General features: G+C 66.6%; 6 protein-coding genes across 10 annotated transcripts in view; 2 read left to right on the top strand and 4 right to left on the bottom strand.

Moving 5' to 3' along the window:
• Positions 1-11,991: 11,991 nt before the first annotated feature.
• PTGDS (prostaglandin D2 synthase) lies at positions 11,992-15,035 on the top strand. Its single transcript, XM_061154180.1, has 7 exons — positions 11,992-12,173; positions 12,895-13,034; positions 13,141-13,217; positions 13,575-13,691; positions 13,834-13,935; positions 14,511-14,536; positions 14,885-15,035. The coding sequence occupies exons 1-6, from the start codon at positions 12,060-12,062 to the stop codon at positions 14,534-14,536; spliced, it is 576 nt and encodes a 191-aa protein (XP_061010163.1). The 5' UTR covers positions 11,992-12,059; the 3' UTR covers positions 14,885-15,035.
• Positions 15,036-27,470: 12,435 nt separating this feature from the next.
• Positions 27,471-29,642, top strand: PAXX (PAXX non-homologous end joining factor). The gene is made up of 8 exons (XM_061154196.1): positions 27,471-27,536; positions 28,012-28,241; positions 28,322-28,382; positions 28,608-28,657; positions 28,737-28,927; positions 29,008-29,082; positions 29,253-29,337; positions 29,438-29,642. The coding sequence occupies exons 2-8, from the start codon at positions 28,117-28,119 to the stop codon at positions 29,475-29,477; spliced, it is 627 nt and encodes a 208-aa protein (XP_061010179.1). The 5' UTR covers positions 27,471-27,536; positions 28,012-28,116; the 3' UTR covers positions 29,478-29,642.
• A 455-nt stretch (positions 29,643-30,097) lies between these two features.
• CLIC3 (chloride intracellular channel 3) lies at positions 30,098-32,948 on the bottom strand. The gene is made up of 9 exons (XM_061154051.1): positions 32,895-32,948; positions 32,679-32,835; positions 32,025-32,188; positions 31,358-31,582; positions 31,207-31,316; positions 31,009-31,134; positions 30,785-30,891; positions 30,534-30,709; positions 30,098-30,452 (listed from the first exon to the last, which is right to left on the bottom strand). The coding sequence occupies exons 1-9, from the start codon at positions 32,946-32,948 to the stop codon at positions 30,228-30,230; spliced, it is 1,344 nt and encodes a 447-aa protein (XP_061010034.1). The 3' UTR covers positions 30,098-30,227.
• A 1,471-nt stretch (positions 32,949-34,419) lies between these two features.
• On the bottom strand, positions 34,420-54,134 carry ABCA2 (ATP binding cassette subfamily A member 2). 2 transcript variants are annotated; one of them, XM_061154121.1, is made up of 49 exons: positions 54,016-54,116; positions 50,483-50,576; positions 49,422-49,533; positions 49,123-49,286; positions 48,768-48,895; positions 48,460-48,546; positions 47,818-48,036; positions 47,188-47,555; positions 46,824-46,983; positions 45,927-46,055; positions 45,671-45,838; positions 45,507-45,603; positions 45,088-45,261; positions 44,886-44,988; positions 44,695-44,809; positions 44,357-44,547; positions 44,100-44,250; positions 43,820-44,024; positions 43,540-43,704; positions 43,270-43,450; positions 42,983-43,195; positions 42,706-42,902; positions 42,443-42,625; positions 42,104-42,288; positions 41,563-41,683; positions 41,068-41,304; positions 40,783-40,989; positions 40,458-40,560; positions 40,065-40,360; positions 39,781-39,994; positions 39,585-39,690; positions 39,376-39,487; positions 39,219-39,279; positions 38,964-39,138; positions 38,713-38,828; positions 38,464-38,611; positions 38,266-38,389; positions 38,043-38,175; positions 37,811-37,928; positions 37,534-37,712; positions 37,315-37,456; positions 37,108-37,242; positions 36,708-36,811; positions 36,541-36,633; positions 36,129-36,231; positions 35,926-36,063; positions 35,645-35,851; positions 35,111-35,165; positions 34,420-34,667 (listed from the first exon to the last, which is right to left on the bottom strand). In XM_061154121.1, the coding sequence occupies exons 1-48, from the start codon at positions 54,079-54,081 to the stop codon at positions 35,130-35,132; spliced, it is 7,263 nt and encodes a 2,420-aa protein (XP_061010104.1). In that variant the 5' UTR covers positions 54,082-54,116; the 3' UTR covers positions 34,420-34,667; positions 35,111-35,129. The 2 variants fall into 2 exon arrangements, with proteins under 2 accessions (XP_061010104.1, XP_061010105.1); XM_061154122.1 differs by having other exon boundaries at positions 34,420-35,165; positions 54,016-54,134.
• Positions 54,135-55,943: 1,809 nt separating this feature from the next.
• FUT7 (fucosyltransferase 7) lies at positions 55,944-59,958 on the bottom strand. 3 transcript variants are annotated; one of them, XM_061154165.1, is made up of 3 exons: positions 59,850-59,958; positions 57,621-57,732; positions 55,944-57,528 (listed from the first exon to the last, which is right to left on the bottom strand). In XM_061154165.1, exons 2-3 carry the CDS (start codon positions 57,631-57,633, stop codon positions 56,513-56,515), a joined length of 1,029 nt encoding a protein of 342 aa, XP_061010148.1. In that variant the 5' UTR covers positions 57,634-57,732; positions 59,850-59,958; the 3' UTR covers positions 55,944-56,512. The 3 variants fall into 3 exon arrangements, with proteins under 3 accessions (XP_061010148.1, XP_061010147.1, XP_061010145.1); XM_061154164.1 differs by lacking the exon at positions 59,850-59,958 and adding an exon at positions 58,657-58,702; XM_061154162.1 differs by lacking the exon at positions 59,850-59,958 and having other exon boundaries at positions 57,621-57,762.
• Positions 59,959-62,057: 2,099 nt separating this feature from the next.
• NPDC1 (neural proliferation, differentiation and control 1) overlaps positions 62,058-64,797 on the bottom strand; it is a 5,868-nt gene continuing 3,128 nt past the window's right edge. Inside the window, exons 3-9 of one of the 2 annotated variants that reach the window (XM_061154166.1) lie at positions 63,619-63,753; positions 63,358-63,531; positions 63,221-63,287; positions 62,975-63,059; positions 62,811-62,890; positions 62,540-62,636; positions 62,058-62,430 (exon numbers count right to left, since the gene is read on the bottom strand). In XM_061154166.1, the coding sequence (XP_061010149.1) occupies positions 62,362-62,430; positions 62,540-62,636; positions 62,811-62,890; positions 62,975-63,059; positions 63,221-63,287; positions 63,358-63,531; positions 63,619-63,753 (707 nt within the window). In that variant the 3' untranslated portion in view covers positions 62,058-62,361. The remainder of the gene's footprint in view (positions 62,431-62,539; positions 62,637-62,810; positions 62,891-62,974; positions 63,060-63,220; positions 63,288-63,357; positions 63,532-63,618; positions 63,754-64,797) is intronic. The other variant, XM_061154167.1, reaches the window with a different exon arrangement.

Genomic DNA, 64,797 nt, shown 5'->3' with positions numbered 1-64,797 from the left:
CAAGCGACTGAACTGAACTGGGGGCTTCACGAGTCTTCTGCAAATCTAAAACTATTCTAAAGTTTTTATTTTTAAAAATCTTACCATTCGAACACTGCCAACAGGCGCAGGAGGCATGAGTCAGCGAGCCCCCCACGGCCCGTCCGCGGGAAGGTTTGTGGACGGAGGCTGTCTCTGCTCGCTTTTCTTCTTGAATCCCTTTTGGTGGGTCTGCTGGGGAATTCCCCGTTTCTCCGTGGAAGTTTCCTCTCGTTTTCCTCTGGGTGTCTGCAGACTCTCCCCTCGCCCTGTTGATTTGTGCCTCCTCTCTGTCTGGAGCAATCATCCCGGGCTTCCACCTTCGTTCTTAGTCTTTCCTGAATCTCAGCGTTTGGCTCTCATAGTCTACCCTTTAACCAATCCTTGGTCCTCACGGCCCCGCAGAGCACCCCGGCTGCCCGCTCTCCCAGGCCCACCCCTCCGGGCAGCAGCTCCCCCTCTCTGCTGGCCCAGAGCCCAGAGTCAGAAGTCAGCTACCCCCCCTCCACTCCCGGGTTGTCTACAAGCCCCTGTGAGTTCTGCAGAGAAACAGGACCCACAGGATGTGGTCTAGAGGCCTAAGGGAGATCTACTTTGGGGAAGAGCCCCCCAGTCAGCTCGCCGGGCCCGGGGAGTGGGGGTGTGACTCAGCCCGAGACCGAAGGCCTGGGAACCTGGGGGTGTGCGAGACCCGGGGTGCGGGTGTCTGTGGCAGGGGAGGGGGACACGGCTCAAGCCGGCCCAGTGACCCCCCACCTCCCGCTCTATCCAGGCGCTTAGGGCTGCTCTCTCCTAAACGCCCCCCAGACACAGCAGGAATGGGGTTCTTCCGGCTCTCTGGGTGCCCTTAGCTCGGGCAACTGGCCAGCCTGGGGCACGGCCGAGCCCCTAGCCCCAGCCCAGGGGCTGCAGCTCCCTCACAGGCCAGGCCGCCCGGTGCCCCCGCTCCTCAGGGGACCCCAGGTTTCTGGAGCAGGCCGGGGAGTGGGCGGCCAAGGGCATGGCCCTCAGGCGTGTGCAGAGACCAGGCGGGGCTCGGGGACACTCGCGTCAGCTCAGCCCGGCTGAGAGCTGGTGCTGCGCCTGGGGCGGGGCGCAGGGGCAAGCTCTGCGGGTGAGGGTGCCCCCCGGAGTCCATGCACCAAGCCCTGAACACAGAAACTCCCAGGATCCTCCCAGCCCCCAGCAGTGCTCTGCCAAGAGAGCGGCCTGTGGTTTCTCAGGGGCCCCCGGCTGGGTCTGCCTCACCAGGGGCACCTGTTTCAGGACTAAGGGAGGGGAAGGGGGCCTCCATGGCCAGCCGGCAGCCACCACGGGGCAGGGGGTGGGGTGGGGTGGGGGCAGCGGCCCTTGCCACTCTGCTTGGCCTGGGGACGGAGCTGGAGGACAGGGCAGTGGCCGCAGGCAGCTCTGACTGAGACCCGACCTTGGTGCAGAGCGGGCCAGTGCCCGGCCGGCCCAGCACAGTCCGTCTCCACCACCCACCCGCCCCCCAGGACCAGAGCATGGCTGGGCCGTCTCTCAGCGCGGGTGGCTGGGCCACGGCTGCGCCAACCAGACCAGGACGGGCGGGCGTGTGTTCCAGGGTGGCTGTCCAGCTCCGGCGCTGCTGGTGAGCCCCCCAGGCCCGGCTGGAGCTCCCAGCTGCTGTCCTGACCCAGGAGATCCGGATATCCAGATGGGGTGCTGAGTGCTCAGACTGTGGGCACGGGGGCAGGGCGCTCCAAAGTGTCAAGAGGCCAGGCCGGGGACCCTCCCATGAGCCGGCGGTCTCAGCAGGGGCCCCTCCCCACCCCCGCCCCACCCCATCTGGGACCAGGACCCAGAATGGGGCAGGCTGGGCAGAGGGACCCACCGCCCCTGACCAGGGCAGCAGCCGCCCAGGCCTCTCGGGAAAGGAGCCCGGGGCCCCGGTGGGTGGCATCATCCTGCCAGGAGCATGCAGAGCCAGGCCCCAGGCCCCGACCAGTTCCAGGGCTTCCGTCACTCCGGGGCCCCAGCAGGCCTCTCCAGGAGATCTGTCCCAGGCACAAGCTGAGGAGGGTGGGGCGAGAGGGTACCCAGGCTGAGGGTCCTGGAGCAGCCGGGACCGAGGGAAGAGGGTGAGGGCAGGCGGATGGGGCCCATGGAGCCCCAGGGAGGCGGGACCATCTCTGCGTCTCAGCTCAGGGAGGCCAGGGTTGGCCTGTCCCGCCAACCCCGGGGAGCCTCTGGCCCCGGCCGGCACCTCAGGGCAGCCCCAGCAGGGCTCTGCCAGCTGAGAGGGTCCCTGGCTCCAGGACTCCTGGGCGGGGTGGACAGGGCTTCTGGGACCCCGCCCAGCCCCAGCTCCCGCGGTTTCAGAGACAACAGTCCCCCCTTGGCCCGGTGGGCAGCTCCTTCAGGGAGGACCGGGCCTGATTCAGGATGACCTAAACCATCTTCAAGCTCAAGGATGACCATCGCTTTCCCATCACTGCTCTCTGCTCTGGGGAGGCTGGACGCCAAGGGCCCCTGCCGAGAGGTGGGGCAGCCTGGGGTGACCCCCGTACAGACAGGTGGGAAGGCCGACTGCCCTCGGTGGGGAGGAGCCAGGCAGGTGCAGCTGGAGCTCGGCGGGATGGAGAAGGTGCCCAGGCCTGGGCTGGTGGCAGAAGGGTGGGCCCAGTGACACGGGGACTTCACCCAGGACACCCCGACTTCAGCATCCACCAGGCTTCCCACCCTGACTTCACCAAGGGCACCCCAACTTCATCCAGGACACCCCAACTTCACCCAGGACACCCTGACTTCACCCAGGGCACCCTGACTTCAGCATCCACCAGGCTTCCCACCCTGACTTCACCAAGGACACCCCGACTTCACCCAGGGCACCCCAACTTCAGCATCCACCAGGCTTCCCACCCTGACTTCACCAAGGACACCCCAACCTCATCCAGGACACCCCGACTTCACCCAGGGCACCCCGACTTCATCCAGGACACCCTGACTTCACCCAGGGCACCCCAACTTCACCCAGGGCACCCCGACTTCAGCATCCACCAGGCTTCCCACCCTGACTTCACCAAGGACACCCTGACTTCACCAAGGGCACCCCAACTTCATCCAGGACACCCCGACTTCACCCAGGACACCCTGACTTCACCCAGGGCACCCCGACTTCAGCATCCACCAGGCTTCCCACCCTGACTTCACCAAGGACACCCCGACTTCACCCAGGGCACCCCAACTTCAGCATCCACCAGGCTTCCCACCCTGACTTCACCAAGGACACCCCAACCTCATCCAGGACACCCCGACTTCACCCAGGGCACCCCGACTTCAGCATCCACCAGGCTTCCCACTCTGACTTCACCAAGGACACCCTGACTTCACCCAGGGCACCCCGACTTCAGCATCCACCAGGCTTCCCACCCTGACTTCATCAAGGACACCCCGACTTCACCCAAGGCACCCCGACTTCAGCATCCACCAGGCTTCCCATCCTGACTTCACCAAGGACACCCCAACTTCATCCAGGACACCCCGACTTCACCCAGGGCACCCCGACTTCATCCAGGACACCCTGACTTCAACCAGGGCACCCCAACTTCACCCAGGACACCCCGACTTCAGCATCCACCAGGCTTCCCACCCTGACTTCACCAAGGACACTCTGACTTCACCCAGGGCACCCCAACTTCAGCACCTACCAGGCCCCCCCGAGGGGCACGGCCCCTTGGGAAACATGTGGGCACAAAATCCTTCCTGAGGTGCCCAAGCCTCCCCGCCCCACTCACCCACCTTCACACCATCCCCAAAGCCCCTCCAGCCTGGAGCCTCACCCCTTTCCCTCTGCCCACCTCTCTCCACTCGGCCCCACCCTGCAAGCACGGGGTCCACACCCTGTCCCCGGGGGCCTGGAAGGTGGGCCCCCCACCCAGGAAGGACCCGGAGCCGCTCCCCAGGGCACAGGGCAGCCGGAGGAGGCCTGGGGGACACCCAGAAGTGGGCGGCGGTCAGCAGTCTCACCAGCAGGGGGAAGTAGACAGGAGATGCTGTCAGCATCAGCCCAGTGCTGGAGGTAGGGGGCAGGTCCCCGAGGGCAGAAGGCGGGCTCTGGAGGGAGGGTCTTCCCAGGGCGGAGGGAAGAGCTGAACAAACTTGAGGGGGAAATTCATCAGGTTTGTCCAGAGCCTGGGCATCACCTGTGACCACGTTGCCTTCCTGCCCAAACCCTGCCCCGGGAGGCCGAGGTGGGCAGGGTGAGGGCCCAGGAGCCCCGAGGGGCTGAGGCGGTCGGGTGGGGTGGGGTCCTTTGGGGAGGGACTGACAGTGGACCCCAGGCCCCCGTGTCCTGGCCCAGGCCCCCTGGTAAGGAGGTCATCAGGACCCAGGCGCGAGACTGGGTGCAATGGCTCCAGAAGAGAGTCCAGGGCCGGACTGGGGCCCCTGACAGAAGTTCCCGAACAGCAGCCAGGGAAGGGCACCCGGGGCGGCCTGGGGCAGGGACTGGGACAGGGGGCTGGGGGAGGGGGCCCGGACAGGGGGCCAGGGGAGGGGGCTGGGGGAGGGGGCCAGGAGAGGGGGCTGGGACAGGGGGCTGGGGGAGGGGGCCCCCCGGACAGGGGGCCAGGGGAGGGAGCCGGGGGAGGGGGCTGGGACAGGGGGCCGGGGAAGGGGGCCGGGAGAGGGGGCTGGGACAGGGGGCTGGGGGAGGGGGCCCGGACAGGGGGCCGGGGCTGGGGCACAGGAAGCCACCCCGAGGGCACAGAGGACGTGAGTCTCTGAAGGAGGCACAGGCCCAGGGGAGTATGCTGGGGGGCTGGGCAGGGGGCACTCTCGAGATGAAAGGTTAAAGCTACAAACGCAAGATTGGCTTCAGGGCCTCAGAAGAAACCCAGCAAGTGAGAGGGCCTGACCAGGCCTCACTCAGTGCATCAGGAATGTGGGGCGGGGCGAGGAGCCCCAGGACACCTGCCGCACTCTGCCCCCGGACCCAGGGCCTGTGTCTTTGCCCATAGGTCCAGATCCCCGCCCCGGACGAGACCCCCCCCCAGAACCCCCTCCCCAGCCAGGTTCCCCTGCCCCAGGGCCCCCTCCTGCAGGCCCCCTTGCCCACCCAGCATCCCCTCCCACCGAGGCTCCCTTCCCACCCTGGGTACCCCTCCCCATCCAGGCCCCCCCACCGACCCGTTTCCTGCCCTTTCCCATGATAGCCACCAGCACACGCTGTTCACACACCCACACACGCACACACGTGTGCACAGGAGGATGCTCTCAGGTACACACTCACTCCCAAGTGCGTGCACACCCACCGCATGCCCACTGTGCCTAGACCCATGGGCCCGCGGGCACTTCCCGAGGCCGGGCTGGGGGCAGGGGTTATGCATCCGGGCCCTGCGCCTCTGACCAGTGCTCTGTCCCCAGAGGGGTGTGGCCCAAGCCCGGGCGCGGGGGCTTCCAGGGCAGAGGCAGGACCTACTGCAAGGAGAGGGCGGCCTGGGCGCCCCCCACCCCCGCCCCGCTGCCCCAGGCCTCCTCTTCCCTCCAGGGTCTGTCTCCCCACCCCCGTCTCTTTCCAGCCTCCACCCTGTTTTTGCGGGGCGTCCGCTCCCAGATGGCCCAGGTGCGCCCCTCTCCTGAGACACTCTGCCCCCACCTCTGCGCCCAGCCCTGGGCTGCCCTGCCCTCACTGCTGGTCACGGCCTGGCCCTTGTCCTTCGCAGCCGTGGGTGCCCGCCCGCCCTCTCCAGCAGTGGGCATGGTGCGGGGGGAGCGGGCAGCACCGCACGACGACCAACGCCGGGGTGGCCCCAGCCGCGGAGCAAACTGCGGGGCCCCCGGAGCCCAAGCGTCCTCTCCGGGGCTGTCCAGGCATCCTTCTCTGGCCTCCGCCCCGTGCCTGGGCAAGCTCCTGGCCGTCCTGGGCTCTCAGGACCAGCAGAGCAGGGCCCTTCCTCACACACAGGCCACTGTCGCCAGCACCCAGCAGGGGCCTAGGGAGCGGGGAGCTGAAGGCGACCCAGACAGAGCCCAGTGCCCCCCAGGGACGCCCCTGCTGCAGGCCCTGCTTGGAGCTGGTCTCCCACCCCCAGGGCCCCGAGCGGCAGGAGCGCCCACTGCAGCACTGTGCCCAGCCCAAGGCCCCGGGCCCAGACCTGAGTGGCCGCCTTGCGGCCCCTGCCGGCACCAGGGGACCCTGCACACCCTCAGGTCGGCCTGACACGGTCAAGTTACGGAGGAGAGAAAAACTCCAGAATCCAGAAACTCCCCTGAGGCCCTGGCGGCGCAAGACCCCATGAGCAGTCTCGGCTTTGGGGCCCTTTCGGGGGTGGCCCAGGGGACGTGGTGCCCACAGGCCCTGCCTTCCCAAAGACCACCCACGCGGCCTTCTGCAGGGGAGGAGACAAGTTTAGCTCCGACCACCCTCCACCAGGCTGGACGCTTCTGGAAGCCCGAACACTGAGCGTCACGCCCCAGGGAGGCCGGGACAGGCCAGGGCGTGAGGGGCCGGCCGTGTGGCCGGAGCCCTGCCCACCCCTCTCTGGGGCAGAGCACTGCAGCACCTCTGCCTCTCTGGGGGCGGCGGAGCAGCCCTGGGCCCTGCTGGCCGGGAGTGTCCTTGGGCACCCTGGCTGGGAAAAAAGATGTGGAGTGGAGATGTGGTCATCACCGGGGTCAGCGAAGGCCAGCCCAGGGCACAGAGCGGACAGAGACACAGATGGGACCGCCAGGGGAGAGTGGGCCCACATGGTCCGGGCAGAACCTCAGAGACAGCCTCGCCTGGGGGCAGCCTGGGTCTGAACTCGCCTCCTTAAGTCGCATGGCAGCTGTGCTCTGGGGCCTGGGCGGGCGCGGCGGAGTCCTGAGCCCCTCCGCTCGCCAGCCCTGGCGGTGCCCAGCTGCAGACCCCCGGGGCCCCCGCTCCCTGCTTGAGCGTGGCCATGCTGCGCCTCCCTCCACCTGGCCACCCCAGGTCTCTCCCAGGGCAGCCCGGGACGTGGGGCCCATCCAGGAGCCGGGCAAGGGCTCAAGGAGGGGGAGGGGGCCTTCAGGCATTTTCTGGAATGTTTTTTCTAGCAGTTTCTGGGTGACCCAGGGTTCTGCCCCTCTTCCACTTAAAATCTCTGTGCTGGGGACCCCCTCATGGGAGGAGCATCTTGGAAGGGGGGAGCCCCGAGGGCTGTGAGCCACCAGGAGGGTGAGGGGCTGGCCTGAGGGGTGAGGTGGCGTCTAGGGGGGTTGCCCCCTGCCCTTCAGCTCCCTTGGAGCCCCTTCCCGCAGGCTGGGTGGGGTGGGGGGAGCGGCTGATGGCCGAGCAGCAAGCAGGTGTGATCCACCAGGGCCCTATGAGTCCCTGTGACGTGGGTCAGCGAGGGGCCACCGGGGGTGGGGACAGCCTGGGCTCTGAAGGGCCAGCCATGTTGGGGGACGCTGTGCTGAGGCTGGGACCTGTCACTGCCCCCAGGGAGATCAAGCCGGGGCTGGGGCGTGGCTCCAACCCGCCCAGCCAGAAGGAGGCGGATGGCGTCCGTGACCTCCCAAGGTCCAGGCCAACCCCTGGCACGCCTGCAGCCAGCGTCTACCCTCCCAGGCAGATGCCCGTTCCCCCTCACGCCCAGACCCCGGGCTCCGCAGAAACTGCAGCCTCAGCTCTGCTTATTGCTGACCTGCAGCTCACGTGCTCCCGGGGCCCACAGACAGCCCGGGTCCAGTCACGTCCAGAGCTACCGGGTACCGCGATGGGCCCGGAGGACGGGAGGAGCCTAAGGGGGGCCCCGGGTCAGCCTCTGGGGGGCCCCTTCTGATGCCAGGGCTGGGGGTGGGCTCCTGAGAGGCCAGCTCCAGCCTCCCGGGCTCAGAGCAGCCACCCTGCCTTCCCAGGTCAGGGCAGTGCCCTCTCAGCCGGCCCACCTGCCTGTCCCTCGGAGAACCAGCGAGCGCGCCTGGGCTCCCAGGACGCTCGACTTTCAGCGGGTGCCAGGAAGGGCCTTGCCTCCCTACGTCCCACGTGCAGCCCACACCTGGAGGGCAGAGGAGGCCTGGCCTGCCGGGCTGACCACGGGCAGGCCAAGCTCCGAGCAGATCCACGGGAGCCGGACTGTGCGTGGGGAGCCCCGGTGCCCGAGACGCCCCGCCCGCCCCTCCCCGGCCGCCATCCTGCATGGCCCACGGGCGGGAAGGGAGGGGAGAGACCGTGCAGGCACCCCGGCGGGAGCCGCTGGCGAGGGCCCCACCTCACCTGGACCTGGCAGAACCGAGTCGCTGCCCCCCGGGGGGGGTGGTGCCGTGTGCCCCCCATCAACAGCACCCTCAGGGGGCTGCCTCCTCCCACTGTGGGGCCCAGCAGCTGCCCCGGCACCGCTTCCTGGGCCCTGAAATCGTGCCCTGGGTCCTCCAGAGCAGGGCCAGGCCCAAGCCCCCATCCAACCACACTCTGCTCAGGGTCCCGGTAGCCTGACTTCTGGGAGGACTGGGGAAGGGCCCCCAAGCCTCAGCCCAGCCCTGCCTGCAGAAGCCCCCAGCGCTGCAAAGAGGCTCCCAGAACAGAGCCGCCCAGATCCACACTCTGACTCCCACAAGGCCCGTGGGCAGAGCACACCGCCCTCTGGGGAGCTGCGGGGAGACCAGCCCGCCCTGTCCTCCAGCCCAGGCTTACCCTGCCCACTCCCCCCGCCCCTCCCCCGGCCCCAGGCCAGGCTGCCCAGGGGTGCCGCCAGGGGCGGGGTGCGGGGTGTACTGGGGGCTCCGCCCAGCCCCAGCCCCTCTGCAGCCCAGCCTCTCTCTGGTGAGACAGGCAGAAGCTCTTAGGCAGAAAGAGCTGCTCCTCCAGCCATCGGCCATCAGAGTGGCTGCCCCGCAGTGCCGCTGAGCGGCCTGGAGGGGGGAGGCCACACTGGGGGATCTGCAGGGCTGGTGGGGGCGGGAGGGTGGCGCGCGGACGGGGGACAGGGAAGATGGGGATGGTCGGGCTTGGGGAGGGGTCAGTAGCACGGAGCAGACTGGGGCTCAGAAGGTCAGCATTGAGATGGGGGGCAGGGGTAGGGAAGCCCCCCACCGCCCCGGGGAGCAGCCCGAGGAGGAGGTCTGAGCAGGATCCAGAGCCCAGGGCAGCATGCCGGCCAAGCCCCGAGGGAAAACCAGGCCCATCTGAGCGGAGGGGGGCCTCCTGTGTCGTGGGCTGGGCGGGGGGCCCTCTAGCTGCAGCCCTGCCTCCGTCTTGCCTGGATGGGCTCCCCCTCGCCCACCACCCTCGTCTCGATCCTCAGGGTGAGAACTTTGTCTCAAGGCCTCCACTGCCCAGATGGGCCTGGGCAGCGTGTGGGAGCCAAGCGAGGCCGCCTAAGTGTCCTTCCTTGCAGAAGCCCTGGCCGCTGTCGGGCATGGCTCTCAGGGAGAGGCCTGAGCAGGCAGATGGGGAGCCCAGCCTCCCGGCCAGGCAGAGCTGAACCCCAGCTGCCCACCCTACGGGGCCCTGGAGGGCGGCGTGCAATGGGCACGGTGGCCGCCAACAGCCGGCGTTCTGAGGTGTTCCACTGGGAGCACTCAGTGACTCCCCTCTAGGGGCCCTCAGGAGTCCTCAGCCCACCCCCTGGAGACCCGGGGGAAGAGGAGCCACCCCCGCCCTGACCCCTGCAGACCCGGGGGTCTTGCTGAACACAACCCACGCAGAAGGGGTCTGAAGCCCAGTTCCTCACTCCACAGTGTGGACGAGCCAGCCCAGCCGCCCACCTCCGTCTGGGCCACAGGGAGGCCGAGGGGCCGATGCCGTTCCTGCTCCTCCAGACCCCCAGCCTCATCCAGGCCACGGTCAGCGGCAGTGGCCAGTCTGGGGGCAGGGGAGGAGAGGAGGGAGGAGGCAGTGGTGTCTGTGGGCAGAAGAGGGAGGCGGATGTACTCCTTAACCCTGGGCCTGGGGGTGGGCGCCCTGGGTCCCCGGAGCCTCTCTGCTCCCTAGAGAGGGACCCGGGGGACCCGGCCTGAGGGCCCCTCCTGTGGCGGGCGGGGCCTGCCCACGAGAGACGTGCAGGCCCAGGTCCGTGGCCCTCGCGTCCTCGGCCGCCTCCTCTGGCACGCTCTCTGCCCTCCACCTGCGTCAACCCCCTGCCTTGCTCTGTGACATGTTTACTGCTGGTGGAGGCGCCCTGGTCTAGGCGTGACCGGGGCTGGGCAGGCACGCAGCTCAGCCCCGTGGAGCCAGGAGCCTCCCCATAGCCAAAGAGCCACCCGGCTCAACAGTGAATGTCAGGAGGCCTGGGGCCCACACAGACGTCCCAGGCCTTCCATCCATGCTCCTGCCCCTCTGCCGTCCTGAAAGGGGCCCCCTGCTCTGCCCCGGGCCAGGCTGCAGCCTGGGGCAGCCCCGGGGCGGTGCAGGGCCCAGGACCAGCCCCCCAACTTCTGTCTGCTTCTGACAGACTGTCCCCCCAAGGCTGTGAGCCTGCGGAGGGGCAGGGTGCACGGGAGGCCAGGGCAGAGCGGTGGGGATCTCAGGCCTGCTTGGGCCCGCCCCGGCACCGCAGCCCTCCCCACCTCACCCCACCTCCCTTCGCCCCTGGCCCGCGCCCCCAGCCTCCTCTAACAGCACCCCTCTACTGGCCTCTTCCGGGGACGGCCCCGCCAGCCCTGGCACCAGTGAGAAGGCAGGAGACCCTCTTCATGGTGCCACTCAAAAAACCCGACTCTGTGTTCTGGGACCCTGGGCGGGGGCCCCCCACAGCAGGGGTCTGGCCGGGCCCAGGAAGCCAGGGGACCGAGGTGCAGGCACCCTGCCCTCATTAGGACCCCTGTGGGCCTGGGGCCCGCCGTCCTGCCGCTGCGAGGTGGGTGGCAGGGCCCACGCCGGCTCCATTCAGGGAGCTGGCCCAGTCCACACCTCCCCTTCCGCGCGGTTTCCGGACAGCCCTGGGTCCGGTCCAAAGCCAGAGGCCGGGCTGCCAAGTACCCAGCTTCCAGGCAGATGGTGCCAAGCACCGGGCAGGGGCTGCACCCCGCGGTGGGCTGGGCCCCGGGGGAGGGGGCCAGCTCCGTGCCCCCAGCCACAGCCATGTCCCCCCCCCCCCCACCGTGTCTGCTCCACGCTCGGGACCTCCTTCCCCAGCCTCACCTCCCCAGCCCCCACCCCAAGTACGCGCACCCACCCACTCCCTGCTGCTGAGAGCTGCTGACCCCACTCGGTCCTGTGCTGAGGCCCCGGCTAGTCTGGGGTGGCCTTGGTCAGGACCAGAGGGACAGGGGACACTTGCCCGATTTGAACAGGGCCCAGGACCTCAGAGACAGCCCGTCAACCCAGGGAGGCAGCCCTCTCTGCAGGGCGGGGGAATCTCACGTCCTCTGGCCCTCGGGAGGCACCAGCTTGGCACCCCAGGTGATAGGACAGGCTGGGTGGGGCCACTGCAGATGTGCAGGTGTGGAGGTGTGAAGATGTGCGGGTGCCAGGAATGGACCTCTGCCCAAGGCCAGAGGGTCCCAGGCGGGGAAGGACGCCCCGGGGGCCCCCAGCCAGACCCCGCCAGCTGGCTCTGGGGACGCTGTGTCGCACACCAGGCCCTCGGGCTCCACTTGGGGGAGCTTTGGCTTCCTTCCTTTGGCTCAAGTTTCCCATCACCCCCTGGCCTGCTGGGCCTTCCGGGACGACTCTCAGGCGGTGCAAACAGGGCCTCGTGTCGCCTCCCAGGGTTACCAGGCCCGGACACAGAACAATGGTGGGGCTTGTGAGGGGAGTCAAGTGACCAGAGACCCCAGAGTCAGGGCAGCACCAAGGCCCTTGCCCCCGCCCCCAACCAGGCTGCTGGGCTGGGCCTTCCGAGGCTGGAGGAGGGGCCCGCCGTGCGGGGCCTCTGCCCCCCAGCTGGGCGCGGGGGGCAGGCGCAGGCCGTCCCAGTTGGTGCCTCTTACATAAGCAGCCCCGTGGGGGCGAGGCCGCCACTGCCCTGTCCTCCCCCCGCGTCACGAGCCTGCAGTGGGCTGTCCTTGGGCCTGGGTGGAGGCCAAGCCAGGCCCATAAATAGGGGTCTCCGGGTGGCCTCCCTGCCTCCCGCCGGTCTCTCTGCCTGTGCCGCCAGCCCAGTCCTGGGAGAATGGCCACTCTGAACAGGTTGTGGATGGGGCTGCTCCTGCTGGGGGTCCTGGGGGTCCTGCAGACCCCAGCCCCCGCCCAGGCCACCCTGCAGCCCAACTTCCAAGAGGACAAGGTGAGGGCTCCCTGCCTGGCGCAGAGACAGGACGGTGCCGGTGGGGAGTGGGGTGCTCTCCCTGGGAAGGGGGAGCAGAAGAGAAGGAGGGCTGGCCCGTCGGGAGAAGGCTGACCTGGAGAGGCCTCCCCAGGCGATTCACCGACGGGCAGGGACGCGCCTGTGAGCGGGAGCGCGCGCTCGTCAGACCCGCGGGCCACCTGCGCGCCCGCCGCCCCTAACCCAACACGGTTAGCCCGACGAGCTCACGACGCCCAGGGAAAATAGGCACACCTTCCACACCTGGGCCAGGGACACACCTCCGTGCGCGAGCGCGCAGATGACGGAGGAGCTCGGGGTGGCGCCAGGAATGGCGTCGGAACCGAGTGCGCCCCGGTGCGCGCCCCCTCCCCCGCGTGAACACGCGCGCAGGGGCCTGCGGGGGTTCTGCGGGAGCACGTTGGAGCGGGTCTTCCAACCCCGCACCCCGCGCCTCGCGCCCCGCATCCGACCCCGCTAGGGACGGCCCGGCGCCCTCTACCGCCGGCCCCCGGGCAGGCGGGAGCGGGACCCCGCGGGGGGGCGGGGCCGGGGTGAGCGGGCGGGGCCGCGCCAGAGCAGGGGGGAAGGGAGGAAGGGGGGAAGGTGGGCCGGGGGGCGGGGGACGCAGCCAGGCGGGCCGCCCACCTCCGGCGGGTCCTGGAGGGTCCCGGCCGACCGGGGTGGGGTCCTGTCGCCGCAGTTCCTGGGGCTCTGGTTCACTTCGGGCCTCGCCTCCAACTCGAGCTGGTTCCTGGAGAAGAAGAAGGTGCTGTCCATGTGCAAGTCCGTGGTGGGCCCCGCGGCGGACGGTGGCCTCAACCTCACCTCTACCTTCCTCAGGTGGGCGGCGGGGCGGGCATCTGGGGCCCAGAGCTCCCAGCGCAGGGTCGCAGTCTGGGGACACCCCCAACGCCTGACCCCTGACCCCAGGATGACCTGCCCACAGGAAAGACCAGTGTGAGACCCGGACCTTACTGCTGCGCCCCGCCGGCCCCCCAGGCTGCTACAGCTACACCAGCCCTCGTGAGTGTGGCCAGGAGCGACACTTGCTGGCTGGCGACACCCCGCCCGGCAGTATAGGGGAGAGTGGGGGGGTGGCCGCCCCACCAGGGTCAGCCTGGGTCTGCCCAGCACCCCCCCATGAAGGGCTCTCTCCAGCTGTCTGTGCCCCGCTCTCCCCTCACTCCTCAGGCAGCTCTGCACCCCAGGACCCCTGCCCTCCTTGCCCCAGCCTGGGGATGACCTCCCCCTGGCCATCTTTCCTCCTCCCCGGAGGGGTGTGGCTGCGGGGGTTTGTGGCGGTCCCATGCACCCCTGATTTTCTGAGCCCTTCTGGTTTGGGGACACTGGGCCCCGCGGGGCTGTCTCCCGGGTTTCCAGACTGGAGCAGCACCCACGAGGTGTCGGTGGTGGAGACGGACTACGAGACCTACGCCCTGCTCTCCACCGAGAGTGTCCGAGGCCCGGGCCAGGACTTCCACATGGCCACGCTGTACAGTACGTGCCCCATGCCGCACCCACTGCCCGGCCTGGGGCTCCACCCGTGGGGGCGTCTGGGGGAGCCCTGGCCTTAGGAGCAGGGGCAGAGCGGGGATGCTGCAGACCAACGGAGACTGAAGGCTTCTCCTCCCTGCCCCAGGCCGCACCCAGACCCCCAGAGCTGAGGTCAAGGAAAAGTTCACCACCTTCGCCAAGAGCCTGGGCTTCACAGAGGAAGGCATTGTGTTCCTGCCGAAGACTGGTGAGCGCGCTAATCTGACGGGAGGGGATTAAGGTCAGGTTAGAGGCAGACAGACCGTCTCCTGATCCCTGATCCGGGGGAGGCTGAGGGGTGGAGTCTGTCCGGCCAGACTGCCCACTGACCGGGGCACGGCCTCCGGAGCGGGGGCAGTCTGTCCTCACACTGTGACCTTGGCCTGTGGCCCCCGGGCCGGGCCCAGCAAGCCGCTCCTCCTCCGGATTCACCACGCGCCCACCGTGTGCCAGGCCCCGGGTGGGCCCCCGGGATGCGAAGGTCCCCAGCCTGGGAGGGGGCAGGGCAGGCCCTAGAAACGAAGCCTGTGGACGGGCGTCCACTTCGGGGCTCAGCGGGCTCCCTGAAGCGCCCACGGCCTCCCTGCCAAGGCAGCCCGCACTGGGCCGGCGGGGACTGGATCTTCCTCTTGGAGGGGCAGACAGAGCCTGGGGGAGGGGCGGGAGTGATGGGGGTGACAGTCAGCAGTTTAGGGGTCACGAGATGCTCTCCACGGCTGCATTGGGGGCGGGAGGGGGTGGGTCTGGGGCACTGACCGCAGGCCTGGGCTTCTTTCTTGGCAGACAAGTGCATGGAGGAGCACACATAGGTGAGTGGGGGGCTGGGGGCCACCTTCACCCAGCAGGCCCCCCTCACTCGTTCATTCAGCATGCGCTCACCAACAGCCTCCCATCTGCCACGAGGGCTGGCCCCCGGCCGACGAGGGCTGCTTTACGGAGGGGCCTCCGCTGGGGTTCAGCAAGGTCACTGGGAGCGGGCAGAGCGGGCGGCCGGGACAGGACTGGGGTGGGACGACCAGGGGACGGCGGGGAGGCCGGCGCCCTCTGCTGAGAGGCCTCGGTGGACAGGCCCTTGCGACCTGAGACTGAGGGGCCCGGGTCCTGGGGTGGGGGGGTGCGTGGCCGGCCCCACCCACAGGTCCCACTCTCTTGCCCAGGTGAGCCCGGCTCTCAGGACCTGGCCCTCCTGCCTGCTCGGCCGTTTCCTGCAACACCCGAGACCCCAGCCTGAGACCCCAGCCCCTTTGCCATCCCCACCCCCCCTCAGCCTTTATCCCGGCTCTGAGAATAAACTCCGGAAGCAAATCAGCTCCTGGTTCACGACTGTCTGTCCTGCAGTTGGGCTTGGCTCTGGCCAGCTCTCCAGGGACCTGACTGCCCCCCACTTTGCTTTGGGCCTGGGTGTCCCTTCACTGTCTGTGAAATCTGCAGCTCTGCGGGACGCCCCAAGGGGGCGGGCAGGGGCGCACTAGCTCAGCCCCTGAAGGCATGGGAGAGGCGGCTGGCCGGAAGCCTGGACAGCCCAGGGAAGCTGTGTCCCCAACCACTCCACGCAGCCGGATCTCACCCACTGCAGCGCCTCCGGCCACCCCCTCAAGGCGCAGCTACAGCCGGCCAGCTCTGGGCAGGTGCCCACAGCCTGCCCCCACCCGGCCAGAAGAGGCCGAGGCCCAGGGCAGCTCTGAAGGAATGGGGTTAGCGTCCTCAGACTGGGCAGAGAGAAGGGTTTGAGGGCGCAGAGAGGAAGGAGGCTGGAGTGACCATGCACCCTAGACAGGACTGACCGAGTGGGCTGGAGACGGCCACCCCCCCATCTCCTGGGGCCGCCTGAGAGCCCCCAGCCCCCAGCCTCTGGCCTGGGCCTCAAGGGCACAGCCCTGCCCACTCACCGGCCTCTGGCACCCGAGCTAACCCAGAGCCTCGTGCAAGGTCTCCCTCCCAGCCTGCCCTTCACCTCCTGCTGTCCCCCAGGTCCTCCGCCCGCGTGACTGTTCTCGGGCCCTGTCCTGGGCCCTCCTGGCTCACAAGGTGTTGCCCACAGCAACCTGCCCACCAGGCCCTGTCCAGGCACCCAGGTTGTGAGGGTCAGAGGTGAGGGTGAGCTTTTGGAATGGCTTCCCGAGGCTCTGCCTGAGCCCAGGGCTGGAGGCCACATCCCACAGGGCCTGCCAGGCCTTCCCCTCCCCTTGCCCTGGGGCATCCGGCCCCCTCCCCAGGAAGGATGGGCGGGGTCTGGTGGGGGCCGCTGGGCCAGGGTGCTCCAGGGAGCAACCCGATCAGAGCCTATCACAGTGGGGTCTGTCCCAGGCGGGCAGGCCAGCGCCCCAGGGAGCAACCCGATCAGAGCCTATCACAGTGGGGTCTGTCCCAGGTGGGTAGGCCGGCGCCCCAGGGCGTCTCAGGGGCATAAAGGCACGGTGGGAGAGGCCACCCCAACCCTCCTGTCCTGCTCCCGAGACCCGTGCCGTCGACGAGAGCCACCTTCCAGAATGCTGCAGATGCTGCTGATCAGTGGGACACTCGCCCTGCTCACTGCAGCCCCAGGCCAGGCCCAGGTCCCCATCCAGGCCGACTTCGATGCCAGCCAGGTGCGCACGGACATGCCCAGGCTGGCAGCCTCTCTCTGATTGTGTTCTACGAGACAGGCCAGAGGGCTGGGGGAACCCAGCCCAGTCCCCACTCTGGTTCAAGCTCAGCTCAAGGGGACCGTCTGCCCAACTGACTTGGTGGGGGGGGGGGGGGGGGCTCTGCAGAGGACAGTAGGCCCCTCAGCCCCAAGTCTGACTTCTGTCCCCACCACTTGCCGGGCCACCAGCCAGATGAGTTGCAGCTGCCCCCCAAGTTTGGGTCAGGTTTGACGTGGCAGCCGGGGCTGCCCCCAGCTCGCCCTGTCCCCCTGCAGTTCCAGGGCCCCTGGTATGTGGTTGGGGCGGTATCAGACGACCAGGGCTTCCTGGATGCCAAGGACAACATGAAGATGCCCGTGGTCTTGGTGACCTGCTTGGCCAACGGCGACCTGGGCATCAAGTTTGGGTTTCCCACGTAAGTGATCCCAGGAGTCCCACCTTGGACTGGCCTTAGGTCCAGCCAGCATGCGGTCAGGTGGGAGCCAGGAGGAGGCAGGGGTATGCTCGACCCATCAGGGTTCAGAGCCAAGCCCCACCCGTGCTAGGCTGCAGGGCCAGGGAAACAGCAGCCCCGCCCACCTGCTTGTCAGAGGGGCCCCACCTGAGGGTGTGGGGGAGCTGTGTCCGTGTGTGTGTGTGTGTGTGTGTGTGTGTGTGCACGCATGCAGGCGTGCTGGTGTCTGGAGGGAGACGGGGAGACCCCACAGGCCCCGCGTCCCCTGGCTGCGTCCCTTTGCCCCGGGGTGTCTCCTCTCCTGTAAGTGAATCATAAAGCACCTGTGTGATCAAGCGTTGCTCTGATGGGAGACAGGTGGCCCTGGGGCAGGCTGGCTATCTCCCCCTACGTGGGGCAGTTGGCAGCAAAGTGGCAGCCGTTTTTGTCGCGGTCAGGCAGTTTGTCTTCAGGACGCCCACTGGGGCTGGGCGGTGGGCAGGGGCTGCAGCTCAGGCCGCTGGGGTCCCCTTTCCAGGCCCGATGGCGGGTGCCAAGAGACGGACAGCACCTTCACCAAGGGGGCCGTGGACGGGCAGTTCAGCAACGCGGGTGAGGCCAGCGCGTTGGGGGGCGGGGCCGGGCGGCGGGGCCGGCTCTCGGGACCGTGGGGACAGGCAGGGGGCGTCCGGGCCGGCGCCCAGCTCAGCAGGCTCCCCACCCCCCCAGCTATGGCCCAGACCGACATCAGGGTGGCCTTCACTGACTACGAGCACTTCGCCGTGATGTACTTCGAGACCCAGAAGGGGGGCGTAAAGAACGTCTGGCTGCAGCTCTATGGTGGGTGACGGGTGGTGGGGGACCCGCCCGCCTGAAGGGCCGCGCCCGCACCACCCCGGCCCCATCCGGCCTTCCTCTGGGGTCACGCGGGAGGTCTGCCCTGCAGCGTCCCCCGTGCCTCCCCAGCGAGCCCGGGCTGGGAGGCAGGTGGAACCAGCATCTCCCAGCGCCTCCCTGGGCCCCTCCCCAGCCCACGCCCGCTCTGCTCACGGTGCCCTGCCCTCAGCCCGGGCGCCGGAGCTGTTTCCTGAAGGCGCCCAGAGGATGCAGCAGCTGGCGCCGCAGCTGGGCCTGAACCCCAGCCAGGGAGTCCTGCTGCCCAAGTCTGGTGAGCTCCATCTCCAGGCCGCCCAGCGCTGCACCGGCAGGGGGACCCCCGACCCAGGCTGGGGTGTGGGGGGTGCGGGAGGCCCCAAGGCCCGCTCCTCTGGCGCTGGACGCACAGCAGGAGCGCCAGAGGAGGGAGGAGGGGGTCACAGGCGGGAGAGGGGCTTGGCCCCTCGGGGGAGGTGGGGAGGGGGCGCCGGGCGTTTCCTCAGGACCCGCTCTCTTCCACAGACCAGTGCGCGGAGGTCCTGGCCTAGGTGAGCGCGGGCCGGCCTGGACCACAGCCGCCCAGCGCCCGGCAGACCCGGGAGGCCCCACCCATCCTGGAGGCCCCGCCCACCCTGGGGCAGGGCGGGGCGGGCGAGGCGCGAGCCCCACCCCAGCGGGGCCCCAGCGCAGGAGCTGGAGCCGGGCGGTGGTCCCGGCAGCCGCGGCCCAGCCCTTCTCGAGGAGCGGCTGCCTCTCCACCCAGCCCCCAGCACAATAAAGAGTCTCCTTAAGCCGGCGCGGCGCCTTTCTTGGACGTAGGGGCGGAGGGCCCGGTTGGGCCGCGGCGGGGGCGCCCCGCGAGAGGCGCCGCCTGAGAGGAACAGTGTGCGGCTCGGGTTCCATCCCCACCGGGGAGCGCTCCGCAGCTGGTTCCCGGGCCCTGGAGGGACAGGGCAGGACACTTGCCCGGCAACCCTGCCCACCGCCTGGGCAGACGTTAGGCCCGAGGGAGGCGGCTCCTCTGCTGGCCGGGCAAGGCGTCTCAGTGGCTTCCTTGAGTCCCCCTCGGACCCCAGGCCCCAGGCCAGGGGTGCAGACCTGCAGCCGCCTGAGAATGTGACCCCCGACCCACGCCGGTTACACACCTGTGCTCCTCGGTCCCCGGGTCCCCCCCACCACAGCCCGGGGGTCCCCCACCACAGCCTGGGGTGTCCCCCACACCACAGCCCTGGGGGTCCCCCACACCGCGTCCCCCACACCACAGCCCCGGGGTCCCCCACACCACAGCCCTGGGGGTCCCCCACACCACAGCCCGGGGGTCCCCCACACCACAGCCCTCGGGGTCCCCCCCACCGGGTCCCCCACACCACAGCCTGGGGGTCCCCCACACCACAGCCCTCGGGGTCCCCCCCACCGGGTCCCCCACACCACAGCCCTGGGGGTCCCCCACACCACAGCCCGGGGGTCCCCCACACCACAGCCCTCGGGGTCCCCCCCACCGGGTCCCCCACACCACAGCCCTCGGGGTCCCCCACTGGGTCCCCCCCACCACAGCCCTGGGGGTCGCCCCACCACAGCCCTCGGGGCCCCCCCACTGCGTCCCCCCACCACAGCCCTGGGGTCCCCCACACCACAGCCCTCGGGGTCCCCCACCACAGCCCTGGGGGTCCCCCACACCACAGCCCTCGGGGTCCCCCCCACTGGGTCCCCCCCACCACAGCGCTGGGGGTCCCCCACACCACAGCCCCAGGGTCCCCCACACCACAGCCCGGGGGTCCCCCACCACAGCCTGGGGTGTCCCCCACACCACAGCCCTGGGGGTCCCCCACACCGCGTCCCCCACACCACAGCCCGGGGGTCCCCCCACTGCATCCCCCACACCACAGCCCTGGGGTCCCCCACACCACAGCCCTCGGGGTCCCCCCACTGGGTCCCCCCACCACAGCCCTGGGGGGTCCCCCACACCACAGCCCTCGGGGTCCCCCACTGGGTCCCCCCCACCACAGCCCTGGGGGTCCCCCCCACCACAGCCCTCGGGGCCCCCCCACTGCATCCCCCCACCACAGCCCTGGGGTCCCCCACACCACAGCCCTCGGGGTCCCCCACCACAGCCCTGGGGGTCCCCCCCACCACAGCCCTCGGGGTCCCCCCCACTGGGTCCCCCCCACCACAGCCCTCGGGGTCCCCCACCACAGCCCCAGGGTCCCCCACACCACAGCCTTCGGGGTCCCCCCACTGGGTCCCCCCCCACCACAGCCCGGGGGTCCCCCACACCACAGCCCTCGGGGCCCCCCCACTGCGTCCCCCCACCACAGCCCTGGGGTCCCCCACACCACAGCCCTGGGGGTGCGTGCACTGGATCCATCCCAGCCTGCCCTCTGGCACCCTTCTCCCTGACCCCTGCCCACAGATCTCTGTCCTGCCATTGTGTTGATGAGGGAAACAGTGCTGTCCTTTCACGGCTGGCCCTGAATCATCTCAGGGTAAAATGGCATGGCATCTGTGATGTAACTCGTTCAGAAAACAATCGCGCAAGATGTAAACATGTCGAAAGTGGACCGTGGTCCCCGGTGACAGCTCGCTATGCCACTGTTTCCGCTCTTCAGCTGGTTAGATGTTCTTCAGTGGAAACACAGCCCCGTCCTACCAGACTAGCAGCGTTCTCCCTCTGGGCCCTTCCGGGCAGCGCGGTCACTGGGAGGAAGAGCCCCCAAGTCCCAGGGGCCCCAGACAGCCCCTCACCCCGGCACACCTCGAGCCCCACCGGTGCCGCTGCTGCCCGGCCGACCTGCCAGACTCTGGCCCGCTGTGGGCACCACAGGGCGGGACCTGTTCCGTCTCCCCCTGCCCCCAGCCTGACACCCGTCCGCAGAGGCGGGCAGTAGGTGGGAAGGCCAGAGAGCCAGCCCCTCCCACCCAAGATGCCAGCTGCCCACAGGACAGGCGTCTGCAGAGGGGCCAGCGATGAACCAGTGGATCTATTCAGCGTGCTTTCCGCCAGCTCCCCTGGTCGAGACGCACAGCTTGTGGGATCTTAGCTGCCCAGCCAGGGAGCACACCCAGGGCCCCGGCGGTGAAAGCGCCAAGTCCTAGACGCTGGGCCGCCAGGGAATTCGCAGCTGATCGGCCGATTCGTTGGTTGACATTTGGCTTCCACACAGACCGATAGAAGATGGCGTGGAAATCGCGTAAGAGCGGGGTTCACCGTGGGGCGGGCGGGGGCTGCCTCTCCAGCAGGCTCTCGGCCCCTGCCCTCCCCGCTCACTGTCCCCTCCAGGGTCCCCGGGAAGGGTCTGGTGTGAGGAGATGCAGTCTGCCCTCACGGCCCCTGGCGCCTGCCGATGAGCCCAGTCCTGCACGCCCGGCTCTGGCCACAAGGGGGCAGCCTTCAGCCAGCTGCCCAGCCGCGTCCCAAGGCTGCACGGTGACAGCGCGCCACTCCTCGACTCACAGCCGCCCGCGGGTCCCCTCTCAGAGAGTAAAGGCCAAGGACCTTAGGTGGCCAGCAAGGGCCCCTCCGCTGACCGCACCGGTATTGCCAAGAGCCAGGTCATTGGGAAAATATTCCACGCCTAAGCGCTCAGGGGCCTTCAGGTTCAGCCTCTAACCAGCCTTTCCAACGTCCTCCCAAGCCCCAGCACTGGGCTCCTAGGAATCACTAGGGCTCCTCCCAAACCTCCTCTCTATTTTTGGCCACCCCACATGGCATGTCCGCCCACCGGGGAGCCAGCCCATGCCCCCTGCATTGGAAGCACGGAGTTCTAACCACTGGACTGCCGGCGGAGTCCCCCAACCCTCTCTCTCTCTATTTTTTTCCCCTTAAACTGTGTCTTTTCTTTCTTTGCAGCTCTGCTTGTTAATCAGCTCAGATTGGTTATTGATGATTTACATTGACAATAGGAATAGAAAAGTTTTATTTGAGCTAAACTGAGGACTGTAGAGCAGGGGACCCAGCTCGAAGAAGAAGCACTGAATTGTGCTCCCCAGGCTGCAAAATGGGGAGGGATGTGTATACAGGCAAAAACTGCAAAGATACGTAAATTGTCAGGAATTAGGATTGAAGCTGACAGGGAGGGAGAGTGTTGGTAGAGCAAGATCATTTGGGGTCCGAAATACATAGTTACAAGAAGAGACCGTGAGACCATAATGTTGCAGGTGGTGGTGACTAGCAAAGAACAGTTGGTGATGACCTTGAGTCTGATACAGTTTAAAAAATTCAAGTTCCCAGTGAGGCAGGATCCCACATCCACAATGGCCATCCGGCTCCAATGTGGATGCCTGAACCAGTTTTATATCTTGTCAGAACAACAAACACCAAACATAACAGGGATACATTTTCTCAAGGTTTGAAGACAGATTAGCAGGTTCACAGCAGGTCAGCATGACCTTGGTGTCTGGGAAGGGAATCTCATCTTTGAAGGAATATAGTGTCATCACTGGGGAGGAGGGGGCAGGAGGTGGCGTTTATCCCTGTATTCAGAGTGGACATTCTAAACATTCAGGTAATGCATTTTCCCCTTCCTCCTCATTTTGTAATGGTTAAAGCAGATGCACAGTTAATGTTTGACAGGCTGCTCTAATTAGCATAAAGTTTAAGCCAAATTATGTGTAATCCAGAATCACTCCCCCATGCCTTAATTCCTACATCAACTATGTCTCCCCAGAGTGCTTGTTGAATTCTCCCCGGGTCGAGCGTGCCCTTGCTGCATCCACTGTCCTAAGACACTGACTTCAGATGGAGATTTCTGAGCGCTCCCTCTGACCCGTTCTTGTTACTTGAGTGTGACCTGAAGAGATCTCCAGTATGTGCAGGCTCCCTTTCCCGAGGGACACAATATCCAAGAAAGTTCCTCCCTGGCATCAAGGGGAAAAAGTTGCTGTATCTGGGGAAAAAAAAAAAACCTGCCGATTGATCAGCAGTGCTTTCAGAGAAACATCTTCAAAGGAGGAAATGTAAAGATTAATAAATAGAAACCATATTTCAAATGGAGTCAGGAGGTTCCATATTAAGAAGAAGTGGCAAGAATACACAGAAGAACTGTATAAAAAAAGGTCTTAATGACCCAGATAACCACAATGTGTGATCACTCACCTAGAGTCAGATATCCTTGAATGTGAAGTCAAGTGGGCCTGAGGAAGCATCACTACAAACAAAGCTAGTGGAGGTGATGGAATTCCAGCTGAGTTATTTCAAATCCTGAAAGATGATGCTGTGAAAGTGCTGCACTCAATATGCCAGCAAATTTGGAAAACTCAGCAGTGGCCACAGGACTGGAAAAGGGCAGTTTTCATTCCAATCCCAAAGAAAGGCAATGCCAAAGAATGTTCAAGCTACCTCACAATTGCACTCATTTCACATGCTAGCAAGGTAATGCTCAAAATCCTTCAAGCTAGACTTCAAAAGTATGTGAACCAAGAACTTCCAGATGTACAAGCTGGATTTAGAAAAGGCAGAGGAACCAGAGATCAGATGGCCAGCATCCTTGGGATCATAGAAAAGGCAAGAGAATTCCAGAAAAGCATCTACTTCTGCTTCATTGACTACACTAAAGCCTTTTACTGTGGAATCACAACCAACTGGAAAATTCTTTAAGAGGTGGCAATACCAGACCATTCCCTGCCTCCTGAGAAACCAGTATTCAGGTCAAGAAGCAACAGTTAGAATGGGCATGGAATAATGGACTGATTCAAAATTAGGAAAGGAGTACATCAAAGCTGTATATTGTCTTATTTAACTTATATGCAGAGTACATCATACGAAATGCCAGGCTAGATGAAACTCAAGCTAGAATCAAGATTGCTAGGAGAAACATCAATAACATCAGATATGCAAATGACACCATCCCAGTGGTAGAAAGCAAAGGGGAATTAGAGATCCTCTCGATGAAGGTTAAAGAGGAGAGTGGAAAAGCTGGCTTAAAACTCAACATTCAAAAAATTATAATCATGGCGTCTGGCCCCATCAGTTCAGTCCAGTTCAGTTGCTCAGTCATGTTTGACTCTTTGTGACCCCATGGACTGCAGCATGCCAGGCTGCCCTGTCCATCAACAACAACTGCAGTTGCTCAAACTCATGTCCATTGAGTTGGTGATGCCATCCAACCATCTCATCCTCTGTCATCCCCTTCTCCTCCTGCTTTCAATCTTGCCCAGCATCAGAGTCTTTTCTAATGAGTCAGTTCTTCAAACCAGGTGGCCAAAGTATTGGAGTTTCAGCTTCAACATCAATCCTTCCAATGAACACTCAGAACTGATTTTCTTTAGGATGGACTGGTTGGATCTCCTTGCAGTCCAAGGGACTCTCAAGAGTCTTCTCCAACACCACAGTTCAAAAGCATCAATTCTTGGGCACTCAGCTTTCTTTATGGTCCAACTCTCACATCCGTACATGGCTACTGGAAAAACTGAAGCTTTAACTAGAAGAAACTTTGTCGGCAAAGTAATGTCTCTGCTTTTTAATATGCTATCTAGGTTGGTCATAGTTTTTCTTCCAAGGAGCAAGCATCTTTTAATTTCACGGCCGTAGTCACCATCTGCAGTGATTTTGGAGCCCAAGAAAATAAAGTCTGTCACTGTTTCCACTGCTTCCCCATCTATTTGCCATGCAGTGATGGGACCAGATGCCATGATCTTAGTTTTCTGAATGTTGAGTTTTAAGTCAACTTTTTCACTCTCCTCTTTCACTTTCATCAGGAGGCTCTTTAGTTCTTCGCTTTCTGCCATAAGGTTGGTGTCATCTGCATATCTGAGGTTATTGATATTTCTTCCAGCAATCTTGATTCCAGCTTGTGCTTCTTCCAACCCAGCGTTTCTCATGATGTACTCTGCATATAAGTTAAATAAGCAGGGTGACAACATACAGCCTTGATGTACTCCTTTCCCAATCTGGAACCAGTCTGTTGTTCCATGTCCAGTTCTAACTGTTGCTTCCTGACCTGCATCCAGGTTTCTCAGGAGGCAGGTCAGGTGGTCTGGTATTCCGATCTCTTTAAGAATTGTCCACAGTTTGTTGCAATCTACACAGTCAAAGGTTTTGGCGTGATCAATAAAGCAGAAGTAGATGCTTTTCTGGAATTCTCTTGCTTTTTCTATGATCCAATGGATGTTGGCAATCTGATCTCTGGTTCCTCTGCCTTTTCTAAAACCAGCTTGAACATCTGGAAGTTCACGGTTCACGTATTGCTGAAGCCTGGCCTGGAGAATTTTGAGCATTACTTTACTAGCATGTGAGATGAGTGCAATTGTGAGGTAGTTTGAGCATTCTTTGGGATTGCCTTTCTTTGGGATTGGAATGAAAACTGCCCTTTTCCAGTCCTGTGGCCACTGCTGAGTTTTCCAAATTTGCTGGCATATTGAGTGCAGCACTTTCACAGCATCATCTTTCAGGATTTGAAATAGCTCAACTGGAATTCCATCACCTCCACTAGCTTTATTCATAATGATGCTTTCTAAGGCCCACCATGGTCCCATCACTTCTTGGCAAATAGTTGGGGAAAAAGTGGAAAATAGTGACAGATTTTCTTTTCTTGGTCTCCAAAATCACTGCGGACAGTGACTGCAGTCATGAAATTAAAACATGCTTGCTCCTTGGAAGAAACAGTATGACCAACCTAGACAGTGTATTAAAAAGCAAAGATATGACTTTGCCAACAAAGGTTCATCTAGTCAAAGCTATGGTTTTTTCCAGTAGTCATATATGGATGTGAGAGTTGAACAATAAAGAAGGCTGAGTGCCAAAGAATTGATGCTTCCGAACTGTGGTGTTGAAGAAGACTGTTGAGGTCTTCTCAAGGAGACCAAACCAGTCAATCCTGAAGGAAATTAACCCTGAATATTCACTGGAAGGTTTATTGAAGCTGAAGCTTCAGTATGTTGGCCACCGGAAGTGAAGAACCAACTCACTGGAAAAGACCTGATGCTGGGAAAAATTGAAGGCAGAAGGAGAAAGGGGCAGCAGAGGAGTCAATGGTTAGATACCATCACTGTCTCAGTTCAATGGACACGAGTCTGAACAAACTCCAGGAGATAGTAGAGGACAGAGGAGCCTGATGTGCCACCATCCATGGAGCTGCAAAGAGGTGGACACGACTTAGCGACTGGATGACAAGGGGCTGGTGATGCCACACTCACACCTCCCAGCCTGATCGTCTAGAGGAGAGTCTTGCAAGCAAAGCAGCTTTCAGACAAACAGTCATGTCAGACAAACAGTCTGACAAACAGTCATGTCAGGAACTCAGTGAACCTGGAGAGGCCCCAGGTCTCCTCCAATCCTGCCCTGCCCCAATCATCTTGGGAAGGGCTTTTCTACCCTCCTGAAATGCAGGGGTCATCCGTGATCCATCCCCTCCTCCCTGCTACCTCTCTCCAACTCCACTCTGAGCCCCTGGCCCCGCCTGCATCAGTTCTGCCCTAGGAACTCAGCAGCCCTCTGCTATTCTCCCTGCCCCCCTCGCCTTCATCCCTGCAGCCCTTGATGCTCCCGCCTCATGACATTCAACACGGGCTTTATACACAAAAATCAGAAGTGCCACCTCCATCCCACCCCTGCTTAAACCTGCCAACAGCTCCCCACTCTGCATTCATTCATTTGTATAAAATATCTCTTTCAGTCATTAGAAAAGATCCTGATGCTGGGAAAGATTGAGGGCAGGAGGAGAAGGGGACAACAGAGGATGAGATGGTTGGATGGCATCATAACTCGTTGTACATGAGTTTGAGCAAACCCCGGGAGATAGTGAAGGCGTGCTGTGGTCCATGGGGTCACAAAGAGTCCGACATGACTTAGCAACTGAACAATAAAAATGTGCCAGCCACCGTTTAAACACTGAGAATACAGTGGCGAATAACAGGGACAGAAAGTCCTGCCTTTGTGAACCTCAAGTTGAAAATGGGCAAGAAAGAGAATAAATAACCATATTAGTAACCTCCTGCTGAAAGATTACCCCCAACACTGAGTAGCTTAAAGCAGCATGTACTGTCTGCCTGTTTCCGAGGGTCAAGAAGCTGGCCTTGGGTGCTCTCTGCCCTCTGGTGGGGCCGTGTTCCCATCAGAAGGCTCTGCCGGGAGAGGTCGGTGTCCGGGCTTCCTTGCTGCTTGCTGGCCAGGCCTTGGTCCTTTGCCACCAGGCTCCTCGTGCCGTGTGAGCAATTCCAGAGGAAGAAAGAAGTGACAGTCCATCACTTCTGCCACATTCTATTGGCTATCTGCGAGGGACTCCATCCAGCACAGGCTCAGGGGAGGGGTACCCAAAGGTGCAAACCTAGGAGGCACTCGGTTGGGGACCATCTTAGAGGCTGCTGTCATTGCACGTAAATCAGAGGTACTTTGTATAGTGACAAGCTGGAAAACAAGTAAATACACAGGAGAGAGGACGTGAGATGTGGGGCAGGGTGTTGAAATCGGGTGTAAAACAAGAGAAGGCCTCACCAGTAAGGGACCTTTGTGTAAAGACCTGAAGGGAATGGGTCTGGGGAGGGGTGCCAGGCAGAGACAACAGCGCATGCAGAAGTCCCAAGGCAGGAGCCTGGCGGGGGTGGGGTAAGGGTTGTGAAACAGGATGCAGCAGCCAGGGGGGCAGGCTTGGCTGCAAGTGTGATTGAAATCCATCAGCGCAGCTTACAAACCCACCTGCCAGCCACCCTCCGCATGCCTCGTCCTGTCACCCTGGCCTCGCAAAGCCCTGGGCAGAGCTGATCTGTGTCCACAGCAGGGCGTCTGCAGAGGCCGCCCCCTCTGCCTGGCGCGCTCCATCCCTCTCTCCTTCCAGGTCACAGCTGAGGACACTGGGCACGACCTGAGGACTTCATGCTTCATTGTCCCTCCCGTGGGCGCTCCCCAGCTCCAGGAGATCAGAGACCTGCCTACCGGTCAAGGTGAGCTCCCGGCCGGGACAACACCAAGGAAGGGGCGCTGGCTAAACATGGCGGAGCGAATGGACGAGGGGCGGGAGGCTGGCGCGGGTTACCATACTTTATTCTCTTTCGTATTTTGACTTGTTCCAGTTGACACAGGAAGCGGGGTGCGGAGGCCAGGGGGAGGCCGCAGGGACCATCGAGCGGGGACAAAGCTATCTGAGGCCAAAGTGGTGGGCGGCCAAGCCTGCGCCCGCTCAGGGCTTGCGCCAAGGGGGGAACTCCGGACTCAGCGGGGACAGGGGGCGCACAGAGGGAAGGTCCAAAGAGGCCCCCAAGTGTGCGCGGGGGGCCGAGCCCCGGACGGTGACCAGGCTCGGCGAGCTCAGCCGGGGAGCCGGAGCCGGGCACGTAGCCCCGCCCCACGGCGCAGGCTCCGCCCCGGGCTAAGCCTTGACCCAGCCCGCCGCGCTCCGGAAGCTTTTTGCCCGCGCAGGCGCCCCAGGTACCGAGGCGCCCCCAGATCGGCAGGCGCCCGGGGTCAACAGGCGCCGCGGGTCCGGGGCCCTGCCCGCCGGATCCCTCCGCCCGCCTAGGCGCCATGGTGCCGCCGCCGCGGTGGCCGCCGCTCTGCACGCTGCCGCCGGGCCCCGGACCCCCGCGCTTCGTGTGCTACTGCGAGGGGGAGGGTGGCGGGCCCGGGGAGCACGGCGGCTTCAACCTCTGGTGAGTAGCGGGTCCCGCGGGGCGGCGAGGGGCGCGGGCGGTTCGGCGGGCGGCCGGGTCTGACTGCCTCTGCCCCGCAGTGTGACGGACGCCGCGGAACTCTGGAGCACCTGCTTCACGCCGGACCGCCTGGCTGCCCTGGTGGGTAACGGGGCTCCTGGGCGGCTGGGAGCCCCCCGGACCACACACCTGCAGCGCGGACCGCCTGTGGGCTCGCAGGGGGCGGCCTGGGATTCCCCGGAAGCACCTGGGCACCCTTCCTACGGCCCTGCAGCTGTCCCGGAAGGCTCTGGTCGGGCAGATTGGGGGTGTGCCCAGAGGCTGTAGGATCTCAGGCCCCTGATGACCAGCCCTTTTGCCCTGTAGAAAGCCCGTTTTGGCCTCAGTGCGACTGAAGACATTGCCCTCCGATTCAGGTGAGTCTCTGAGCAGAGAGGCAGGGTGGGTGGGGAGCAGTGGATGTGGCCACGGTACTCAGCCCCCCTCCTTCCCCAGGGCAGCCTGCGAGCGGCAAGCTGTGACTCTCACCCTGCAGGAGGACAGAGCGTCCCTGACCCTTTCAGGGGGACCCTCGGTGCTGGAACTTGACCTGTCCAAGGTGCCGGGCCCAGAGGCAGCCTCCAGGTTGCAGGCACTGACGCTGGACCTGGCGGAGCGTGTGTGCAGCTTGGAGCAGCGGCTGGCAGGTAGGTGGGGGTGGGCACCCCCTGCCTGGGCTCACTAGGGTCCCCCGGCCAGGCCTGCATTCCTGCTTTCCACCCCCCAGCTGCTGCAGCAGAGGAGATGGCCACCAGCCCCAGAAAGAGCGCCTGGCAGGCGGGGCCTCATCTCTTCTTACCAGGTAAGGCCTGTCACTTGTGACTTGGGTTGGGGCCGCGCTGACTCTGCTGGGACTCGGTTCCCCCAGAACAAGCCTCAAGCTTCAGAGAGAGGATCTGTCCTTGTGGAGAGGGGCTCGTGGGCCTGGGATCTTGCTGGACTCAGCCCCCTGCCGTCATCCTGTTTCCCCAGACCCAGATCCTCAGAGAGGTGGCCCTGGACCTGGGGTCAAGAGGCGGTGTCCAGGGGAGTCTCTCATCAACCCAGGCTTCAAGAGGTGCTTCCCCCCCCCCCCCCGTCCCTCCCGTGCCCAGGGTCCAGCGTGGACCCCGCCCACCCCTCCACACCCTGCATCGTTATCCCCTCTTCTCTCCCAGTAAGAAGCCGGCAGGTGGTGTAGACTTTGATGACCCCTGAAGGCACCGCGGAAAGTGTGACGTCAGGACTGTGCCTCTGAGGGGAGGGCAGGGGCGGCCCCTGGGACCTCCTGCCGGCACCTGCCCAGCCTGCTGCCAGGCGAGAACAAGGCCGCTCCTCTAGCCCCTCCCCCGTCAAATAAACATCTTCATCTGGCGACAGTCACCAGGTCGTGGCCAGGCACTGGCTCCCAGGCCCGCGGGCCAGGCATGGGGCCGTATCAGGTCTGTGGTTCCTGGTGAGACTGCCCGGCTCTCTCACCCTGCCCAGCTGTCTCGCCCTGCCCAGCTGTCTCGCCCTGCCCACCTGTCCCTGCCTGGCACACCCAGGAGCTCAGCTGGCTGTGCAAGGTGGGGTGGGGCTCTGAGAGGCTAGAAATCTTGTTCCCGCCCCAGCGGGCACATACCTCAGTGATGCAGACCCCACACGATGGCCAGGGAGTGGGGGGTGGCCTGCCTGCACCTGGGCAGAGCTGAGGAATGTGGGGCCCACCCTCTGGCCCGGAGTTGCCCAGATGAGGCTTGGCTCCACACCCTCCCTAGCCGTCCTGCGGCCCCACCCTGGCCTGACTGGTTTGGGAGCCCAATCCAGTCCCGCCTTCCCCGAGGAGTAGGGCGATGGACTGCACCCCGCCCACGGGCTTCTCTGCTGATCCTTGCGGGCTGTTGTCTGGAGCTGAGCGTCCCACGGTGGGCGTTTGGGAGTGGCAGAAACTGAGGGGCCTCTGATCCCTCCGATGCCCCTTTGCGCTCACTGGGGCAGAGGTGCCTTTATGGGGCTGCGGACGAGTGGGCAGGTGGCGGGGGCGGCGGGGGCGCTAGCGGGGCGCGCGACGGGCCGGTACGCCGCCAGGATCTCAGCGCTGTGTGGACACGTGTACTTGAACTCCTTCTCCTGCAGGGCACAGTCCAGGTAGCGGTGGACGCCGCGCAGCTCAGCGGGGATGGGAGCCTGGCGGAAGTGCGTGCACACCGTCTGCAGGCGGGCGAGGGGCGCCGTCAGGGTCTCCTGGAGAGTCTGCCCGCCCGGCCCCACCCCGCCCCGCCCGGTGCTCACATTCACGACGTGCAGCTTGGGCAGCAGGCCGCAGTCGGCCAGCGTGAGCTGATCGCCGTCCAGAAAGCGGCGGCGGGACTCGCGCAGCTGCGGCTCTCGCCCCAGCTCGTGCTCCAGGGGCGCGCGCAGGTAGCTGTCCAACTTGGTGAGGGCGCGCAGCAGCTGCTGGTACAGGGCTGAGGGCGAGGGGCCTGGTGAGGACCGGCCAGGGCGCCTCGCCCGCCACCCTCGCCGCGCCTCCAGATCCTCACCGTCGTCCTGCGCGGGCACCGGGTTCTTGATGAAGGCGGAGAACTTGTGAAAGACGTCGTTGCCCGCCGCGGCAGACTCCCTGTATCTGGGCGCCAAGCTGGGAAATCTGGAGTGGGAGAGGGCTCGGGTCAGAGCGCACTGCACCTTCCCGGCCCGCTCTGCCCTTCCTGGGCTCTGCCCCGGGGGTGGCCTGTCTGCGGGCCCCTCTGCACCCAGCCCTCACTCTGGGGGGCCCAGCGTCTCCTCCAGAAACTCCTCGATCTGCAGCGTGTCGGTTTTGGCGTCGCCGTCACAGAGCAGGATGGGCAGCTGGGAGCCCGGAGCGAAGTCCTTCAGCACCTCCGGGGACCTGTGGGCACGAGGCAGGGCGGGAGGTGGCTGGCAGAGGAATGTGAGGCCAGGGACTCGGGGCAGGGCTCACCTGCGGGTGTCCACCGTGGTGAGTGTGAAGGGCACGCCCTTGAGAAGCAGGATCATGAAGAGCCGCTGACAAGAGGGGCAGTGGCCCACGCTCTCGCCGTCCTCGCTGGCCTGGGGTGGGGGACACGGGGCTGCCAGGGCAGGCGGCACACCCAGGAGTCCTGCAGGCTCCCGCTGCCCAGAGGCCAGAGCAAGCCCAGGGCTCCAGCTCTCTCAGGCACAGCCTCGACAAGTGGCTGGTGAGGGCCCTTGACTTGGTCCCTGGGAGGAGGGGTCTGCGGAGCTGCCAAGGGCCCGGAGGCTGGGCAGGGCGCCAGGATGAAGGGTGTGGGGGTGGGACCCTGGCTCTGGGGCCTGGCCCCTTGACCCTTCAGAGCCTGGGCAGAGGCCAGGCCCCTGGGCACCAGGCCCTGCAGGCTGGTCACAAGGGTGGGTCGGGCCGATGGAGCTATTTTCTGAGTGATTCATCCCCTTGGGCACCTTGCTGCCCCGGGCTCCAAGGGTGGGAGGAGGCCAGGACCTGGAAGTCCCTTCGCAGGGATCACAGATCTGGGCACTGAGTGGGCTGCCTGGCACAGCCCCTAAGGGGCTTTTTTCCCAGGAGAATGGGGCCACCGCAGCCCTTTTGGGGATGGCGCTCTCTCCCTTCTAATGCACCGCCCGCGCCCCCCCACCCAGTTACACAGCCTCCAAGAGACAGCCTGAGCCCACCGCCTCAGAGGACGCTGCTGCAGACCCCTGCCTCAGCCTGCCCCAGAAAGTAGAGCCCCACAGAGCACTCCTCCCCGGGACCGCCCCCCAGCCCAGGCAGCTTGGTACCTTGACGAACAGCTGGAGCTTGCCGGTCTCAGCCATGGTGGGGGCCGCGGCAGCAGGGCCTGGGCGGGCCCGGGAGCCCTCTTTAACGTTCTCCGAGCGCCCCGCCCTCCGCAGCCCCGGCCCGCCCAGTGGAGTCACCTCAGCCGGGACAGGCTGCCAGGCTCCTGTGGGGCGGGCACGAGGGTGCTCAGACCGGACCGCAGCCCCCAGGGGTCCCGGGGGAGGGAAGGGGGGCAGAGTGATGGAGGCGGAGGCAGTGGACTGGGCGGGGGCAGCTCCGGGTCAGGGTCAGCCCCGCCGGGAACCCCACCGCCGTCCGCTCTCCGTCCAGTGGACGCCCCAAAGGCCAGGGAGCGGGGGAGTTGGGAAGAGCCTGGCCACAGCCTCCGTTTCCCCACCTGCCGACCAGGGCGCCGCAAGAGTGGGAAGCCATTTGGAAGGGACGCCCCCTTCCCACCTGTGAGCTGTCCCCGGGGCGCGCCCACCCCACGCCCCTGCCCCGCCCTGTGCGGTCGGGGTGTGTTTCTCCCGGTCCTTAACCTTTGAAAAGAAGAGCTTTTGGTGTTAGAAGCCCCAAGTTTCTGACCCTTGGGAACGGCCCTCCCCCCGGACTGGAAGAGGCGGGGGGTTGGCCGCCCCCAGGTGCGCGTGCACCTGCCCGATAGAGGCCGCTCGCAGCGCCCCCCGCCCGGGCCGGGCCTAGGGGAGGGCTGTGGAGGCGCCGCGCCGCCTGGTGGCCACCGTGGGGTCTGCACGCGCCTTCCTCCAGGTCCAGGGCCCCGCCCCGCCCGGGCCCAGCCTGACAGCCCCTCTGCGGACCCAGCACTGGTCAGGGCCCCGGGCACGGGCCCCGCCCCTAGCCGGGCTGACCTGGACGTACTGTGGCCTCGGGGCCTGGGCCTCGGACCCATATGCCGCCACCATGGGCAGCTCCGCAACCGCTGGTAGGGGGTCACCAGCTGGCTTCCTGCTTTGTCACACAACCCATCCTGGAGGAGGCCTGGGCCCTCCACACCTGGACCTGCTCACCAGATGGCCTGTGTGTAAAAACACCCTCACACGTCCGTTAGGAAAATGGTGCAATGAACAGGTGGCTCAGAATAAAGGAAATAAAACACCCAACAGAACACATGAGGGTTTCATTGCACACTTATTTCAAGAACAAATCAGAACAAGATAGATAATGGTTTGTGGTTCAACAGACAGAAATGTGGCAACCATATTCTTGGCAAGGATGTGGGGAAACGCACTCCTGGGGCTGCCCCTGGTAAACAGCAGTGCCTCTGGGACGGCCCCGTAAGTACACGAAGGATGAATCAATGGTCTGCAGTCCCCCCGGGGCTGGGAGCCTGGTGCATCCACTGACAAGGACAGAGGGCGGGTCCCACTAGCCTGAGGTTTCCTGGTGTTACTGCTGCCCACTCTGAATTCACATGTTCAGGTCCTCCCCCCAGCCCCCACCCTCAGAATGTGACTGTATTTGGAGATGAGGGTGATCAAGATGAGGTCATGGCAATGGGCGTTAGCCCCGTATGACCACGTCCCCATAAAAAGGGCAGATATGGACACCTTCACACACGCAGATGGAGAACCCCGTGTGGAGCTGGAGGCAGAGAACCAGGCGATGTTCCGACTGGACACCGGAGACGGCCACAAGACCCCCAGCGGCTGGGAGAACAGGGAGCTCTTGCCACCCATGACCTCAGGAGGATCCAACCTGCCAGCACCTCGATCTTGAATTTCTGGCCCCAGAGGGTGAGAGAGTAGGTGTCTGGTGTTTAAGCTGCCTGGTCGTGGTACTCTGTTAGGGTGGCCCTAGCAAACCAGGCCAAGAGGGAGAGAGAAACCCAACAAACTGAAAATACCATGCGTTCATACCTGTGACTCTGAGCCTACGCGTGTATCCTGCAGAATGACCTCTGACACTAGAAACACAGACAGGCCATCTGTGCTTTCTATCCGCTTGTGTTGTCTGAAATGCCTACCATGTTTTTAAAAAAGTGAGAACAAACCCGTTTACCAACCTTAATAGGACCACAACCTCCCCGGGGCGCTTGGATCCTCTAACCCTCCCCGCCACCCCTGCCACATCCGCAGAGCAGACGCCGGAGGGGCCCGTGCAGCTGCCCACCTTCCCCTTCAGGGCCCCCGCGGGGCCTCACATCTGGGGGAAACTCGTCTCTCTTGAGCCCCTGCCTGCGGGCCCTTTCCAATAGCACGGACAGCTCTGGTTAGAAGGGACAGTGAGGGGAGAGGAGCCCAGCCCCTTCTCCAGGCTGACCCCGTCTTCCTCCCCCAGCCTGAGCCCAGTGCCTGCGGGCAGGTGCTGTGTCCTGGCATCCAGTGGGCCCCCTTCACCCCACACCCCACCCCACACACACAGGCTTGCGTGGACTTTTTTTATTTATTTAAAACAAACATCTGTGCGCTATGTACAGGTCTGGCTCCCAGGTGGGAGGGCAGGGGGCCAAGCTGGGGGGAGGGCAATGGCAGCAGGAGGGGTGGGGAGGGGGTCAAGCCCCTCGCCTAGCCGGTGGGGCCAGCTTCTCCATTCCTGCTACCCGGCCCGCTGCCCCCGGCAGCCCACTGCCCGGTCCACGACAACGGCCTCCCTGCAGGAAGCCAGGGTGAGGGAGCCTTATCCTAAAGCAAAATAAATAGGTGCCTTGGGTGGGGCCGAACCCACCCCTCCCCTCAGCCCAAGGCCGGCAGCAGCCACCAACCAAACTGGGTCTAAGAGCTCAACCCGTGGGGACGCCAGGTCCCGCCAGGAGAGGTCGGGCGGTCCTGGCAGCCCGGGCACCCCGCGGCCCTGGGAGTGGTGGGCAGAGCTGGGCATGGGCAGAGGCCAGGGGCCGGCCAGACCCCAAGGCTTTAAGGCAGAGCAGGCTGAGGGTGTGCGCAGCCCGGGGCCGGGCCGGCCTTTGGCACAACGAGGGGAGGGCGGTGCGGCGGCCGAGGGGGGCTGGAGGGGGCTGAAGCCCTTGGTCCTGGACCGCCCGCTCCAGGACCCGGCAGGTGGGCGTGGGGTGGGGGGGCACACGTGGGACCTCGGCCACCGCCTGACTTCTGTTCCCACCGCTAACCTCGACCAAACTCCGGCGGTCAGCAGAGCGTGTCCGTGTTGAAGGAGAGCTGGGCCTGGTGGACAGCGACAGGCTGGCTGGGGTGTGTGAGCCCGCACCCGCCCCAGGCCGGCCCTGTCGCCGGCTCTCCCGCCTCTGTCCGCCCCGAGCTGCCTCTCGGTGCTCCCGCCCCCGCCCCCAACCCCGTGGTCTGCCCCTGCCAGGCCGGTGGCTGCTGTTTCCAGGCTCTGTTCCGCCCACCTCAGCTCTGCCTGGCTCCAAAATGCTCTCCGTTTCCAAGGTGCTAGGAGGTCGGCGTGGTCTGTCTCCCCTGACTGCACCCGGGCCTCCCAGGTCCACTCTACTCCCGAGTATCAGGTGGGTCCCTCTGTCCCACAGGCTCAGACCAGCAGGGGTCCGAGGCCCCGCTCCCGCCCCAGCTCGGCCACGCCCCTCCCGAGCCCGGCCCCGCCCTCTCCCGAGCTCGGCCCCGCCTCCCAACGCGAGCCCGGCCCCCTTGGCAGCCCGCGGCCCTGACCCCAGCCCCCGGCTCACCCTCTCCTCCTCGAAGCTGATGAGGCCCTCGTCCTCCGTGTCCAGGTCCTCGGGTTCGTCGGCCACCAGCGCCCGCAGCTCAGTAGGGGGAGGCCGCGGCCGGAACAGGCTGAGCAGGCGGCCCAGCGGCGACTGCAGGCCCGAGGGCGGCTCCGTCTCCTGCTGCTCCAGATTGTCGCTCTGCTTCTTGGCGAAGTTCACGAACACCTGGTGGGTGGGGGTAGGGGGGTGGGCGGGGGGCCGGCCCAGGGGGAGGGCGGCCCCGGGCCCGGGGCACTCACGTTGTCCAGGGTGGTCTGGCTGACCGAGTAGTCCTCGACGCCCAGCACGCCCACCACCTGCTCCATTTTGCTGAACACTTGCGCCAGCGAGATGTGCTCGGACTTGAGCTGGTACTGCACCTTCGTGTGGTGCCGCTCCTGGGGGGCGCAGAGGTCAGGCGCCGCTCGGGTGGTGCCCCCTCCCACCCCCAGGGCTGGCCCACCTTGAGGACGGCCTCCGGGAAGTTCCTGTTGAAGAACCGCATCACGTCCTTCACGTTCTGGCTGCTCTTGGTCCTCACCGTGATCATGTAGCCGTCCCCGAACCTGCGGGACAGGCTCATGGCCACACCCCAGCCAGCAGAGGGGCCCAGTCGTGGCCTGGCTCGTCAACAGCCTGTGGCTCCCTGGTGGGGCCCTGTCCGCATGGGCGCGCCCCCCCCCCCCCCCCGTTCCCCTCCCCAGGCCCCGCCCCGTGCCCCTTCCCCAGGCCCCGCCCCCGCCCCCTGTGCCCCTCCCAGGTCCCGCCCCGTGCCCCTTCCCCAGGCCCCGCCCCCGCCCCAGGCCCCTCCCCCCAGGGCCCCGCTCCGCCCCCCCCGTGCCCCTCCCCTCCAAGCCCCCGCCCCCGGGGCTCACCGGTTCTTCAGATGCTGGATGCTGCCCAGACAGCGCAGGCGCCCGTTCACCATGATGGCCAGCCGCGTGCATAGCGCCTCACACTCCTCCATGCTGTGGGCGAGACCCACAGGCTGGCACAGAGTGTGGGGGCCTGTGGGGGGGTGGAGCGGGGGGCAGGGACGGACCTGTGTGAAGTCAGCACCACTGAGCGCCCCGTCTTGATGAGGTCCAAGATGAGGTTCCAGAGGAAGCGCCGGGCCTTGGGGTCCATGCCTGTGGTAGGCTCGTCCTGGGGGTGGTGCCAGGCTCAGCCACTGCACCCCATCCACCCCAGCTGGCCCCACCAGCTGCTTCCCACCCAGCTCACCAAAAACACAAAGATGGGGTACTGACCTTCATCCCACCCCTGGGCTCACCAGGAAGATGAAGGTTGGGGTACCTGACCCCCAACCCACTCCATCCCCCATCCTCCCCCATTCCCCATCTTCCCCATCCCATCCCATCCCATCCCCATCCTCCCCATCCCACCCCAGCCCTCATCCTCCCCATCCCCCATCCTCCCCTCAATGCCACCCCTGGGCTCACCAGGAAGATGAAGGCCGGGTACCCGATGAGGGCGATGGCTGTTGACAGCTTCCGCTTATTCCCTCCGCTGTAGGTGCCAGCGGGCTTGTCGGCATATTTGGTCAGCTCCAGTTTCTCCAGGGCCCACTTCACCACCTGGGAGTGACGGGGACGTCAGGGGCGCCCCCACCCCCGCGCCGGCCGCCTCTCCCGCCGGGCGGCCCTCACCCGCGCCTCGTCCTTCCAGGCGATGCCCCGGAGCCTTGTGTACAGCTGCAGGTGCTCTCGGGCCGTGAGCTCGTCGAACAGGGCGTCGAACTGCGGGCAGTAGCCCAGGCTCTGCTGCACCTGGAGCAGGTCCTTGAGCACGCTGGGGACACAGCAGTGCCGTCAGCACCGGGGCCGCCGCCGGCCCGCCCACCCGCGCGCCCGCCTGCCCGCCCGCACCTGTGCCCATTGACGAAGGCCTCGCCCCCCGTCGTGCTCTCGTCGCCCGTCAGCATCTTGAAGGTGCTGGTCTTGCCCGCACCGTTGACACCCAGGAGGCCAAAGCACTCGCCAGGACGCACGCCCAGGCACAGGCGGTCCACGGCGAGGATGCGGCCGATCTTCCGCGACTTGTACACCTGGTGGAGGTGAGGGGGTGGCCGCTCAGCAGGTCCCCTGAGCTCCGGCCTGGGCCCCGGCCTACCCCGGGCCCTGCCCCCAGCCGCCCAGGGCCCACCTTGGTCAGGTTCTCGATTTTGACCATGTCGTTGTCGGCGTCTCCCCTGAGCACTCGCTGCCGCTCGCTGGCCACGTCCACGTCGTCCTCCACGGGCTTTGTGGACACGGGCATGCGCCTGGGGGGCAGGAGGGGCAGCACGTGGCTGACGCCGCCTGGTGCCTACACGCCATGGCCACGCCGGAGGGCAGCGCCCAGTCCCGCCCCCACCCGCAGGGCCCCCGACACTCACTGTGGCTGCCGCAGGAAGTTGTACTGACACATGATGGTCAGGAGAAAGCCCACAAAGCCCTCGACGGTCATGGCCACCAGGCCCCTGGTGACGATGTCCCACTCGAAGGGAGACTTCATCTTGTCAACCTGGCCTGTGGGGCAGCTGGCTCAGGGCTGGGGCCTCGGGAGCACCCACTCGCCCCGCCTCCCCAGGGGCCGTGCTGTCAGCCCCGCAGCCTCACCGATCTTGGCGTAGTACTCATTGATGTACTCGTTGTACGCCATCTCCATGAGCCCGTGGCCCAGGTTGTAGTTCGGGAAGATGAGGAAGCAGCTCTTCAGGTAACTGTTGACAACCTTCAGGTCCTGTAGGGTCACAGCGTGGGGTGTAAGGGCACAGCCTCAGCCCCGCAGCCCCCCACCCCGCCACCCCGGGCCACCTTGTCATGCTCAAAGAGCTGCAGCAGGAAGGTGGCCACGGTGGCGGTGATGCCGATGAAGAGGTTGATGACGATGAGAAACACGTAGGCCGAGCTGGGGACCTCGAACCAGAAGGAGGCCGGGTACATGATGGGGGTGATGGACCACCTGTGGGCGGCAGCCAGGCAGCGTCACTGGGCCATCTGCCCCCCTGCGCTGCCCCCTCTGCCATCGCCGCCCCCCCACAGCCCCCGCCATCACCCCCTTACCCGTAGAGCAGGAACAGGGAGAGCACGGCCGGGAAGTTGGTGGGGGACGTGTAGGCCGGCAGGTCAAACACAAACAGGATGAGGACGCAGCAGGTGGCCGGGACCAGGTAGTTCAGCTACCAGAGCAGGGGTGGCAGGTGAGGGGCCAGAGGCGGAGAGGCCTGGGGGCAGGGGTGAGGGTCCCCAGGGCAGGACGGGGGGCCCAGCAAGGGGCAGGGGCATGGGGGACAGCCGGGGGTCTGGGGGCACACCATGTCCCACACGTAGTTGGCCAGCCAGTAGATGATGGGGTTGCAGCCGCTGACAAACTGCAGATGCTTGGCCTTGGTGGACTTCTCGGCCACCAGAAAGACCACGAAGCTGGCCGGCACGAAGGACATGGCCACGATGATGAAGATGGCGATGACCACATCGGTGCCCTGCAGCCTGGGGGTGAGGAGGCCCTCAGCCCTGCCCGGCACGCGGCCCCGTGGCGGCACCCTGCCCCCACCCCCGCCTGCACCTACAGGTAATCCAGAGAGAGGCTGGCGCTCGTCTTGTTCATCGGGTGGTTGGTGACGGTGATGCCTGCAGCAAGCGGCAGCCTCAGGACCTGCTCTGCCTGCCCGCCCGCCCCTCGCCACCCACCCCGTCCCGCTCACCCACCCCGTCCCGCTCACCCACCGTAGGCCGCAGGGTTGCCCTTGCCCTTGGGCAGGTTAGCACGCAAGATGGCATTGTTGAGGCTGTTGAGGTAGGTGGGCATGCTGTGGTAGCCCTTGTTGTTGTAGAAAACCTGCGGGGGCACACAGAGACCCCCCCAGAGCCTGTCGTCCCTGCAGACCTGGGGCGAGGGTGGGACGCGGCAGGGCCCGGGGCCAAGCGGGGCTCACCTGGGCAGCCCGGCGTACTGCAATTCTCCGCACCATAGCTGGGGCCCGGGCCCCAAACGAGGCTGGGATGGACTTCTGGACGTTGCCAAAGGTGATGGCCCCGTACCTGGGTGGCAAGCCGACCACCCGTGAGGCCAGGCGGGCAATGGGGGTCCTCTTCCCATCCATGGCTGGCACGCCCCTCCCCTCTGCTCACCGGTGCAGCCGGAAGCGGTCAGAGGTGAAGAGCAGGTACTCGGAGACGTTGTGGCCGGTGATGTCGGTCAGGATGTCGCCCGTGACCACCCGCATCTGGGGCGGGTGCCCGCCCACACCGCCGGGGCAGGAGAAGCCGGTGCCCTGCCCAGAGCAGGTACAGCGGACGGGCTCCCGCACCAGGTGTGGAAGGGAGGGCGCCGACGTCCAGTTCTCTGTAGGCAGAGCGCACAGTCAGCCCGGCCCCCGCTTTCCCGAGCCCCAGGCGGCCCCACTAGCCAGTACCTGGCCCGGAGGTGGGCAGCAGGTCCTCGTCCAGGGTCACGGGGGAGTCGGATGGGGCGGGCGAGGGCGGGGGCGGCACGAAGTTGGACAGCGGCAGCCCCTGTGTGAAGGACTCTAGGCACATGCTGTCGAAGAACCGCGCGGCCAACAGGCGCGACTCGCCGCTGCTCAGGTTCAGCGTGGACCCCAGCGAGCCATTGGCCGGAGACTTGAGCACACAGGTGGCGCCCACCCCCGACGGCAGCCGGAAGGTGCCCACCAGCTGCTGGGGGCCGGCGTCGGGGGACAGTCGCAAGCTGGGAAAGCAGAGAGTGAGTCCAGGTGGGGGTCGGGCCAGCCCCCCAGCCCCCGCGCTAGCCCCCACCCCCTACGGCGGCCCCACTGGTGGCTCACCGGTATTCCCGGCGCTCCTCGTTGGCGTAGGGGATGAAGTTGCCACGGGGCTGTGTGTAGTTGTGGTACTGGGAGGGGGACAGGACCAGCGGGGGCAGGTCGCCTGGTGGGATACACGGGGAAGCCTCAGCAAGTTCCCACAGCCTGCCAGCAACCCGCAGGCCTGGGTCCCCTCTTCCTAGTACCCACAGGGGACCCAAGCTTGGGGTCTGCACCCCAATGAAACCCCAGAGTGTGCCCAACAGCCTCAGCTGCCACGCCCAGGGCCCCCCCCACGTAGCTTCCGAGCAGGCGGATGTCCAGGTGCCTGGCCAGGCAGCTGTACCGATCTCTGGAACGGAGAGTGCCACGGTCATAGCCACGCAGACGAAGAAGGCGGGGAGCAGGATCTGAGAGGACAGTGCCTTGGAGTTGCGCCGGGCGCAGTGGAAGCGCTTCACCAGGAGCCCGTGGAACTGGCGCACCTTCAGCCACCAGCCCTCCAGCTTGCGGCTGCCCTGGCCAACCCGAGCGAGAGTCTCCGCCTCCGCCTCTGCATGGGAGGCAGGAGCTGAGCACGGACCCGCTCCACCCTCCAGGGACCCTCCCAGCTGTACCCAACAGCCCCCACCTTGCAAGCTGACATTGTCAGGGTCCTGCAAGTTGTCGCAGAGGGGGCGGTAGTCGCCATAGACATCGGTGTAGCCGGCCCCCTCATCACCACGGGCAGAGCCCACCGAGGACGCGGACTGCAGCGACGCCTGTGACTGGGCCAGCTCCGCGCACCGTGCCAGGTTGCCGGCGGGACCCTCCCCCGACACCGGGTCCGCAGCCCCCGGCAATACATCTTTCCTGGACTCTTTCACATCTGCAGAGGGGCCAGGGGAGACACATGGGGACTCAGGGCGGCCTTCACCTGTAGGCCTGTTGGGAACCCCAGCCTCCACACTCACCCACCCACCCCAGGCCCTAGCCCCAGCCTGACCCTGGGGCGTCCTGCTCCGTGTTCACACCTAAAACCCTTGGCCCCCAGAGACAGGGAAAGAGGGACAACCCCAGGCTCGTGTTCAGAGCTGACGGAGCCAGGGGATGGGGGCAGAGCTGATCAGCAGCTCTGGAGTCTCACCGGCCTCACTGTTCTCCAGCGACTGGTCCTCCTCCGACACCTTAAGGAACACTTCCTCCAGTGTCGTATCCATCAGCCCAAAGCTGCTCAGGTGCAGTGCATCCAGACTGTGCTCCAGGTGCTGTGAAAGAGCTGCGTGAGGCCCACCTCTTGGGCAGCCCCGCCTCCTCCACTGGCCCCGCCCCACACCCGCCCCACACCCGCCCCCTTCGCTGACCCCGCCCCCGAGTCCAGTCCTGCCACCTCCACCAGTCTCACCCCTCACTGGCCCCGCCCCTGCCACGCCCCCTCTGCTGCCCACGCCCCAGCCCTGCTGCAGCCCCGCCCCCTCCTCTGGCCCCCCGCCCCCCGAGCCCAGTCCGGCCTCCTCCACCAGTCCCACCCCTCCACTGGCCCCGCCACGCCACGCCCCTCTGCTGGCCCCGCCCCTGAGCCCAGAACCACCTCTTCTGCTGAACACACCTCCTTGGTCGCCCCCACTTCCTACAGACCTCTGCCCCGAGTCCCACCTCCTCCATCAGCCCAGCCCGGACTCACGCACCTGAAAGAGGCGCTCAAAGGCCCCCTTCTTGGCGGCCTCGCTGGGCAGGATGTAGGAGAGCTCCGTGCTGGTGTCTGAGACCAGCAAGCAGGAGGCCACATGTTTGCGGATGAACTGGGAAACCTGGGACTCGGAGCAGCTGCTCAGCTGGGCCGGACCTGGGGGGCTGGCTGTCAGCCCTGGCTCTGGGAAGGTAGGGAGGGCTTCACTCAGGGGCTGGGGGAGAGGGTGGGCCAGGCCCAACCAGCACCCTGGGCCCACTGGGCAATGGTGAGAGCCCAGCCCCTCAGCCTCACTGGTCTTGAGGAGGGGTCTGGGGCAGGTGGCTTCCGCACAGACCTTGGGGGCCCCCGGGCTCGGCAGGCCGCTTGACCAGCGTGAGGCGATAGCCGTCCCCGTAGGCGCCCTTGAGGAAGAGCGGCGAGCCGCAGCACTTGAGCTTCCCGTGGGAGATGATGGCAATGCGGTCCCCGAGCAGGTCAGCCTCGTCCATGTGGTGGGTGGACAGGAGGATGGTGCGGCCTGGGGGAGACGGGGATCAGAGGGGCAGCCAGGTGGGGCCAGGCAGGGGCCCGCTCTCCCCACCCTTGGTGCCCGCTCACCTGGCTTGTACTTCAGGATCAGGTCCCAGATGGCACGGCGCGCGTATGGGTCCACGCCGGCCGTGGGCTCATCCAGGATGATGGCCCGGGAGCCGCCCACGAAGGCGATGGCCACCGAGAGCTTGCGCTTCATGCCGCCGGACAGCGTCTGCACCAGCGAGTGCCGTTTGTTGGAGAGCTCCAGGTCCTCGATCATCCTGAGGGCAGATGGGAGGTGAGCCGTGGGAGCAGCAGTGCTGCTGCCTGCAGCCTCGCGACCCGCCCAAGCCCCACCCACTTGTCCATCTCCTTGCGGATCTCCTCCTGGGCCATGCTCTTGAGCCTGGAGTAGAACCAGAGATGCTCCTCCACAGTGAGCCGGTCGAAGAGCACATTGTGCTGGGGACACATGCCCAGGTTCTTGCGGATCTCGTCCATCTCGGTGCGGATGTCGTGCCCGTAGATGGTGGCCGAGCCCGACGTTGGTGGGAACAGGCCAGTGAGGATAGACCTGGGCAGACAGGTGAGGTCACGGCCCCATCTCCTGCAGGGAGCCCTCCCTGCCACCCACCCGCCAACACGCACATGGTGGTGGTCTTGCCAGCCCCGTTGTGGCCCAGGAAGGACACGACCTGATTCTCATACAGGTTGAGGCTCAGCTTGTTCAAAGCCAGCTTCTTGTCATTCTTATAGACTTTGGTGAGCTTGTCCACGCAGACCACCAGCGGCAGGTGGGTGGGTTCCTCTTCCATGCCCCGTGTCTCCTCTGCACCGGGGCTTAGAGTCAGCACAGGGCTGTCCCCAACCCCCCTAAAGTCAGCAACTGCCCCAGTGCCCACCCTGGTGTCCACTCACCCAAGCGCCGGCTCTCCATGGCACAGGCTTGATCCTCCTCCATGACGCTGAGGCGGGGGGCGCGAGCCCACGGCCAGTTCCACTCCCACGCCTCCGTCCGCCCGCTGCCCAGCCAGTAGGACTTCTGCAGTGGGAAGTACCAGGGCCGGGGCAACCCGTACATGCCTATGGGGAGAGGGGAGGCTGAACCAGGGCCTGGGGTCACTGTCCCCCCAGGCCATGTGTCCCCCTAGAGACAGCCCCCTTCTCCTATTCCCCTCCCCTCCAAAGGGCTCGGTACCTGGGTGTACAGCCTCTATGTACCACGTGAGCACCCCATAGACGACCGCATCTACCATCAGCATGGTGACAGCCAAGAGCAGGTTGAAGTCATCGCCTTCCACAGGAGACTGGCTGAACGTGTGCCACTGGATGCCCACGCCCGCCACCTCGTACAAAGCAAAGTACTTGGAGCCCAGGCCAAAGGCCGTCGTGGACATCAGGGACTGAGGAGACAGCAGTGTCAGTGCGGGAAAGGAGGCCGGACACCCCCAAGCCTGGGCCACCCCCATGACCCTCACCGCGATGCACTTCTCGAAGGCGGTGATCTTGTCGTGGGCCACCTCCTCACGGATAGCCACATACATGTAGGGCACGTAGCTCAGGAAGTAGATGATGCCACCGCAGGCCGAGGCCAGCTTGGCCTTGGAGTACAGCACGGACACCAGGAAGCTGGGGGCAGGTGGGGCCATGGGCCGTCAACCACACCCGAGTCCTGCATCCTCACTGGAAGCAAGCCCCCCCTCCTGCCCGCCCGCTGCGGCCACACAGCCCTCACCAGAACATGATGGTGGCCACGGCGTAGACAGCCAGGAAGAGCCAGATGATGAGCACGTGGCTGTGCGCCAGGACCTGGCCGTACTTGAGGATGGCGGTCAGCGCCGTCACCGAGATGGAGAGCTGCACGAAGCCCGTGATGAACCAGGCCACCCAGTGCACCGCATTGTTCAGGCCCATGGTCTTCATCACCTGCGCGAGGGCGGCAGGGCACTCGGCCAGGGGAGGGAGGGCTGCCCACAGCTGCCCCCCACCTGTCCTCCTCTCCACCTCTCCCCTGTCTCCATCCCCCCCCACCTCCAGCCCTCCCCTCTTCTCCCCACCTCCCATCTCCCCCACCTCCTTCAGCCGGTGCTCCTTCTCTGCCACAATGTGCTGGATGGTCATGGCCACAGAGTAGACCCAGGAAATCACCATGCAGAGCGGCATCATGTGCTCGATGACAAACAGAAAGCTGGGGGGAGGGAGGGGCGTGAGGCGGAGGCCGGTGGACGGGCCCCAGCGCTCGCCCAGCGCTCCTCTGCACTCACTCGTCCCGCGTGTAGCAGGGGTAAGGGAACATCTGCACGTAGTTGCCTGGCTCCACCACGTCGTGGCCCACGAAGGTGTCGATGATGGCGCGCTCCATCATGTCTGCGGGTGGGAGGAGCAAGAGGACGGCGGTCAGCAAAGGCTGCGCCCCGGCCCCCGCGGCCCCCCGTGGCCCCCCGCGGCTCCAGGGTGGGCCCTCACCCTGGATCCAGACGAAGCCATATAGAAAGTAGAAGCGGCCGCCGGTGTTGGGCCCTGGCCGCCAGTAGGCCCGGCGGATCTCGTTGGTTTTCTCCGTGAAGCTTGAATTCTGGCGGATCTTGTAGTGCACGTGGGGCGGCAAGGAGCCGTCCTTGCGGGTCTGGAAGATCACACCTGGGACAGGAGGAGGGGTGGGGCGGAGAGGGGGAGATGAGGGGCGGGGCCGAGGAAGGGAGAGGGAGGGCGGGGCCGGCCGGCTGGGGCGGGGCCAAGGGTGGGGGCGGGGCCGGGCAGGCGGGGCGGGGCCGAGGGTGGGGCGGGGCCGGCGACTGACTATAACGGGGTACTGGACAGGAAGGTCTTGGGCAGGGGAGAGGCGGGGGACCCAGGCTGGGGACCTGCCCAGGGGGCTGGCTCACTAGCGAACACGGTGACATTATCCTGGTAGGCCTGGTTAAGGGTGTAGTTGACAATGCTCTCCTCATCTGGAAAACCCTTGAAGATGTCCACACTCACCTAGAAGAGGGGCGTCGTGAGAGCCGACCTGGGCAGCCGCAGGGCCTCGCGGGGCCCACCCACCCACCTTGGACATGAACTGAATCCAGCCGCAGGCCGCATTGTCGATGGTGTCCAGCTGCTGCAGGAGGACTGAGCCGTTGGGCAGTGAGAAGTTGTCCTGGCGCAGGGCAGGCGGCAGCTCCTCGGGTGACAGCCTCAGTGCCTCTGGGTGCAGCCGCAGCTCGGCCACATACTGGGGGAGGGGGAGGCCGGTTCAGAGGGTGGCCTGGGCTGGCCAAGGTGGGTCCCTGCCACACCACCCCAGCCCAGCCCCCCAGCACCTGCTGCAGCCAGCGCAGATGTTGCTGCAGCCTTCCCTGCTCCAGGTAGCCACGGATCTCTGCTGAGATGTTGAGCCACACCTGGGCATAGTGAGTCACGTTGCCTACAAGGGCGAAGGTCTCATTGGCCTGCAGAGGGTGAGGGCAGAGCATCGGGCTCATGGAAGGACCCCAGCCAGCAAGGGGGGTTCTCACTCCTTACCTCCCTCCATGGCTGGAGGCCACCCACTGGCCAGTCCCCACCAACCACCAATCTAGGTCTGGCCAGATGGCCCCTGGAAGCTCCGAGCCCTCCCCTCCCAGGCCTCTGCTCAGCGCCTCCCCTGAAACCCCCTCTGCCCGGCTCCCAGGAAAGCACAGCCTCCCCACCCCCTGCCACCAGCGGTGTCTTCCTCGCCCCTTTGTGGGACCTCTCCACGTATCTCTTGAGCGGCCCTGACACTTGGCTCTTATCTTCCCCCATGCTCATCCTAGAGATGCCCTCCACAGCCCCTCCCCTTCCTGGGCCATCTCCAGCCCTGGTTTCTACTTCTTCCAGACTGCAACCTGGGAGGGCCACAGACACTGTGCCCTCAGCTGGTCCCAAACCACGCAGCTGCCCTGCCCTGGACAAGGCTCTGGACGGTTTCTGCCTGTGGCCCTCCTCTCTCCTCACCAGTGCTGCCCAGCCCTGGCCATGCTCGGCCATCCTTCAAAGTGCCCCTGCACCTAGAACTTGCTCACAGGTCCCCTTACCCAGAGAGCCAAGCCCCGGAGTCCTCAAGAGCCAGGGCTGCACCCCTCTCATGCCAATTCTACCACCCGCCGCCCGCCCACCGATGCCCCCAGCCTGCAGAGCCCTCTGCCCAGCTCCCTCAGTTCCTGCCCCAGAGGACACGGGCAGCCCAAGGCGCAAACCTTGAGAATGACACGGTCTGCCTCGGAGCCCGCGGGCGCGTACAGGATCTTGGGGTTGCTGGTCATGAGGTGCACGAGGAGGCCCAGGTTCCGCTGCTCCTTGCTCGTAAAGCCCAGGGAGCTCATGTTGCCCCTTCTCAGCGCCTCGGGCTCGATGGTGCTAGGGCAAGCAGACGAGACTCGTGGGACGGGGCACCGGCAGGGAGGGGTGAGCGTGGGGCTTCCGAGCAGGTGCAGGTGGCAAACCATTGGCAGGGAGTGGGGGACCGTGGGCCAGGACCAGGGAGGGGGTGTCAGAGCCAGGCCTGGGGGCAGGTCCAGCGCCCCCCGTCTTCCTCACCCCCGCCCCCTGCCACCCACCTACCGGTTGTTGCCACACAGGATGGGCTGCAGGCCGGCCCAGAGCTGCACGAAGGCGGAGCACTGGCCCTGCAGTGCGTCCGAGGGGGCCGGGGCTGCAGCGGACGGGGCCCCCTCCTCGGCTGTGCTGTTGGAGCTGGGGCCCGCCCCAGCCCCAGTGCTGTTGGCCGCCCCGCCAGGGCCACTGGCTGCGGGCCCAGGAGCCCGGCCTGCGCAGGCGCCCTGAGGCAGCAGCAGGGCCAGGGCCGAGAGGACGTCCACGTCCCGCAGGACCTTCTGGGCGTCCAGCAGGTCCTCCAGGAGCGCCTGCAGCCGCGGTGGGGGTGGTGGCTGCTGCGGGGCGGCAGAGCCATTGGGGCCATTCAGGCCCAGCTGCGGGGAAACAGGGTGAGTGGGCAGACGCAGGCCCAGGGGAGGGCGCAGGGTCTGGGGGCTGCTCTGCAGGGGTGGCTGAGGTCAGCGTGGAACAGGGAGGACACCCGCAGGAGACACAGGAGGCGAGCAGGGGAGCAGCCTGGGGGTCAAGGAGTGCCGACCAGGGATGGGGAGACAGGCTGGACCGAAGGCCCAGGGCAGGGGGCCCAAGCACAGCCCAGGTGCCAGATCTGCAGGCTGGCTGGCAGGCAGGCCTCACCTGCTGGGCGATCTTGGCTGCATCCAGTTGGTTCCGGAGCTCAGCAGCCAGCTCTGAGAAGCGGTGGGCACGCGCCACAGCCTGCCCTCTACAGACCGTGTCCCGGTAACCCTGCAGCGCTGTCTGCTGACCCCGGGGCACAGTGAGGACCCGGCCCAGCTCCCTGGAGCCTGGCATGCATGTGAGCTGCTCCAGGAGGGCAGGAGCCAGCAGCAGCTCCTAGGGGCAGGGTGCAGGGGAACGGCTGAAAAGGCGCCCCAGCCAAGAGGACACCAAAGGCCTGGCCCAGACGGCCCAGGGCCTCACCCTGCCCCACCCAGCAGGCTGGGTTCGAGACCACCCAGGTCCTGCAACAGCAGGTGGGGGCAGGGGGAGGGATAGAGACGCATTCCCACCCTGCCTCCCTGTGACAGGCACCAACTCCAGGGGAGCCCTCACCCTCCTGGGGACCCCTCACCCTCCAGGGGACCCCTCACCCTCCTGGGGAGCCCTCACCCTCCAGGGGACCCCTCACCCCCAAGGGGACCCCTCACCCTCTTGGGGACCCCTCACCCTCCAGGGGACCCCTCACCCTCCTGGGGAGCCCTCACCCTCCAGGAGAGCCCTCTCTTCACCCAGAAGCAGGCAGCGTGTGCCCCTCACCTCCATCCGGAACAGGGGCTGCTGATTCCTGGGGGGCCCTGACCCTCCGTCCAGGCCAGGCGAAGGGCCGAAAAGCAGGCGGTAGACCTGAGTGCAAGGGGGTCGGGGCTCAGCTGGGGCTCCAGCCCTGCACCCCCAGGGGAGTCAGCAGAGTGCCAGGGCGGGGGGCCAGGCTGGGGGCTCCCCCAGGAGCAGACACAGGAGCCCTGCACCCCCAGGGGAGTCAGCAGAGCGCCAGGGCGGGGGGCCAGGCTGGGGGCTCCCCCAGGAGAAGACACAGGCGCCCCACTGAGGCTCCCAGCCCTCACCTCGGGCAGGTCCACCTGGGCGGCCAGCAGGGCCCGGGCCGCACTGTCAGGCAGCGACAGGTTCTGCGTCAGGAAGCGCCGCAGCTCCCGCCTGTCCCTGGCCACCGAGTCCAGAGAGAAGGAGGACACTGGACAGACAGACGGACGGGGCTGAAGGCCGGCCCCACCCGGGGCCAGAGTGCCCCAGAGGGCCTCCGAGCTGAGCTCCCAGCAGCTCCCACTGTGTCTGGGCCACAGTGACGGGCAGCGGGCGCCTGGTGAGCGCCGGGCAGGGGTGTGGGCGTGGGGCCTGCGGCAGGAAGCGCCTGAGCCCGGCTTCAAACCCTGCTGACCCCCGGCCCGCCCCGGGGCGCACCTGCAGGTCGGGCCGCGGGGCCGTCCCAGGGGTCCGGGCCGGCGCTGAGGGCCTCCAGGTGCTGACGCAGCACCTCCAGCTCCGAGCCCAGGCTGGGCCTCGCCGGGTCAAACAGGTTGCCCTCCTCCACCACGCGGTTGAGGCGCTCCAGCAGCTGTGTGACCCTGCAGCAACGCCGGCCGGCCGTCACCCGCAGGCCGCCAGGCCCGGAGCGGGGCCGCCGGGGGGCGGGGCCCGGGGCGGGGAATCTGGGGGCGGGGCCCAGGCCCGGGGTGGGGCCGCCGGGGGCGGGCACTCACGTGGAGTTGGCGTACTGAAGGAAGCCGAACTCGTCCCGCTGGCCGTCGGGGCACAGCGACTGCATGACCGGCAGGATGCCGGCGGAGGTGAGGGGCGCCGCCGTGTAGAAGGCTGGCGGGCAGGCGAGAGGGCCCAGGGCCGGGGAGGGGCGGGGTCGGGGCGGGGGGGAAAGAGACAGAGGCCAAGAAGAGAGATTTAGAGAAACTCAGAAAGAAAAGCAGCTGCAGGCAGCAGACAGGAAACAGACGGCTGAAGTGTTCTATTGCAGATGACCCCGGCAGGTCAGAGGTCAAAGTGCATCTCACCATCCCTTCCCCACAACTGCCAGAGCGTCCCTCTTCCCTCCGCCAGCCGAGGTCAGCGCTGTGCTTCCCCAAGAACAGGCGGCAGCACTGCCCCCAGGGCTCAGGAGCACAGGGGGCCCCTCCTGGGCAGTGACCTCTGACCTCTCTGGCCAGCTGGTTAGTAGAGTGAATGCAGGAGCCCCTTAGGTCTGAGTGGACAGCGGCCAGGTGCTGCAGCCCTGCACGGCAGGGCCAGGCACCCCCACCCTGGCTGACACCAGGGAGCCTGACCGGGGAGCCACTGAAGTCTAGGGGGCTCCAGCCTTGACCTCCCACCACCCCACCCCCACCCCACCGAGCCAGCTGTTCCTGACAGCAGGCAGGGGCCCTGCAGGACCCAGCTGTCCAGGAGACGCCGTTAGCGCAAGTGAGGGGCAGGGGAGGACGCAAGCTTCACCAGGAGGCCCCGCAGGGCTCCCAAGGGTGCCCGGGCCAGCCGGGAGGTGACCGCACACTTACAGACTGCATGCAGGCCCGGGAGGAGGACAGACACCATGCAGGGCGGGGCGGGGGGGGGGCGGGGCAGAACAGAACAGAGGAGACAGTGAGACCCAGCGCCGCGGTCTCCCCAGCCCGGCTAGGCTCGGGGCGTGGGACCGCGCCGGGGGATGGGCACCCCTGTGCTGGGAGGAGCCGTGTGCACACGCACGAGTGTGCGAGACGCCGTGAGGGCCGCCTGCCCGCCCCTCCCAGCCGGGCCCCCAGAAGCCCCTCACCTTCCTTCACAGAGATGGTGGGCTTCTTCTGCCGAAGCCCCAGCAGGATGAAAAACAGGACGAGCGGGATGAAGATCTCGAAGGCCAAAACCCACTGGAAAGGGTGGGCGGAGTGAGGCCATCTGCCCAGGGCTGGACAGGACACACCCAAACTCCCCTCGCCCTCACAGACTAGGGCCAGCCCAGCCCCACTGGACCCTGCATGGCCCCCCCCCCAGGGGCCCCAGGTCCACCCAGGACCCCCAAGGCCACAAAGATCACAGCCCCTTCCTTCCAGAACCTCTTTGAGGAGCGAGAGGATCAGTGTTCTCTGGCTCAAGCGACTGGGTCTCCACACCCAGTCCAGATGTGGTCACTGAAGGCTGGCAGGGACAAATCAAGCGGCTTGTGGCCCACGTAGACCCACACGTCCATCGCCCAGCTCCTCGCCTGCCTGCAGGGCCGCCTGGGCAAGATCTCAGAGTCTGGAGTGGCCTGCGACTCCCACCCTCCCCCGGGTTAGCCCTTCTCCCTGCAGCTGTAGCGCCATCAATCTCCCCGCCTGGAAAAGGCCTAGGAAGGTGAGGCCTAGCAGGGGAGGGCCTGGCTGTAAGCCCTGGGCCCTGAGCCTCTGGGAAGACCTGGTCAGGGGTCTGACAGCCCCCTGACCCTGAGACGCAGGTGCCTTCTGCCCTGCCCCCCCCCCCAGGTGGCGCAGGTGGGTGCAGCCCTGCCTGCCAGGGGCTCTGATCAGGGTTCCCAGGGCGACTCGGCTGTAGGCTCAGCACCGAGGTGAGCCCTGCTGGGACCCGCCTGGAGCGGGAAAGAAGTGCCTGGGGTCCAGCCTTCCCTCTGTCCCCACCTGCACCCCTCCTGGCTCACGGAGGGCGCGGTGGAAGGAGGACGACCTTGGGCTGGCTGCCCTTTGGGGGGCCCTGGCCCACCTGGGGGCACGTGCTGACCCCTACCCTACTGAGCTTCTGCAGAGACACCAAGGCTCCTTCAGCCTCACCCCTCACCCCAAACACTCTTCAGAGTGCTGACCCAGCGGCGCTCTCTCTGGCCCAGGGCCCAAGCTCTGGTCCCCCCCGGGAGGGGCCAGATGCTGCTGTGTTTACTGGGTTGACAATAGGGCTCTGTGGTGTGGAACACCCTGCTGTGTGTCTGCACCCCATGCCCGCCCCAGCCCGTGCCAGCCTCCACCCCCGCCCTGAGCCCGGGGCCAGCCCGGGGCCAGCCCAGGAGGCATCGTGGACCAGGACAGGCGCCTGTGGCGTGCACACCCAGCGCGGCTGGGGTCACGGCCGCTGAACCGGCCCCACCCACCCCCGCCCTGCCACTGGGCACCTCCGCCAGTAACTGCAGCAGCAGGCCTGCTGCCTCCTCATTGCTATAGCAACAGCCACACACGAGCTGCTGGGAGGAGGGAGGCCTGCCTGGCGGGAGGGTGGCCAGAGGGGCATCTGGTTACGACAGGCAGTGCAGGTTCAGCCCCACCTGGGCGCCCCACCCAGCGGCCTGCAAGGTGGTCAGACCCCTGTCGCTGGAGATGGGCCAGTGCCCCGTGTGTCCCCACCGGGCCCCTCCCGCTGCGTCCAGAAGAGAACAGGTGAGGCCTGAGGACGGAGGCGCTGCCCCTGACTCCAGGGACCTGGTCCCCCACCAGGAGCAGCCAGAAGCCCCAGGACAGACCGCTATCCAGACCTAGGTCCACACCGACAGATGGAGAAACCGAGGCACAGAGTTTGGGAGGATGGAGCAAGCTGGGCACAGAGATCCTTGGTTCCTACCCCCCCAGCCCAGGCTTCCCCCAGGGTACATACGCACCCTCAGCGAGGCACGCAGCACACAGGCCAGACCCTCTGCCAGCCAAGTCCAGGGATCCAACCGTGATGCCCAAGACCCTCCCAGAAAAGTGGAGGAGTGCGCCCGCCACCTGGCCTGCCCCAGCCCCCGGCATGAGCGCAGCGAGGCCTCAGCCACCCTGGAGGAAGAATTCCTGCTGTGCTGTGGCCACAGGCCAAGGACCTCCACAAGCCCAGCCATCCCTGGGGGCGCCATGGGGCGGGGCAAGGAAGGCTCTAGGGAGGCCCAGCCTAACATGCGGGGGCTACTCCTGGGTGAAGGTCAGTGGGCACCTCCCCCTGCTTGCCAGGTGCCCACGTCCCTGAGCCCTGGGGTGCCCAGGAGATGCTGGGGCCCTCACTGGAGCCTCTGCTCCCAGCTCCCATCCTCCCTGCCAGGAATTCGGGGGTGACACTGACGCATGCCCACGTCCAGTCTCAATCCCTCCCCAGGGCCCCGCCCTGCTGGCCCCTGTGACCCAAAACCTGCGGCGGAGGAGGCAGCACCAGAGGCTGCAGGTCTGATCCACGAGCCCAGTGCCAGTCAGCCCGGGGCGCCGTGGGCAGGGAGCGAACACAAGCCTGGCTCCCTGCCGGGGCCAGGTGCCCAGGGGAACCCTGCCAGGCCAGGGTGATGATGGCTACCCTGCCCATCTGCAGGTCTGGGTTTCCCGCTGTGCACTTTGAAACCCCTCTCGGGGAGGGGCCCAGGCAGGAGCTGGTCAGCTCAAGGGGCCCCAGGGCCAGGTGGGACAGGAGCCCCCAAACCCCAGAGAAGCAGGAAGATGCCGCCACCTCAGGTTCCATCTCCAGACCCCAACCCGCCCTGAGCCCCATCCTGAAAAATCCCCGGTGTCCTGTCAGGAACCCAAGCTGCCCATGGCTTGCTGCCTTGCTGTGATGTGGCTGGTGCCAGCTAGGCAGGCCAGCAGATGCCCCTGCCCTTCCCAAGGCCAGAGAAGTGGCGGTCAGCGTGATGACACCCATACCGCCCCAGCCCCGCTCCTCACCAGAGCTTCAGCCCCTGAGCACAGGGCAGAGAGCTGGGGAGCGTGGTGGTCACAGGACCCAGTCCCGGGGGGAGGCCAAGTGGGGGGAGTGGAGAGTGGACCGCTTCAGGGAGGACAGCCCCAAAGGACAAAAGCGTGCAGCAGGGCCCGGGCTGGCCGAGGCAGGCACAGCAAGGACGCGGTGCAAGCCCGTGAGCAAGGGCCGGTGGATGTGCGCGAGGAGAGGCGCCTGTCCAAGGACAGAGGGCTGCGCCCGGAGGAGGGACATGGTCCCTGCAGGGGCGCCAGGGCTGGGCCCAGAGACTGCAGCGCCTCTGAGCCAAATCCAGACTCCCAGCCGGTCCTCTGCCCAGGGAAGCAGGGTCTCCCGCGCCCCCAAGGGCCCGGGGCCACCTTCCAGCCCTGAGGCTGGCCCGGGAGAGCGCGTTGCGGAGGGCGCCCGCCCCGTGACTCAGCCGAGCTCCACGAATGTCAGCGGACGCGGGCGGCGGGCCGGGTACAGCTGAGCCCCCTCTCCGGAGGCCAGAGCGCGGGCAGCGGCAGGGGCAGGCGTGGAAGGGGCGACCACCCGCCGCCCCGCCCGCCTGGGGTCCGCGCGCGCCCGGCCGAGCCACCGCACGTGCGCGCGGGGAGCGCGCCGCCGGCCCCGGTGCGCGCAGACTCCGGCTCCCGCAGGCCCGCGGCTCGGGGGGTCGCTCACCGGGCTCCGGCGCTTCAGCGTCACGTTCTTCCAGAGCAGCAGCTGCAGCTGGTGCAGGAAGCCCATGGCGGGGCCGCGCTCCGGCCGCCTCCGCGCCGCGGCCCGCTCCTCTGCGCGCCCCGCCGCCCGTCGCCCGCCGCGCTGCTCGGCATCGCCCGCGCGGGGCGGGGTCTCGAGCCTCCGGGACCGGTTCGGCGCTGGCTCCGCCCCGGCGGCCGCGGCTCGCGCCGCCCCCCGCCCGCGCCCTGCCCGCGCCCTGCCCGCGCCGCCCCCGCTTAAAGGGGCCGCCGGGTGCCCTCCGCCCGCCGCCCCTCCCGGGTCGCCTGCCCACCAGCGTTTGGGCGGTTCTCTGAGCTCTGACCCGCCACGAGAGGCTTTCTGGTTGCCCGCCTCCCTCTAGGCATTGAGCTGATGCGCCCAAGAGCCCACACGTAAACCGAGACCCCCGACTCAGTCCCAGGGCGCTCTTTTTCCAGGGACGCTGAGTCGAGGCGCAGCACCGCAGCCCCCTGAAACAGTCCTCCCTTAGAGGCGCTCCGAGGTCGACCCTGGCCCCGGCCCGTGGACCCTGGGGGGATGCTGGGGGCTGCTCGCCCCCCCACCAGGTCCCCACCTCTGCCTGCCCTCCGCGCAGAAGAGCTGACGGCGGCAGGAATTTCATCTGAACCTGAGAGCCAGATCCCAGCGCCCGGGGCACTTGGGGGCTGTAGGGGGACAGCCACCCACACTTGGGAGGGGGCGCGCAGCCTCGGATTCGGGTCCTACCTATGCGGGGCGGGCACCCCTCTAAAGGCTCAAAGAGCTGGCTTTCCTGCCAGACTGGGGGCAATCCACCTGCACCTTGGTGGTGGGGGGGGGGGGGGCGTGCTGTCGAGAAGGGTGGCAGGTGGACTGTCCTTCCCCTGTAAGACTTTCCTGTGCTCCTTGTGAATGAGCCACTTGGTGACCAAGCGGCAGGGCGGCCCTGACTGGGCTCAGTCAGGGGGAGAAGGGACCCAGAGACCCGCCCTGGGCAGGCGAGGCGGGCCGGTGTTCAGGGGGGCTGAGGCTGCGCCCTCTGTGAGGGGCCGCTTTCTCTCCCTGTGGGCGCGGCTGAGTGTGGCCTCTGCACGGGGCGCCGGCGGCCGGTGCAACCGCAGGCTTGGTTCAGCGCCTGGCCAGGTCTGAGCCGGGTGGGGAGGCCCATTCCCAGGGAGGCCAGCAGAGGGCAGGCCCGCCCCTGCTGCAGGAAGCGTCCTGCCTTGCGCTTCTGTGGGCTCCTCCTAACCTCAGTTTCCCAGTTTGTGAATGGGCGGGGCAGACCGAGGGGTGTCGAGTCTGCGCTGCAGAGGGAAGGCTCTAAACGGAGCGCCAGGCCTGGGGGGCCCGCCGCTCCCCACCCCCCCAGCGCCTTCCCTGCAGTGGGAGGGGGTGGGGCCCCATCCCCCGTCCTCCCCCCTCCACCCGCAGCCTGAGGACACTTCCTTCTCCTCTGTCAGGACGTGGGGCTAGGTCAGGACAGGAAGCCACTGCCAAGGGGGAGGGCAGCAGCTTCCTGCTTCCACCTGCTGCCCACCCCACCTGGGGCCCTGGCAGCACCACCCAGAGGCTCAGCGCCAGCACCCACCCCCCTCGCCTGCACACCAGGACCCCCTGGTGCAGCAGGAACCTGGTGCTCCCCCGTGCCCACGCTGCCCCCAGTGAGAGGGAGCCCACATCTAACCGGGCCGCGTCACAGCCTGGATGCGCGCAGCCTGAGAATGACGTCCCAGGGCGCCCGCGTTTCTGAGCTGGGCCTCTGCTCCCCGCCCCGGGGCCTTTCGGGGTGGGGGGCATCAGGGTGGGCTCTCTGCTGCAGAGCCTTTCAGGACGAGCCTGGGGGCAGGGGGCAGGATCCGGCCAGGACAGGAGCCCCGTGTGGCCGGGGCGCAAGGGAGGCAGATTCCACGTGTGCTCTGCTTCTGTCTTTATTGGTTGGTGTTCCCTCCCCAGGGGACGGCAGGCTGCTTGGCTGTCTGGGGTCCAGGCCACAGGGTCTGCATGCCGGGCTCCAGACTGCTCATCCGGGACAAAGGGACCCCAGCTATCCGAGGGCCCGGTTTTTGCCCCCACAGACCTCAGGGGGCATGTCGGCAGCCCCGAGGGCCCTGCCTCCAGCCTCTCTCAGCCCCTGCCCATGTGAGGGCAGCCCTAACCTGCCCGAGACATGATCGAGGTGGGGACGGAGGGCCTGTGTGGCCGTCCACCTGATGGACCTCAGCACCCCGCACCCCATTCCTCCCTCCCTGCGCTCGCCTCTGCCTCCAAAGAGTGGCTCCGATACCCAGCAGCCTCCTCCTCCAGGCAGGCTGCCCAGCCGAGCCCTGCTTCCCGGCCCCCCACCCCAGCTTCCACATCCGGCAGGCAGTTGCCTACGGGGGTCGGGTCGGATGCCGCTGGTTTGATTTCAACACCCAGCCCTCTACCCACATGTCCAGCTCCCCAGCCACCCTTCCCTGCCCCCCTCCGCAGGCGGCGCTCAGGCCTGGAACCAGCCCTCGAGGTCCTGGTAGACCTGGCCGCGGGGCAGCTGGGGGAAGCGGGCGCAGATGGCACAGAAGCGTTCTCGCCAGTCGCTGAACAGCCGCACGCGGAATCGGTCTCGCCACGCGAAGTAGCGCCGATAGCAGCTCTCGTTCATGCCGGCGAGGAAGGCGGCCAGCTCACGGGCCGAGCCGAAGTCGTCCACGTGCACGAAGGCGTCGGGCGGGGCGACGGCCTCGTAGGCGGCCCTCGGGGGGCCCAGCACCACCGGCACAGCGCCGGCCGACAGCGCATTGCGCCAGAACTTCTCGGTGATGTAGTCCCGGTGCTCGGAGTTCTCGAAGGACAGGTAGAAGCGGTAGCGGCCCACGGCGCGCAGTAGGCAGTCGGCACACAGGGGCTGCCCGACCGCCCGGCCGAACACGTCCACCTGCAGGTGGGGCGCCAGCTGCCGGTACAGCTGCACGCGCCGCTGCCGCTTCTGGAAGTTGCTGATCACCCAGGCGGCCACCCCGCGCTTGGCTGGCAGTGGAGGCGGGGGCCCCTCTCGGGGTTCCAGGCGGCCGTAGGGCACGAAGATGTCCGAGTCACGCCGGTAGCTCAGCACCCAGTTGAAGACCCCCCGGAGGCGGCCGAGGCCGCGGGTGTGGCTGGGCGACTCCATGGAGGCCCACACCCAGGGTTGGCCCCGCGGCCGCTCGGCCAGGGGCAGGCGGGCCCGCTGGGTCTGCAGCTCTCGGTGGTGGAAGACCACGGCGTCCGCGCCGGCCAGCAGGCTGCGGTTGGCAGTCAGGTGGCACCGGGCCACCCCGTACCTGGCGCAGGTGTCCCCGGGCAGCTCTGGGGGCTGGCTGGCAAACGGCCAGTGCCAGACGAGGATGGTGATCGTGGGCTGCGGGGCCGGAGCTCCCCCGGGGGCCGCCCCGAGCCTCCACCAGAGCCAGACAGCCGAGAGAAGGGCTGCCACGGCCAGGCCCCCCAGAGCCCGGAGGCTCGGAGCGGGGCTGAGCCCTGCAGGGGACACGGGAAGAGAGGTTGTGTCCTTCAGCTCGCCACGGGCCCCGGGCTCCCAGCCCAGGCCTCCCCCAAGGCCAGAGACTCACCAGCATTCTGCATTCACGGCTCCTCAAATCACGGCAGCCACTCCGCGGGAACGCCCTGAAACCACAGCTGCTCCCCTGCACTGGGTACCTCCTGGAAATGCTCTCCTTTCATCTGCTCGGGAGGAAGGCCACCAGAGTATCTTCCCACTCCCGTCCCGCCCCCGCCCCCGCCCCCGCCCCCGGTGACCTTTGACACCACCAGCATCCTAACCCCGCCTCCCCCGCGAGGCCCCTGGCTGCTGGGGGGCGGCGGCCCCCGGAAGGGCATCCAGCCAGGGTTCCGGGCTGTGTCCCCCACCTCTGCTGGCCTCTGGGAAGGCCTGGAGATGACCTGCCGGCAGACCCGGGGGAAAGACAGGGCCCACCAGGCCTCAGGGAGGGGGAGGCCTTCGCGAGTGGAGGTGGCCCCCACCCGGAAAGGGCGACCCTGACATTGAGGACCCAGTGGCCGCCCGCTGCCCTGCCAGGGGTGCCGCGGAGAGCAGGCGTGCTTCCCTGGGGCCGCCGCCTCCTCGGGCGCCGTGTCATCACCCACTTCCCCCACTCCCCCCTCTCGGCTCCGCGGTGGGCCCCCAGACCCTCTGGCCGCAGACGCGCTGCGCTCAGCTCCACCCGGGAGGATGAGGTTTCTCCCCTGCGCTGCTTCTAGACAGGCCTCTCCACGCCGCCCACCCCTGCTGCCTCGAGGACACCTTTGTCCCGGAACCCGGATTCCCCGGGAGGGGCTCCGTCGCAGGGCCCACAGAGGGCCCCAGCGCACGCCCTCGATGGACAGCGCCAGGCTGGGCCTGACTCCTGGGGGGCTGTGGGGCTGCCACGCCTTCCTTCCCCACCAAGGGCTCCGGTCGCAGGAGCCCCGGCCTGGGTGGCCTTGGGTCTGGCCAGGCCCGGAAGAGACGTGGGAACCTGGGCTGGGACGCTGCCCTTGGGGGCTCCGGGTCTCTTCCTCCGGGCTCCACAGTCCCGAGCGGGGGAGTACGGAGGGGGCTTTCCAGGCTGGAAAGGGAAGGAGTCGCTGTGTCCCTGACGTGGGCACCTGCTCCAGGAAAAGCAAGGCTGCAGTCCAGAGGCCCTCTCCCCGCCCCGCCGTCCGCCAGCCCTGGGGCCAGGCGTGGAGGCCCAGTTCCTTCCCCTTTTGCCCTGGCTCCGGCCCACTCAGCTCTCGGTCACTAGCTTCCCTCGCCCCAGCCGGATGTGGCCGGCAAGGCCCAGCCCTGGCGCTAGCGTCCTGAGGGCCTCAGGCCGGTCCAGTTCTTGGAGGCTGCAGGTTGGGTGTCATGAAAGGAACGCCGGCCTGGAACCTTCAACAGGCCTGCCACCCGAGCCATCCTGGGGGCCGCCCTTCACCCTGTCCTCTCGGGCTCCTGGGACTACCGGCCTGTCCCAGCTCCCATCTCCCAGTGAGAGCCAGACTGTGTCCAGGACGGGAACTGAGGGGCCGTCAGCACACCCGTGGGGGAGACAGAGGCTGGTCCGGGAGAAGGGGGGCACTCTGGCCCCTGTGAGGCTCCTCACCCCCAGCAGAGGCTCTGAGCGGTAGTGGTGAGGCTCTTGTGCAACATTGGGGGGCGGGGGACGCGGGAGGAGGGCCATGGGAACTGTCGGAAACCATCTGGTGGCCGGTGGGGTGGATGCAGCATCGGGCCCCGGCCAGAGCGGAGGGCGGCTGGCACCCCTGCCCTTCCAGCACCCAGCGCTCAGGGAGATGACCACGGTGGCCCTGGACCTGGGTCCCACCCAGTGTCTCTTCCCTGGCAGGGGCGCCCCCGAGGACCCCACCCCTCTGCCTGTGGCAGGCGCCCCAAGGGCAGCGGGGGAGGGCAGGAAGGAGCCGCCCCCCACAGACCGCTGGCGACCTGGCTCCTGGTGCCAGGGCCTCTGCCCTTCCTGTTTGCACTGCCAGGTGGCGGGGGCTCTGCCAGCGCCGCAGCCACACCCGCAGCCCGCTCCCTTCCTGGGTGGGCTCGCAGGAGCCGCCCCCACCCTCGCCTGGGGTGCCCCCGGGGGCCCCTTGCACACCTACCCGCTCGGGGAGCAGCCAGGGCCCCATTCATGAGAACATGCTTGTTGGGAAATGGGGCTCAGGGTTTGGCCCAGAAATGGGTCAGAATGAGAGATTCTCAGCGGAAAAAAGAAAGAGACGGGCAAGCCTGAGTCAAAGGGAAAGTGGGGCCTCTTGCCAGCTCGGTGCCAGGCCCCAGAGTCGACGGGGTGCAGGCGGGCACTCACCTCCAGCTCAGCCGCCCATGAGCACCTGGGACCCGGAACACGCGGTCACCCCCACAGCCCAGCTGCGTGTGGCGCAGCTCCAGGGCCAGCCTCCCGGGGGGACCCGCCTGGAGGGTCCCTAACTGGTCTCCAGGGCCCAAGGGAAGAGGATCCCCCTTCCAGAGGCCTCTGCAGTGAAACCAGGGCTGGCCGCTGGTCAGGGATGAGGGACCAGGGCCTGGGACCGGGCCCCTCAGCCCACTCACCGGGCTCTCGGCCCCGCGGAGCCCACTACCCGCTCCCGCCACTGGCCCCGGTGAGCTCAAGCAGAGCAGCCAGACTCCTGCAACCGCTGCTGGAACCAAGCCCCCCGCCAGCCCCCTGCCAGCCCGGGGGGTGGGTGGGTCTGGAGCCCCCGTGCCGCACACACACCTCTGCCGCCTGAGCGGCCCTCGGGGCTGAGCCGGGGCAGGCTGTGGGGCGCAGGGCCCTGCAGGGGGCCCGGCAGGCCCTGGAGCTCCCCCTGGATGGGATGCGGCCAGGACCTCTGGCCAGGTGGGAAGGGCAGGAGGGCTAGAGGGGCTGGCAGCCTCGGGTGGTCTGCGGTGAGGCTGAAGGCAGCCGCCTGCTGCGACTGCCGCCCCCACAGCTGCACCCGACCTGGGGCCCCCTTGGCCAGCTGCCAGCCTCTGTGCACCCCTCTTCCCCAAGGGGCTCCCGAAAGCCCAGGCCTCAACGCTCTCCCTGGAGAAAAGCGCCCCCTGCTGCCCTCGCCCTCTCCTGCAGGAGCCCGCGGCCGAGCTCCGCCACCAGGGGGCGCTCCGGGCCCGTGGCCCCACTCGGCTGGGCTGGGCCAGCCCTGGGGGCAGACAGGCGTGCTCTGGCCCTCTGGCCCTGAGGCACCCCACAGGCTGCGGCGGGGTGTTCCCTCCGCCCCACCTAGGCGCTGCTGTCTGGAAGGAGTCGGTGGTCCACCAGGGCACGTGGGTGGCCGTCCTCTGCCCAGGTCAGAGCAGCACGAGGCTGCAGGGGCAAGTGCCAGGACTCCAGGGACGGAGCCCCCGGCTCCAGGGCACCCTTCAGTCCTGGGTCTGCAGGGTTCAGCCGGTGACTGGCCTTTACCCTTAAGGGAGGCCTTGACCTCTCTGTCCCCCAGTTTTCTTTGTGGCCGTTCCCCCTCATGACATGGACTAAGTAACAGGGGACAGGGGTCCTCGACGCGTTGTCCACATGCCACCCTGCGCTCGTTCCCAGCTCCCTGTCCCCACCCCCGTCCATCTCCCACATCTCCCATCAGCGCACCAGAAGGACACCGTGGCTTCCCGCTGGGGGCCCGCCCGAGGCCATAGCCCCAGAGACACACTGCTTTAGCAGAGCCACTAGCTCTAAGGAGGGCCAACCTGGCTTCCGCTGCCCAGCCCCACCTGAGAGACCAGGCTGCCCCAAGCGGACCGTGTCCACCCCCTGCAGGGCTGCCCCACCAGGAGCCAGAGGTCCGGCAACCTCGGAACCCCACCCTGAGGACTCACTGAGGGGCTTCTGAACCCCACCCCCCATTCCTCCCCAGGCTTGGTGGGGCAGACAGGCCTGACCCCCACCCTGTCTGCACCAAGCCCCTACTGTGCCATGGGCCCCAGAAGCCCCTCCTCCCAGCCCAGTATCCTCGTCACTTCCGAGCACAAAACTTGGAGCCCACTCTGGGGCTTCAGCTGAAGGTCACCTCCCCCTCCACTGGCTTTCCTGCTCCTTGGTGGGGGGTTGGGGTCAGCTGAGAGGTGCCTCCTGACATTCGGGGACCCCACCACCTCTGTCGCCTCCACTGCCCACCCTGGTCTACCCGCCTGTGTGTCGCCCAGGTTCCTCTGCCTGGCATACCCCCTACGTATGCTGCAGGGGCTCTCGAGTCCCCGTGGTCCCACAGTAAGCCCACAGACAGGCTGTGCAGCCCAGCCCTCCCGGCCCAGGTGGACGCAGGGCGGGAACGGAGGCCTCAGTGTCCACTCCCAGCCCTTCTCATCATGCACAGGATGGGGTGTTTGAGGGAAGAGCGCCAACTCCAGACTGGCCTGGCCATGCACCCATACTCTCCCCTCCCCAGCCCTCTTCCCCAGCGGGTGGGGACAGGGTCTTCCCAGGCTGGAGGTGCAGCAGAAGGCCCGAGGACCCACTCCAGGTTCCATCCACCATGGCCCACTGTTGGGGGCGAGGTCAGTCTCTAGCACACTCAGGCAAAGGTTTGAAATGTACTTTAATTGGCTTGTCCCCCGTATTACCCACCCATGCCTGGTCTCGGGTTCTCCTCCTCCCCTCGACTGGGGGGTTCCACACTTGAGGGGACAGGCGCAACAAGGGGGCAGAGGCAGGCAGGAGTCTGCCCCGCGAGGAGTTCCTAGCCTCTGGGGCCCCAGCCACGAGCAGGCGTGCGTCAGGACACCCTCTCTTTAATGGGAAAGACCGGGTGCCCTGCTCCTCCCCACCAGTGGGCATCACGTCCTCGAGAGGGTGAGCGAGAGGGTGGGCGTCAGCCTTCGGGTCACTGCAGCGGGGGCGCAGACAGCGAGGCATGGTCGAACAATGGGTTCCGAACCTCCATCTCTCCCGTCTGCGAACGCTGGCGTTAGGTGGGCCCAGAGCAGGGGAGGGACCCCCCCTCCGCCGCCCCATGCACCCCTCCCCCGGCCCGTGCGCCCCACCCCCAGCCCCGCACTCACCGGGGCCAGGCCCGGGCACTCGTACACCGTGAAGTCGCCGTCCTCGTTCTCCTCGTCGGAGGAGACGGAGTCCAACTCCTTGGGTGGCTCTTTATGCCTGGGTGGGGGGCAGGATCGCTGGGTGCCCCCTCACCCTGCAGGTGCCAGTGGCTCTGGGCAGAGGGCAGGGGCGGCGGCAGGCCGGCAGGCCGGGGTGGAGGTGGGCAGGGCTGAGGAGGAGGCAGCAGGCCCCGGAGTGGGTGGGTGGGCCGCGCTGGGCGGGGCTTCTTACCGCTCCAGGCATCGCATCTGCTGCCTCTGGTGTTGGTAGTGGTACATCTCGGCACTGTGTGCCAGGCGCTGATCCCCGGGCTGCGGGAGGGGGGAGGCGGGAGGGTCAGGCCCAGGACCGGAGGGAAGGGGCGGGGCGGGGCGGGGCAAGGTGGGGCCACGCACCGAGATCCCTGGCGGAGCTGGGGAGCTGGGCGCCTGTGGGGCCGCGTAGTCGGCCTTCTGGGTCAGGCGGATGTCTCGCTGCAGCCTGCGGGGAGCAAAGAGACCCTCGGGGTCACCCCCCTCCCCAGCCCCGCCCCTTTATACCAGCCCCGCCCGTCACGCAACCCACCCCTTCAGCCCCGCCCCTCTCCTTTAGACGATCCCCTCCCACCCGCCCGGCCCCGCCCCGCCCCGCCCCGAGCTCACCGCCACCAGAAGAGAGCCGCCACCGCCAGCGCGGCCGCGCCGGCCACGGAGCAGGCCAGGATCAGCACTGCAGGGAGGGGGCGCGGTGAGGGCAGCCTTCGGGGAAGGACCCCGCCTCCCCGCCCCGCCGGACCTACCAAGTGTGAGGCCGTCACCGCGCCCGCCTCGCGGCTCCAGGGGGGACACGTGCACAGGCCCGGACGACACAGCGGGGCCCAGGGAGGGGCGAGGTGTGGGCGCCGGGGCTCCCCGCGCGGAGGGGAGGCCCAGGTCCAGTCCCCGGCCTCGCTCGGAGAGCCCCAGGGTGGCATCTGCAGAGAGACGGCAAGTCAGCACAGCAAGACGGGCTGGGGCCAAGAGTGTGGGGAGTCGGACAGGCGCGCGGGTCAGGGTCTCACCCGCCTCCGGGGGCCGCTGCTGTCCCTCAAGCTGGGGTGGGGCCTTGAGCCCGGGGCGCCCCGCCCCCTGCCGAGCTAGCTCCTGGGCCAGGAAGTCAATCTCCTCTTCCAGTCTGGGCCGCAGCAAGCCCTCCCCTGGCGAGGGTTAGGGGCCATCAGCTGGAGAGGCCCTGAGCCCTTCCTGGCAACACCAGCTACAGGTGGCCGTCCCAGAGAGAGCGGGAAGGCCCATCCGCTAGCCAGTCCCAGGCCTGGGTCTCCTCCCCGCAGGCTCCTCCTAGGCCCCAGGAGCCAGAGGACCAAGTGCCAGCCGCGGGCCCTGGCCATCCTAGTTGCCATGGTGACAACTGTAGGAACTGTGTGTGCTGCAGCTCTCAGGGAAGTAGGCAGGGGGCAAGTGCCAGGGGAGCACGCCGAGGCCAGGAGGACAGGGCAGGGGTGCCGGCCCTCTCGCCACCCACTACCCACAAAGCAGGGACAGTGCATCACCGGGCCACGTGGGCCTCCTCGGCCAAGGGGGGCACGACTTCCCAAGGGATGCGGAGGAGCCCCGTCCTAACCCCCACCTCTGCCTGGTCACCAGGAGGAAGGGAGGGCAGCTGCCGGGGCGGGACTGTGGACGGGCCTCCCCGTCCCAGACAGAGGCTCCCAGGAGACACTGGCACTCAGCATCTGCAGAGCAGATCATGTGCCTTCAGGAACCATATGCCTGTGGCCAGGAACGTGCTCCTCCGGGAAGCCCCTCCCACCCTGTCCAACTCTTCAGACCCCACAATGCCCTCTGTAATGTGCCCCATCACACCTGAAGTCACTCTGGCTGGCACCATCCCAACAGACGCTGGGTCAGGGCAGCACCAGGGCATTCGAGCAGACAGGAGTGATGGAGAGAGAAGGGATGCTGGGCAAAGAGCAGAGGCAGCTCGGCGGGGTGGAGAGCTGGGTGCCTGACTCTGAGGAGATCAGGCCTGGGGAACGCTGACCTTGTCTCTCCCGGGATCACCCTGGCACTTCATGCTGGGGACCTGTGGCCCTGGGAAGGGTGACTGCCCCAGGCCCCAGCCCACTGCCCAACTCTGCCCTGGTGCCATCCGGAAAAGGTCACCAGGCCACTTGGAGAGAGATTGGCAAGTCCTGGCATCCACAAGGTGCAGGACACTCGAGTGCTGAGGAAGGGGGCAA

Source organism: Dama dama, chromosome 11 (assembly GCF_033118175.1).
Source record: "Dama dama isolate Ldn47 chromosome 11, ASM3311817v1, whole genome shotgun sequence".
NCBI classification, from domain to species: domain Eukaryota; kingdom Metazoa; phylum Chordata; class Mammalia; order Artiodactyla; family Cervidae; genus Dama; species Dama dama.
Note: the sequence above shows the minus strand (reverse complement) of the source record. Positions and strands in the feature narration are given on the sequence as shown.

Bases quoted from the DNA above. Each gene is read 5' to 3' on its own strand.
- PTGDS (XM_061154180.1), top strand. From the start codon at position 12,060: ATGGCCACTCTGAACAGGTTGTGGATGGGGCTGCTCCTGCTGGGGGTC. The intron at 13,035-13,140 runs GTGGGCGGCGGG...ACCTGCCCACAG, and splicing joins CTCACCTCTACCTTCCTCAG to GAAAGACCAGTGTGAGACCC. The intron at 13,936-14,510 runs GTGAGCGCGCTA...CTTTCTTGGCAG, and splicing joins TGTGTTCCTGCCGAAGACTG to ACAAGTGCATGGAGGAGCAC.
- PAXX (XM_061154196.1), top strand. From the start codon at position 28,117: ATGGTGCCGCCGCCGCGGTGGCCGCCGCTCTGCACGCTGCCGCCGGGC. The intron at 28,242-28,321 runs GTGAGTAGCGGG...TCTGCCCCGCAG, and splicing joins CACGGCGGCTTCAACCTCTG to TGTGACGGACGCCGCGGAAC. The intron at 28,928-29,007 runs GTAGGTGGGGGT...TCCACCCCCCAG, and splicing joins CTTGGAGCAGCGGCTGGCAG to CTGCTGCAGCAGAGGAGATG.
- CLIC3 (XM_061154051.1), bottom strand. From the start codon at position 32,948: ATGGTGGCGGCATATGGGTCCGAGGCCCAGGCCCCGAGGCCACAGTAC. The intron at 32,836-32,894 runs GTCAGCCCGGCT...CTGGGTCCGCAG, and splicing joins CGAGGCCACAGTACGTCCAG to AGGGGCTGTCAGGCTGGGCC. The intron at 32,189-32,678 runs GTGCACGCGCAC...CCCGCCCCACAG, and splicing joins GAGCGGCCTCTATCGGGCAG to GAGCCTGGCAGCCTGTCCCG.
- ABCA2 (XM_061154122.1), bottom strand. From the start codon at position 54,081: ATGGGCTTCCTGCACCAGCTGCAGCTGCTGCTCTGGAAGAACGTGACG. The intron at 50,577-54,015 runs GTGAGCGACCCC...CACCCTTTCCAG, and splicing joins CGCTGAAGCGCCGGAGCCCG to TGGGTTTTGGCCTTCGAGAT. The intron at 41,305-41,562 runs GTGAGACTCCAG...GCCCCTCTGCAG, and splicing joins GCTGGAGAACAGTGAGGCCG to ATGTGAAAGAGTCCAGGAAA.